General features: G+C 46.1%; 2 protein-coding genes across 2 annotated transcripts in view; both read left to right on the top strand.

Moving 5' to 3' along the window:
* LOC146182297 (tyrosine-protein kinase transmembrane receptor Ror2-like) overlaps positions 1-24,484 on the top strand; it is a 502,076-nt gene extending 477,592 nt beyond the window's left edge. The window contains exons 7-13 of the mRNA XM_084577387.1: positions 4,410-4,572; positions 8,571-8,979; positions 11,146-11,345; positions 13,568-13,656; positions 14,438-14,591; positions 18,074-18,447; positions 19,816-24,484. Coding sequence (XP_084433513.1) covers positions 4,410-4,572; positions 8,571-8,979; positions 11,146-11,345; positions 13,568-13,656; positions 14,438-14,591; positions 18,074-18,447; positions 19,816-20,658 — 2,232 coding nt within the window. The 3' untranslated portion in view covers positions 20,659-24,484. The remainder of the gene's footprint in view (positions 1-4,409; positions 4,573-8,570; positions 8,980-11,145; positions 11,346-13,567; positions 13,657-14,437; positions 14,592-18,073; positions 18,448-19,815) is intronic.
* Positions 24,485-30,197: 5,713 nt separating this feature from the next.
* LOC146182296 (serine/threonine-protein kinase PLK1-like) lies at positions 30,198-50,378 on the top strand. Its single transcript, XM_084577388.1, has 10 exons — positions 30,198-30,589; positions 32,326-32,433; positions 32,713-32,829; positions 34,500-34,813; positions 37,665-37,864; positions 39,892-40,011; positions 40,982-41,047; positions 44,192-44,501; positions 48,142-48,388; positions 50,075-50,378. The coding sequence occupies exons 1-10, from the start codon at positions 30,473-30,475 to the stop codon at positions 50,267-50,269; spliced, it is 1,794 nt and encodes a 597-aa protein (XP_084433514.1). The 5' UTR covers positions 30,198-30,472; the 3' UTR covers positions 50,270-50,378.
* Positions 50,379-72,089: the final 21,711 nt, after the last annotated feature.

Below are 72,089 nucleotides of genomic sequence, written 5' to 3'. Positions count from 1 at the left end.
AATAAAAAAAAAATTAACCTTCGCCTGAGAAAAAACAAAAGTTAGACTTTTGTCTTCTCTCTCTACTAAGAAAAAAATAATTTGGAGGACACTTAATCGCTGTTTACATGCGACCGTTGAAACAGCGCTGAACTTCGTTGTGCTCCCTCTCGCACCAGCACGTATGTACCATGCATTGGACTGGCCCTACGTGGCGATCAATTTACAATACTGGACTCTATACCCTCTGCCATAGACACCTAAGCATGTGTTGGTCGACGGTTCGACTCTCGATCAATAAGTGATACCTAGCTCAGAAATGCTAGCCGCAACTTGCGTCAGCTAGAGTCGAACGCAACCGTTCCCACTCATGTACACTTCGGGGTCGCGTAATATTTCACCAGAGACCGCCTCATCGGGATCACTAGCTCAGAAATGCTAGCCGCAACTTGCGTCAGCTAGAGTCGAACGCAACCGTTCCCACTCATGTACACTTCGGGGTCGCGTAATATTTCACCAGAGACCGCCTCATCGGGTAGGAAGGTGGTCCCGATTTTGAGTGCACGCATGATTGAAATTTCAAGGTAAGTCTTTTAGAAAGTTTGAATCTTAAAAAAAAAAAGGGGGGGGGGGGGGGGGCACTCAGAAACCAACTCTCTCCCTCGGAGCGCATGGTTGCTGAAAAACTCTTCTAATTACGTAGCTAATAACAATATTTACAATTAACTTTTAATTAACCCATGTGGAATGTTAGTTGCAATGTACAGCTCGAAGCCACGGACTGCCACGGACAGGCCAATGCCATGTCATGTTCTGAAACGAAGAAAAATTGAAATCTCGACAGGGGGAGGAACGCTTTTTTTTTTTTTTCGCACAAAGCCGAAACTGAGCGCATGCAGGAGGTCCGGTGAAGGCGGCACTTCGGCTGCTGACATGTTCCTAGCACTACGGCAAAGTTCGAAGTGCCTGTTCTACAGATACGTTTCGTTCACCTTCTGTAGCTCCTTCGCTTCTCCAAAATTGCGATCGTCCAGTTTGCAATGACCGTCTTTTGCGCAGCTGCCATTTGCGCTACACTAAGCGCCAAAGTAGAACAGTGTTCTCTGCGCGGCACAATAGCATACGTGCAGTTCGATCTGGGCGCCGTAATCACTGCAGCACGTTGTCTGCGAACGATCTTTTTTCCAGCGAGCTTCCATTTTTTAGAAAGCTGCGCGCGACCGCAGTCGTCCCGGAGAAATCCACAGTCTCCTGTCGCACAATAAACAAAGTAATCGTGCTTTGTATGGGCGTCCTCGAACACCGAACACAGATTAAGAAGGAGCAAAAAGCTGGGCGGAAATACATGACTTTACACCCTGAGACAGTGAAAAAAGCTAATAAAATATAAATGTGGAATGTGGAGGGGGCTCTCAATCTCCGCCTTTACTTTTATGATGCGACAATTTCGCATATCCTCATTCGCGAGCATGCGCTTTGATATTGGCCTAACGACCGATCCCATAATTTCTTCCCCTATAATCTCACACACAATCTTTAGCATACAGTCGCAAGCTACCCCATTTCAGTGTAAAAACATCCGACGCAGATATAAAGATTAAAGACTGCCCAAAATATGTCATGAGATTACACACAATCTTTAGCATACAGTCGCAAGCTACCCCATTTCAGTGTAAAAACATCCGACGCAGATATAAAGATTAAAGACTGCCCAAAATTTGTCATGAGATTATGGTGGAGGCGAAACGAAGTGGCGTCCGTGTGCTGTGCGATGTCAGCGCACGTTAAAGATCCCCAGGTGGTCGAAATTACTCCGTAGCCCTCCACTACGGCTCCCCTTTCTCTCTTTCCACTTTCACTCCCACCTTCCTCCCTTCCCTTACGGCGCGGTTCAGGTGTCCACTGAGCAAGTGTGACAGATACTGCGTCTTTCCCTTCCTGTGAACCAACCAACCAACCATTATGGTGGAGATGAAAAGACCTTACCTCATATAGCACAGATCGAGCACTGCAATATCAAAGAAAAGATGCTTTACAGTTTTAATTTGGTATTGAAAATCGCATAACTACTGAGGCGCTACCTAGCCAAGAAACCCTATTACTTTCAATGTAGTATCCGACGTGACTACATGTCATGCAAAATATCGCGGATTAATTTCGTAACTGCACACTGTTTTTTTTTTTTTTTCTTCTAGGAGTGCTCGTCATAATTTATTATATTTTGCGCTCACTCCAGTGCATCCTTAAATGAAGACCACCCCTTCTTTCGTACCGCGAGATTCATGCTTTCAAATTTTGCCACTAGATGGTGCCATAGTTTTTGGAATTCTGTGAATGAAGCGATGATAGTTGCCTCTAAAACTTCCGTCGACGAGTCGTGCGTTATTCTGCCGTAACTTATTGAGTAAAATGAAAAGGGCGTTACTCTATGCAAAACAAAAATGTCTGATTACTGTCTGGATAGTGAAATATTTGTTTTCGGTTGGTCTTTTTTGTCGACCGCCAGTCGTCATCGCGGTCGCTGCTCATGGTTTCCAGCATCGGACTACATAAAAACGGGCGCATGCACTGATCGAAAATTTCAGATTAAAAATTTTCTACAGTGTTTCTATGAACACAGTTATGGAACGGCACATTTTAGACATCAATCTTTCCATTGCGTCGAAAGAAATTCGAGACCTAAATTTCAGCGTTCTGTCGCTTTAACCGAACTGTGGGAACGTGCTTGCGTGGCCGAGGGGCAACATGCCAAAACTCATATCCCGAATCTTAGGTTTTGCTAACCCTTTCATCTGAACCGAGCAGCTCGTGAAAAAATGGCCATGTCACGTGGTAGTGCGATATTGCACTACCCTAATATCAATCATTGCGCGGTCATATCAGCTGTTACTTGCTAAACGCGTTGCCCGTTATTGTTCGCTTACATCGCTAACGTCGACAATGATGGCGCCAGATTTGCTGGAGAGAAGTGGACCTTTAAGCTACTGTGCTACCAAATAACTGGCACATACCAGGATGTCGCTGCTGTCGTCCATTTTCCAGCACCCTTCGGGCTAGCGTCCGCTTCGAAGTGCACTGCCAAATGTACGCCGCACTTACTGACGCGCGCTAACGCGGATGCGTTTTCAAAAACTTTAGCTTGTTATCACAAATGACAGCTGTGGATAAACTTCATTGGAGTTCGAAATGACAGCTGTGGGTAAACTTAATTGGAGTTCGAAATTGTCGTTCTCTTTGCATACGTTCGTTTTAGTTCCGTATTTCTTACTGTTTTTTGGGGGGGGGTTTTCAGCATTTTTCTCCCGGAGAAGATCCCATGAAGTTGATGTTTTTCGTGTTATAGGTTGGATTAACGATTCCAGCGATTGCGGGCCCTTTTGAATGAATAAATAACTAGCCCCGTATAAATGGAGGAAGAGGAAACTTTATTGAGGAGAATTGGGAAAGTTTTCTTCGTGGGAATTCGCTTCTCCTCAAGCCGCCCCAGGGGTGGTCATCGCTCGATGGCGCTCGACGACCTCCTTGGCCCAAGCCGTGATGGCGTGTTTCCGGCTTGGATCAGAGCTAAGCAATGCGGCCTCCCACTGTTCCGAATTGGTAACCTGCAGGCCCTCCGGTGGATGCATGCTTTCACATTTAAACATGATGTGTTCGAGATCTGCCCTCTGGTCACCGCAAAGTGAACATGAGGGGCTGTATTCGCCTGGATACCATCGTGCTAGCTTATACGGATTAAAGCATGTATTTGTGAAGTTTTCTAAGTAGTGTTTGTTGTGATTTGCTGAGTGTTTAGTGGGGCTCCGGATATTTCAGTCTGTTGTTTTTATACCAATTCGTAATTCCTCTGTACGTAGGGTCTCTCTCGCGAGCCGATCTTAGTTCGTGGTAACGCACCTCCCGGCCTACGACGAATCATCGGGCATACTGGTGCGCCGCCTCGTTTCCAGGATGACCCGCATGTGCGGGGACCCGCAAAATTTTGATCGAACGTGCGTTTTTAGAGTAATCAAAAAATTTCGAAATTTTGGCTGCTGGTTGATGAATTCTACCTTTTGCGAAATGATTCGGCAGCTCTGCGCTTTGCTGAAATTTCCCGCCTTGCGCACTTTTGCGGCTCTCCGCCGGGTGGCAGCACGTTTCAAACGCGCGCTTAGCGCCATCTGGAAAAATGAACGCGAAGCGCAACCCCACTTTCCGGAACGAAATAGGGAAGTTCGGGAAGAGCGGGAAAGTAAGAAGAGGAGTGGAGCGAAAGAGGAGAGGACTCCTTTCCTCCATCGGGGAAAAAACGCCTTGGCGCGTTGACGCCGCCAGCACACGGGCGCTGCCGTAGCTTGTCGTGCGCATGGCGTCATGGGCGTGTTGCTGCTGCGTTCGGTCTTTGCCGTGACGCCTGAGAGCAGCGTTTTCCGTTCTCCCCTCGCCTCCAGGTGTCCTCGGCTGAGCCGTCGCGAACGTCAGAGTCCCAGCTGAGCATCAATGTCACCGCGAGCGCTACCTACGTGTGCCGGGCGGCCAACTTCGTCGGAGAAAACCGCACGGAAGTGAGCGACGCCCGCGAGTTCGTCGTCCAGGTCGACGGAGTTCCGCCAGGTAAGACGATGCGCCGAACACGTACTCTGGAATGTTTTTCGTTCGCTCGCTTCCGCGACCCAGTGCGTGCGGATTATGTGATGTTATTACCGGTTGTTGTGCATCCAGAAGAATCGCGGTGTGTGCTGTGTTTTCAGGTACGATGCAATAATCGGCACGTACGGTGTGCGGCGCTGAAGCCTGCAACTTTCTTTCCCGTGCTCTGGTTTTTGAGCTGTGAAGCGACGACGTGGTACGGAAGCTCGCACTTCTCGTTTCCGGAGTCTACGGTGTGGAATAATTTTGTTTGCGAGTATTTGTAAGTTCATATACATAGCTGCCCTATTGACCTTTGCAGTAGTGTGTGTGTGTTTAAAGCCCTTATGCGAACCTTATATAACCTAGCTATCTCTCGGCCGTCCTGTATGGCTGAAATGTGAAGTGCGACTTTGCGTTTTGAGCTGGTGGCTGCGTTAACTATTATATGCTGCGGTGAGATCCCGTTCACTGGCGTGTAATTTTGTAAGCTTTTGATGTTGTCAGATACATGTTGAAACAGGCTGGTTTGAGAGGTAGACGACTTGTCTGCGGCCAGCTCGTGTTTTATTCTTGCGTGCATGTAGTAACGGTTTCGAATAAGGCGTTTTCGTTATGTGCGTTTAATAACTGTTTCGCGTAAGGCGTACGAAATCCTGCATTTCCCATCGTTTTTATTATGCTTTGAAGTTTGTATTGGATCGTGAGCGGTGACCACGGCTGTTTCGTGCTATATTTTTATTTCTTCTTTAGTTTCTACTGTAGCATTAGTTAATTAATAGCTACTGTGAAAAGTTTAGTGGAATGGATTTCCGTCTTACTTGCTAGCTTTTTCTTCTGACGCGTAACCTCACAGTCTGTTTCCTGCAGTATCATTTGCGCTTGCAACTGCTCCACCTGCATTCATGCTTTTTACTCAGTTTAATTTGCGTTTTAGTTGCGCCAGTGGTTATTTCAGAATGATGGTAAAAATTACGCACTGAACGTCTCTACAGCCTTAATTCTTGGCAACGGCTTAATTACTGGTGTCCTGCTATGTAAGCGCGCAAATTTTCTGGCTCTAATAGAAGCCATTTCTTTTCCTTTAAACATGAGCATCTGTTGCTGCTTGCACAGTATATAATTAAGTACGCCTCACATGCGCTCGTTACGCATGATTCATGTTAACCCCTCATTTGATAACGAAAAATATCGAGCTGTCACGAGGTTTCGTTTACCTGCCCCAGACCCTACTCTCCTTTCGGCGCAGTACCCATGGCGCCATCTGCGGACGGTCTCACAAAGCGCTCGTGGTCTCTTGGCGGCTTCCTTGAATTTAATCTGGTGGCTAAAATTATTTCGAGGGGATTGCATTAATTAAGTGTCCTTTTGAAAAGGCATCCGTGTGCTCTGCAATGTCAGTGTTGTTGCTGTTGCTGTTGTGGCTGTAGGAAGAAGGAAAGGAAAATGCACGGGCGTGGTACTGGCTCTTTAGCTGAGCCGCCTCCACTGCCTCGTCTAAAGAGCCAGTACCAGACCCATGCATTTTTGCCACCTCCGCTGCCTCGGGTGAAAGGTGGCGGTTCCTGGCCCAAGGGGCTGGGACAGTGGGTCAACGCCGCTTGCGGCGGGGGCTAGCCAGCCACCGAAAGGGGCGTCCGTGTGCTGTGTTGGAGTTTGGCCTCGCTCAAAGCTGCAGCAACTGATAGTTCTTTTTGGAAAGGCCACCGCCGGCCACAAGATGCCTAACGCTGGTTACTGTGAAATCAATAACTGTAAGCTCGGTGAAAATCAATATAGTTAATTTCTGCGCTGCCTTCAGCAGTGAATGCCACGTGACAGCCGCCGCAAGCTTTTGGTAAGCTATAGGCTGACTTCACCGCACGACTGGTGCATCGAACGCTGGCATCCGGGCATAAAAGCAATATCTTATTCAAAATAAGCACGCAGAAAAGCAGACTCGACGTTCATCTTTTGACGTGCTTTTACTCCGTTAGCACTGTCAGGAGATGCCCAAGTACGCTTGACACGGCTCCATGCGTGCCAAGTTATTGCGGGAGTTCCTTTAGGAGAAGCGCTCCTTTTAGGGTCTTGGCGCGAAGTTCGATAAACGCGAAAGTGCTATTATACTTTTGCATGTAATCTCTTTTGCATGTAATTTGATATTCAAGCAATTCGATGTAGGCAATCATTCGGTATGCCCAGATTCGATTTATCCTGGTTCGACGGATATTTGCCACTCGGTATCTTGCCGTAACTGACTTATGGCAATCGAGTTTCGCCATTGCTTTGGCCTAGCGCTGAGAAAAAGCGATGGAAACTCAGTTTGTGCAAAGGCTTTCCTGCCATAATGGGCGTTAAAACCTTAGTGCCCATTCGAATAACAGTAAACGCATTCACTTTCCTGTGGCTCTAAGCGGTAAAGCTTTCTACAAGAAGGCTTCTTTTTTATTATCTTTAAGTGGGTTGTGGTCGCACTTGTGTGCCTCAAACTGCATCAGCGTGACACTTCTGCTGAAAGCAGCGATCCAGTATGCTCTGATGGAGCGACTGGTTTTTCGCGAGAACGCCGAATGAGGCCCCCATTATTACTTCGCTCCCTAGCTTCACATTACAGTCCATTCTCACGCAAAACATCCAACCAAATAATAAGGCTTTCCTCCACTGATATTTATTGAGGCTGGGGATCACTGCCGAAAAAGCACAGTGTATAGGAATGATTGATTCTTACTGACTGTTTAGTCAATACCTGAGCTGTTCTATTTCCCTTGCTCTTCATTATCCTTGCTCATTTGGCAGCTAGTAGGATGCTTTGTACCTTTCAGTTGCAGCACCCCAAATCGAGACCGGGACAACCCCAAATCGAGACCGGGACAACTCCTCCGGCCTGTGGCTGTAGTTTAGCTAGCCGGTGTGCCTAATTCATTTCTTAGTTTCTAAGGCAGCAACAGATGCTCATCAGCATTCCACAAACATATTTTAGAATATATAAAACATCTGAAAAATGTCCACTAGAGATTCATGTGAAATTAAAAGATAATTGTTTTGCCTGTTCAGTTGCCTAATGTTTGAAGCGAATACTCAGCTGCTGTAATGTGAATTCGACCGGCCACTAGGAGTTAATATTGAATTACTCCTAGGATGAAGCACTGCTAGCTTTGTGTTGCCGGGCCCTCGTTTTCTTTCTTTTTTTTTTTTTTTAAGTGCAGGAAACAAAGATGAATAACTACTTCACAGCCCTGTCTTCTGGAATGTGCGCACTTATTCTCTCGCCTATAGCTTGGAGCCAGTTAAAAAACATGGCGACTTTTATTCTTAAGTAAATAAAATACCTGAAAAGAAAAAAGAAAGCTTGAACTCGTTTTTATGATTGAATAGGCACTTATAGCAAAGGGATGGGCATCGAGGCACCCTAGGATGCCGGGCCAAAACCAAAATTTAGGCTCCTGGCGGTACTTCATCAATGCCCTTTGATTCCTCCATCCCCATAACACAATATAATGTTCTTCCCGGCTGCCCTGATATTTAAAAAAAAAAAAAAAAGAATATACTCTGGCTGCTTTCATGGTCACGCAGCAGGTATTTCCTTTGAAAAATATTGTCAGTTCTTACTATTTACTGCGTCACACTCTCGAAAATATCCCCGCAATTTTATAGGCCACCCGTTGGACAACCTCTGAACACTCAGTTTTGTACACATCAACATCTTAAATATGCCAACGTAAATACTTTTCTGTTTGCATTTTGCCTCACATAGACATTTTTAAATGCCTTTCATCCTAGTTTGGAAATTAAAATCTTTATGTCTAAGGGTTTTCCATGCCGTTTTTCATTTCAATGTAGGCATGGAGGGCGTAGAATGACCATATTCTAGCTGCCGCCAGTTGTAATTACCTCAGCCTGTTATGTGCATCATAGTAAGAACTGCGTTAAATATGGACCGACAGTCCTTCTTTGTGTGCTGTTAAAAATATACCATGAGTAATAGTGTACCTTTCCCGCAGCGTTCGGCGTTGCTGAGGGAGCCGTCGAGTCGACCAGCGACCCGTCTGCCTCCTCGGCGATGGTGCAGGCCGAGCAGTCGCGCCCTTCGCAGGGCGACGAGGATGAGGACGCTTCGGGCGGGACCTCCGGGCCAGGCCATGATGATGTGCCACAGGGCTTCTGCTCCCCGTACACAGGAGCGGTGTGCCGACGCTTCTTGGGCACCGGCGGCGGCCTGGTCTACTACAACATCAGCCAGGACACATCGCCCGTGGTTCTCAACGAACAGCTCACCCAGCAGCTGTGGGAGGAGTTCATCTCTTCGCTGCTCGAGCCGTGCCGGTCGGCCGCCGAAGTGATGATCTGCCACTACGCCTTCCCACAGTGCGAGTGGCGCTCCCGGCTCGCCATCGCCAAGCCACTCTGCAGGTAAGTTCATTGCCTCCACTGCTCCCCACTCGTCCGGTAGGGCTATTATTATCTCGCCTACGTAGAGTGACATGTCCTACACTGTCTCATACGGAGTAATGGGAGTAAGGACTAGATATGCAGTGTTGTAGAAATATCTAGAAATCCAAGTTTTACAATAATTTTTAACATGGCCTTTGTATCCATTCCTTATATCGTTCCCGTGTGGTTTTCACAGGATGCCTATGATGTCGGGCTGAGTGCTTATGAATTTCGACTTTTCCATATGTGTTGTCTGGTCATTTCTCATAAAATTTGTATGTTCGATATACTTTTTATAAGAGCCATAAAAATCATATTGAATTATGGTAATCCTAATATCATATGTTTCATTGGGAAATGACGTTTATTTTATTTTAATTTTTTTTTTTCGTGCTATAGTGCTGAAACATAAGTATATAGCATAGGAGTATCAAGACACAGAAGGGGGACTAAATAAGACAACTTTTGTTTTCTGGCTTTCCTGCGTTACGTTGTACATTAAAATTTCGTTAATTCAATTCCCGTTAGCTCGGAAACAGATAATTCACACTAGGAGCGTGGTTTTGGCCGGTGCCCATTAAATCTATGGCGTCGGACGCTCTTTCTTTCGCACTTGAGCGGGATCGCTCCTGTTAATTCAAACGGGCCCGCACTCGCGTCGATGTACGACCCAAGCAGAAATCGATCACCGAAATAGACCTTCTCGAACCTCAATTTCGTAGCACAGTAGTGTCCGTGCATGCTGTGCATGCTACGACTCCCATAGTTTAGTTTCGCTTTCCGGAGTTTCGCGCTATTCCCCGGCTGAAGTTGAGCACGCGCATCGTCCAATCACACCATTTTGGACAGTTCTTGGTGCACCACTGTTCTTTTATTTTATTTTAGATTGGCAGCACGCTGTCGTAACGCCTACGCGTCGACCTTCGCATGCGTCCATATGCTGCTTCCCGTACGCTGAAACTGTGCGGCGGACACGCACTGTTTCCCGCACTGCGCACTTCACCGCGATGCTTCACCACTTGACTGTGTGGGGAAGCATCATCAAAACGCGACGGGCCTGCTTTGTGGAGAGGCATCATCGCTACTGGGTCCCGGTGCAAAAAGGGTACCGGGGGCCCTTACAATTTCGCAGCACTGCATCAACTTTTCCGACAGTGTGTGGAAGCTAAAGCAGTTGACTTGGAAAAACCGTTGTTATCACTAGGGTTTCATTTCAGATGCAGACAGATGTCTAACAGATTTTATCTAACAGATGTCTGTTAGATAAAATTATTGCGATAAAAACGTTTTCCGATGTTTGTTTGTTTGTTTGTTTTTGTTTTCAAGATCATTCGTTAATTCGAACTTTCGGTTAACTAAGATTTTTTTCTGGTTCCTTGAAGGCTGAATTAATGAGAGTCTACTGCAATTTGTTCTGTGTTTCACCACTAACTAGCCCAAAGTTCAGCTATACTAATATGTTGGTGTGGTTTTACCACTACAGCTGTTTAATGAAGGCTATCTATTGTTTGCAACATTGTAAAGCAGTGAGCCACTTTCAGACCAATGAAAAGTGACTGGAACGAGTGTAACCAGACAAATGAAGATGCTATACAAAACTGAATTAAGAGAAAATTCGACCCTACTACACACCTGTGATGTTTCCTTTCTTGTGTAGCATCTTTATTGGCTAAGAGACAACATTTTTTTAACATGTTGCACTAATTGACCTGCCAATTTAACTGACCTGCCAATTTATCTTAATAGGACTATACTGCCACTCTCTTGCACTGTTGTCTGTCTTGTGTAGCATCCTTATAGTTTAAAGGTCGCCCTTTTCAACATACTCTACTAACAGGCTGGTCATTTGCACTTACTGCAATAAAATGAAGCGTTTCCATGTTTACCTGCTGCCAAAAAGAATGTGTTCTATCATGGTGTGTTAAATTTCTATTGCCTGAGGTGAAGATATGTATTAGTTACCCTGTAAGCTGAAAAGAGTCACACAAGTTCTGGTCAGATAAAAGAGAGAAGCTTCATTGATTCCATTGCTTGCATTGATCCTGCTGCCAAATGGCAACAAAAAAGCAGCTAGGAATAGAACTTAAGGGCCACTGAATTCTTTTTATTGTTTTCCTGATCATACACTGCTTGCTCAATGTGCAGGGAGGACTGCATCGCAGTTCGCGAGCTCTTCTGCTACAACGAGTGGGCCATGATTGAGGACAACAAGCAGCGTGGCATTTTCTTCAAGTCCCGTGGCCACTTCCGGCTACCTGATTGTGAACAGCTGCCTAGCTATAAGAACAACACTGGAGAGTGCTCACATGCCCACTTGACGGATTTCAAGGAAGATGAGGTCACAGGTAAGGAGCATATTTTTTTCTGTAACGGTTGCACAGCTAGGAAATATGCGTAGTCTTATCCTACTGTTCTAAAGGTATTCCACCAGCATGGCACCTTTATGAATTAGCCAACTAAAATATTTTATTTCAGGCAGGCTTGCATTGAATCACTGGTGGCATAGTTTGAGCAAGTTAGCATTGTTTGCTGAAACAGTAAAGTTGAAATCACATGAAGGGGGAAGCTACAGACGCCAACTTGGATGTTTTCTTCTTGGCGAAAACACACAAGACGGACATTCCTTTCAGGGCCATTGTTTCGGAATGTCGAACCTGGCAGTACGAGATTTCGGGATTATTGAAGAAGCATCTAAAGAGGTTGAAAGTTCAGGACCCGTTTTTGATTCAGAGTTCTTCTAAGGTTGCTAGAGTTCTTAATGGACAGAAATCTGGGTAGGTGCTCTGCAATGAGCATTGATGGGGAGGACTTATATTATTCTTTGCCACAGAACTGACTTCTGTGGCAAAGACTGGATCACTGTGGATAATGATGAATTGGCTTTTATTAATGCGTGCGGTATATCGGTTGCTAGTTTCTTGGAGCTGTTATCCTTTTACCTTAGTTCCACTTTCGTCTGTTGGCAAGGCAGCATGTACATCCAGAAGTCAGGGGTATGCATTGGGTCGCAGGTCGCTCCTGTGCTCATCAACATTTTTTTGTCTAAAGTTGATATCGCATTGAAGCCAGGTTTGGATGCCTTCGGTATAGTAGCGTTTCACTACGTTGATGACTACCTAATTTTCTTGGATAAGGATGGTTTTGATAGGTTGGCGCAAGATCTGTTACAAATGTTCAAAGAGCAAGGTCAGGGCCTGTCTTTTATGTATGAGTTTCCTAAAGATCAACATATACAGTTTCTGGATTTGGACCTGTGCTTTGGAGACAATCACGTGTGTTGGGGCTACAGCCCCAGGACAGGGAAGCCTCTGTTTAGCTTTGGATCGGAGCACTTGAGGTTGGTAAAGGATGGGTTGGCGGTTGCATGCATCAAGTCCGCATTACGTAAATCTTGCCATCACCATGTTGAAGATGCATTTTCACAACAAATTTCGTAGTTGTTGGTGGCAGGCTTTCCAACTGTCCATCTCGCTCATCTGTCAGAACGTGTTTTAACACGTTCGAGGAAGAGCAAAACGGGGCAGGTTGATGTTGGTGAGGCGACGCGGCGAAAGAAGGTGGCTGCCATACCTTACCTCCATGGCGTTTCGCACTGACTCTAGAAACTTTCGTCAAAGTACGATGTTGATGTATTTACAGCGAAAAACAAGATAGGAGGCTTGTGCGCCAGTTAGAAAGGAGCTCGACAATGTAGCTCATGATAGTTTTCGTTGCGCAGTGTCACATAAGAAAAGGTTCACCACCTGCAACTTTGGCCGGTGCTACTACGGGCAGACAGGCAGATGTCTAAATGTGAGCCTGACGGAGCCATCTAATTCTCTGGGAGGGAAAACGAATTCTAATCTCGCGCTACATGTGCAATGCCGGGAGTGTAAATCGGAGGATGACCCGTCTCTTTGAATGCCTGATTTCAGTAATACGGGTGTAGTTTACAGCAATGGCAAACAATTCTGTCGAGAGTTGGTTGAGGCATATTACATTGCTAAGGCTGAGGACAAGTGTGTGGCTAAGGCATCGGTTAGCCTTCATTGTAAGGAATTCACTGTGTTAGAAAAGTCATTAGTTAGGCCTTGACGTTGAATTGACTTTGAATTCTCTTCTTCTTCATCTTCTCAATTTCCTGCCATTTCAGCTGTTGGGTTATGCGCGTGCTTTTCGGAACGAACCTTCATTGTTTTCTTTCGTTCAATAAACATTCAGTTGCTAGTCCAGCCTTGTCCTCTTCTTCCCTGTGTCTTGTCCTTTAGCTGGTAAAAATGAACACTTGCCAACTTGCCCAGTCGTCAACCTTGGGAATGGTTTTGGTTCAGGCATGTGTATGTTTGTCAAAAAAATTCTTAGTTTCCTGAGGCATCAAATATTAAAAATAAATAGAATTATTACAAATTTTACTTCATATTGAGGGTTTTGCTTAAAGCATTTCTCAGTAATAAACATAGCAACAGTTTAAGGTTGTCTAGTACAAGTTAGGCTTTGATATATTAAAGGTGAAATATCCTATACTACATACTCTTTAACCCTGGCACAATAATTCATTTCCTCTTCTCCTATTTTTCTTGGAAACCAGTGAACTGCATTAAGGGCCGTGGTCGCTTCTATCAAGGGACTGTCAATGTGACCAAGTCGGGCATCCCTTGCCAGCGATGGAGTGTGCAGGCAAGTGTACTTGAAACATTTGTTGGCCAGTGTTCCCTTCTTTCTGTCCGGGCAATTTTTACTTGAATCTTGGCATGGTCATATTTGGCCTTGCTTAAAACAGGGCATGCTTTCTAAGCCCTGAAAAAAGCCTTTTTGCACTGCTCTCAGCTACGTCACATGTGAATTGGAAAGCCATGTAGTGGTTTACATAAATATGCTGGAAAAGGAGTAAATTTTCTTAGAGATTATTCTGGAAAGAAAAAAATGTGAGTGAATCACCCACAGAAAAAGAATACAGAATAAAAATTTCAGGGGAGCATTTAAGTCACCTTATGTGCAGCTAAGCGAAAGCCTTTTGGTCGCCCTGCTGCAAACCTTGGAAGGCCCCTGATTCCTCCAGAGATAGAGACTCTGTCTTTTTTCTCTCTCACTCTCAACTTCCTAGAGAGGGAGGGGAACCTCTCTCTCCCACAGAGAGGAAACAGGAAAGTTTGGAGAGAAAATATATATAGAGAGAAATAGTCGCTCTTATCCTCGCTGTCCCTCTAGAGAGAGAGAGAGATTATCTCTCTCTTTTTCTGTCTGTCTCCCTAGATAGAGAGAAAGTCTCACTCTCTATCGTCTAGAGAGAGAGAGAGAGAGGGAAAGTTCTCACTGAAAGGAAGAGAGTCTAAAGAGAAAATAGACAAAGAGAGCGAGAGAGTTTCTCTTTCTCTGTCTCTCTAGAGCTCTTTTTCATCACTGGCTATCATTACCTGTCACTAATTATAACTGCGGTCCTTGTCGTCTTCCTTTGCAGGAGCCCCACCACCACAACAGGCCTCCAATGGTGTTTCCTGAGGTGCTCAACTCTGAAAACTATTGCCGAAATGCCGGTGGTGAGGAACCAATGCCTTGGTGCTACACGACAGACCCCAGGAAACGCTGGGAACACTGTTCTATACCCCAGTGTGGTAAGCTGAAGAACAAAAGACATTATTATATGTTCTTTAGCTGTTGTGCAATGTGTATGAGGGCGGACACTTTTGTGAAAGTATTTCTCAAAACAATAATTTCTATCTACTCAGCTCCTTGAAATGTGAGTTAGTCATATAGTATTATAGTTATAGCTCCTTGTGTCCACTCAGTCGCCATCAACAAAAAGCAATGCCATAGAGCATGACAATGTAAAAAATAACCAAACAAAAATTTGTAATGATGGTTATGGTAGAAACTTAAGACTGCTTAGGTACTGCAAGTGTGAAAGCAGTTGTGTGCCTTTTCTTCGTAATTCTGTGACATTCCTGAGAGATTTTCTAGTAGTGTTGTTTCAGTATGTCATTTTGGCTGATGGAAAGGACAATGGTCATAGCAGCACTGCTACGTGACATCACTATTGCTATCACAGTATATCACAGCTACTAACTGCATCATGCAGGTACCAGGTCCACTTTTATTTAGCTTGGACCAAGTCTTTACGGCTTTGTGGTAGCCTGTCTGTCTCAAAATCCAAAAGACCTTTCTTTGATTGCCACCCTACCCAAGTTAACCAAATTTTCTTTTTGGCTCACTTACCTACTTTCCTTTTACTACAGGAACCTCTGTGAAAAATTTGGAATCAGCCGAAATATTTTTGGCCTGTTGCTGGTCTGCTTCTGATTACATGTGACCATCCTTTCATACACTAGACCACATAAGGTTTTATTGATAATGTGACATGTAATGCTTTCACATTTGAAAAAAAGACAGCCATCTTTCTACCATAGCCTTTGCTGCCAGACGCCTTTATTAACGCCACCTGTGAACAAATCTTATTTGGTGCTTACTAAAGCTTCTGCCTCATTAGTGCTTACATTCGAGAGGTATTTGAAGCCTCTGGCTAGCTAAGTTATCACCACTTATATTAGAACACCTTGTCACGACCTGAGCTGGCAAGCATGCTTTTCTGCATGGCGTCGGTGCTTTTGGAGTGGCACCAGGGTGTGAGGGGTGGACGATGCGAGGCAGACATCGTTATAAAACAAGGTGGCATTTCTTAATCCATTGCTGTGCTATTGGGTGAGAAAAATTTGGCACAACACCTTGTAAACATCAGTTGGCTTTAAGGTGGCACATGATCCTCTAGCACACTCCTTAACAGGGACAGGACATGCTGCATGAACCCTGGAGCTGATTTTCATTTCTGCAAAACACTTTCTGTTAGCAACAAAAGCATGCTTCTGCATCAGAACGTATTTAGTTTATGTAGCTAGCAATGAAAGGAAACCTTTAATTATGGCAACAGAAGTATTTTGGTTAGCAACAAGAAGACTTAAAGTATTGTTTAAAATGTTGGCAACTGCAAGAGCATTGTACATTGCATGCTTTAAATGGAAATGGGATTCCAAATTTTCAGCTGCAAGTATTCCACATTCCAAGGATGGAATTCTACCCCAAGGTTTGGGTAGCATAAGAGAGTGCATAGTTGGGTAAGCTGATCAAACATGATAAGTAAAAGGGTACTGCACACATAGAGACAAGGACGAAAAGGGAACGCGAATGCAGCCTCATGAATAATTCTTTTACAGCTTTTATAGCTTCAGCCTGTCACATCACGGACTCGAAGCTGTAAAAAGGAAGTCTTGGATAGCATACTCTGCCCTTATTGAGGACTATGCTAGCTGACTGCTTGTTCCCCTATGTGATCATTAGTTTTTTACGATGTATGGAGCGATCTGGATTAACTGCCCATATTTCATTTCTCAGTAGGGACAAAACATGATGTGACACTAATTTTATAGTCGCAGAAAGAAGAATATGGACCACGCTCTGGCAGGCAGTCTTCTGACGCATTAATTAGCGAAAAATAATGCATTCTTGTTGCATACACTTCTAATATTTACCTTTTTCCTTGCACGTGAAAACAGCAAACACATTTATTTCTAATAAGTGATGAGAAGTGTTTGGATGTGGAACCATGGTACATTTTATGCTGTTCACAACTTTACATGATCCAGAGCATAAGTGAATTTTATTCCTTTTTTCGTGACTGCTTTCCCAGGGAAAATAAATGACACTGTAGCCCTGTTAGGGAAAAAGAAAAAATATTTGGGTTGTTCTCCTTTGGAGGTGATATAATTTTGCTCTTGAGGCAAAAAATATATATATATATATATATATATAATATATATTTTTTTTTTTTTAATGCATCAGGCTGTCATGGTAAATGTGAATTAAAGTGTTTGAATGGATACTTTGAAATAAATATTTCAAAACTTAGGCATATATACACTACTATTTTTGGTGTTGACTGAAGTAGTTACAAAAAGACATTAAGGAAGACATTAAGGTGGTTTGGTTTGGTTTATGTGGTTTCACATCCCAAAGCGACTCAAGCTATGAGGCGAGTGTCCTGACTACTGATCCACCATGATGGTGCACCATTGAAGAGACTCGAGATAGTATGCTTCGGACGCATAAAAACTCAGTTTCTTCTTGATAATCACACTGCATGTTTTCACTGTGAGTAGCTCTCTATAACCATTATAAGAGCACGGATTCACCGACTGAACTCCTTTCATGCATCGGCCTTGCAACCCTCAAGGTTCGAGCAAGACTAAAATTCTTATACACACTGTTACACAATGCACTACAGCTGAATCCCACCGTTTTCATGAGACACAAAAACACCAGACTTACACGACACAAGCATGCCTTCACAACAACCATACTTTTCGCTTTTATTCCTTTCCACAAAGTTGTCCGGTGAATGGAATTCGTTAAACCCTACTATTACATGCTGCACCTACAATAGAGAAATTTGCCAATGCTTTGAAAGAAACAGCGTGACCAAAACTTGCTTTTTCTTGCATCTAACATCTGTGAAGAACTGTTGTGAAAACCGATGTAATATGTATACCATGTATTGTAACCGCCTGTGTTTCATGCATTTTTGGTTCTTGTATGCTGTCTGTCTTGTATCATACCTTTTTTATGATTAACAGGTTCCCACTCCTGTAATATAATCCTAGTCAGGGTGGACAGTATTCTGAAATAGAATAAATGCTTTGGAGACAACAGTATGTCATAACAGTAGGTTCATTTTCAGTGTAACTCAGGTAGTTATTACAGTATCTGACCACTGAGAGAAGGAAAGGGACGAGCAGAGGCAATCACAGATGGCATGAGAGCAGCCAACTGATACAGGTACCGCCACTGTTGTAGAAAAGGAAGTTTAAGCATTTAATTAATAATTACCTTCCAAAGTTCTAATTGAGAAGGACACATCTTTGTTCTTTTTACTAGTCTTCCGGCATGTAGCAGCATGCAAAGCACTATTTTCAACATTATAATAGAGAAATACGCTCTAAAATTTTCTTTTTGTGCAAACTGATTGTTCCTTCTCATACTGAAGGGACCTGTACTGCCCTGCCTATCCTTCCTTCTCATTTGCCTTCTTTCTCCTGCTTTCTTGCAGAAAACACTACCTTGGGCGACGTGTCAGGTCGTGACATCCTGGACCTGTTCGAACCGCCGGGCGAACCATCATTCGCGCCAGCCCTGGTTCTCCTTGTGTCCGCTGTGAGCCTTGCGGCGCTCGTGTTGCTTCTGTCGCTGGCGTTGGGCTGCCGCCGGCTGCGACGTTACGGAGGGAGCCGCTCGCGCGGCGGCGGCTACAACGCGACACCGACGGCCGACGTGGAGATCGATCTGGACAAGCTGCCCTCAAATGCCTCCTACCATCACACGGCTGCCCGGCTCCACCCGCGCCTGGAGAAGCTCGAGTACCCGCGAAACGACATCATCTACCTGAGAGACATCGGCCAGGGGGCCTTTGGACGCGTCTTCCAGGTACTTGAGGCATGCTCATTTGTATAAGTGATGCCAGGGTCCTGCAATCATGCATTGCATTTTAACGCGATCACATTATAGGTTCTGTTCTTCAAAAAATCTATTATTGGCATTGTCGTCATGACGGATGTTGCTGGCATTGTGAGTGAAAAATTATGGGCATTGCTCTGGCAGGTGGTAGTTGGAAAGTCGTATGGCCAAGAAAGGATTTGCCGATAGGTTGCATGATGTACAATACAACAGGCTGCCATATATAGTTGGGAGGAACAGCCAACTCGGATTGCTCATCTGAGGTCGGAGAGTGGGATAGGAATTAAACTTTCAGAGCCCTTGGATGCTGAGTCAGGTACACTGCTCCTAAAGCACATAGGCATGTTCATGTAGCTTAGTTAAATGGGTGCTTTATATGCGTCATGGGTGCTTGCTTACGGCTGGTAACTTGATAACATGGTATCTCAGGGATGAAAATAAGAATGTGCGAGATATTAGAAGCACAACTTAAAGGATCGGTAATGAATCGAGCAGGACAAGGGAACACAATGGGAGCCTTAAAAACTTGGCCTTTATGTTAAAGGCTCATTCCATGATTGGCAAATTGATATTTAGGCAAGTGCTACGCTGACTGTATATGGTGTTGCATTTACAGTAATGAGCTAAATTATGTACCGAGTAATATTACAATGGTGAAAAATATTCTAGGCGGCATTTTACACAAAGCATAGTTTAAATTATAAGTGGCATTAAGTTGTTGCCAAACCTCAACCGTGGGGAAGTTGTTATAATGTGAGTTCAGGCTACAAGACAAATGGAAGGCTCAGGCACTTGCCTGTATTAGTGCAGAGATGCATTTAATGGTTATATTTTCGCCTCTGTCCACAAATTTTTTCTGTTTGGTATCAATCTGTCCATGCTGTTCTGCAGGACCTGCGTAATTGGTCTAGGTATTGCTTGAACAAGGTTTAAAAATGATCATTTTCTGTTTCTTGTGTTAGCTTACGACATCATCGATTTGAGCTGTGCCAACTACGGAGGGCTTTACATTAGCATCTGTGATAGCAACATTACAAAGACCAATCCCCGGACCGTTGGTGAAGGAAGTGGTACTGAAGAGCCTATGCAGCAGCAGTAATGTATAAGAACTGGCTTTGAAGAAGTGAGAGGGGAAGCTTCTGTCTTACTTCTCATTGGACACTTTGAGTGTGCGATAGAGGCAATATTCAAACTTCGCACTGTGGCCGAGTAGCCAGGCACTCTAACTCCTCGTTCCGCACCTGTCTAGCAGGCTGACCTTTGCTTACATGTGCACACAGTGTAGTGCCTAGAGATGAATGCACACTTGAAAGAGGCCCTCCTGGTTGTCTCATGCAGGCCAAGGCGCCCGGCCTCATCAAGGGGGACGAGTTCACCACGGTGGCGGTCAAGATGCTGAAGGAGGAAGCATCCGAGGACCTCCAGAGCGACTTTGAGCGCGAGGCCTGTCTCATGGCAGAGTTCGACCACCCAAACATCGTCAAGCTTCTGGGCGTCTGTGCTGTCGGGAGCCCCATGTGTCTCCTCTTTGAGTACATGGGCAAAGGAGACCTCAACGAATACCTACGCTCCTGCTCACCCTCCAACTACATTGTCCGCAACCCATCAGGCGGCTGCGGTGACATGTTCAGCGATGTCCGGCTAAGCCATGTTGAGCTCGTCTCGCTCGCGCGCCAAATCGCGGCCGGCATGGTGTACCTGTCCGAACGGAAGTTTGTCCACCGGGATCTGGCCACTCGCAACTGCCTCATTAGTGATGACATGGTCGTCAAAATAGCCGACTTTGGCCTCTCGCAGAAGATGTACGCTGCCGACTACTACCGTGGCAGTGAGCACGACGCCATTCCTATACGCTGGATGCCACTGGAAGCCATCCTTTACAACAAGTTTACGGTTGAGTCGGATGTGTGGGCGTTTGGCGTCGTACTGTGGGAGATCTTTTCATTTGCTTTGCAGCCCTACTATGGCATGACCCACGAAGAAGTCGTGGCATTCGTCAAAGAAGGAAACTGCCTCGGCTGTCCAGAAGGAGCGCCGGCACCTGCGTATGCACTGATGAGAGCCTGCTGGAATCGCAAGCCGTCAGCTCGGCCGAGCTTCAAGACAATTCACAGGGCGCTTGGGACACTCCACAATGAGCTAGTCAAGCACAGAGACAAAGAAAACATGGTCCATGTATGAAGACAGGGAGACTTTTTAACTTCAACTTGTTGCGACAGCTTTGACTTCTACAAGTCACGTGCTTGACTCTGTAGGGCCAGTTTTGAACTATGCTGCAATGGCCTTCTGTGTCAGCAAGGAAAGAACTCACCACCAGTGGAAGTGGCACCTATCACTTTTGATGTATAGCCATTCATTTCCAATATTGTGAGTATGCCTTCTAATTTTGAAGCAGCAAAAGTGGCAAGTAACTCTCATTGTACTTTTATGTCAATATCTTCTGCTCACCCGTCTTGTAAAAGGAATCGTTCCTGCAGTCTTGAAACTTGTACAGTTTAAATTATGCTAGGCATTTCAAACTTTGCAGATTTTGGCACCCACATCATTCCAAGAAAAATTAAACCTGATGGTGCCAAAATTTATTTCGAGAATGTGCAGGATAAGACGATCTGCAAAATGATCTGCAAAATGATCATCTACAAATGATGATCTACAGATGACAGCAGCGCTGCTTGGCAGCCAGTTTCAGCATTGATTATCTAGTATCATCTGTAAGGGCAATAAACCTTGCTTTGTACTCATTAACCTTGCGGGCAAGCTGATTTCGTGGTTTGAATGCGGTGTATTATAAGCTTGGCACACGCTTAGAAATACGACAATTCTGGTAAGGCGGATACAGTCATGTGCAAAAGTGCAGGATACACATGGACAGAAACAGATTCATTGTAGCTCTGTCTACAACAATCTGATTGTCTGGTAGCGATATCAGTGGACTGATCCTGTAAGTCCCCTCATACTTGCTTGCGTTTTAGGCCGCTAACTTCTGCAGTGGCATTGAAAAGTTCCACACATCTCAATTTCATAAACTACTGTTTTCAGTTGGGCACAACACCAGGGCACTGATAACGCTGATAAGCACTTCCACTGTCATGCACAAAGTAGTTCATTGTGCAGTTTTTGTTGTTTTTGTCTTGACATATACGAAGAGTAGTTTATTTTGATGCTCTTTCACTCTAGAATGCCTTTATAAGGAAGGTGATATATCGCTCGTGCAGATTTTGCACTTTTCGAGGTGTTTTGTCTGGATGCGCGTGTGCTTCTCAATAAATATACTTTTTATTAGGATGTATTTTATGGACCGTTGAAAGCATCAGGATGTCGGCAAAATTTGGCGTTACGATTTAAAGCTGACTTTTCTTTGTCACCTTGTACAGGACATTTCTTTTTAGCAGGCAGGCACGGTTCTCAATTTTATTTCGAAGGCGTGCATTAAAAATGAATGATATAATTCTGTTGAAGAGTGTGCTGATCATTTCTTATATAGAGTAGATGGGTGCTAACTCTGTGTGGAACTCGTATTCATGTCTTGAAAAAAAAACAATAGCCCTTGGAACTGCACACCTGACTGGAGCTCAGTAGCGTTTCGTTGTGTCTTAATGACTAGGATGGGCTTTCTTTGTGCTTCTTCACTAATATCACTTCAGCTGGCAGGCTTTTGCTGTGCGATTGCTGCCTGACTAGTTTTAATGTCTTTTGTTGTATGTGAATGTCACTGGCTGTGACATGTATAGAAACATTCCAACACATCACTGCACACCGCTGCAGGCTACTGTCGGGCTACTCTGGGGGCTACTCTGTGGGCTACTCTCGGATAGAGCAGGGACCAAGTGCCTGATCCCATCTATCTCAAGGCTGAACTGTAGTGTCCAGTCAAGACTGTCTTGTGGGCTTCCGAAGTGATGCAGCATTTAAGTAATTTATTAACCTTTGTCTAATAATGTCGCTGTTTTTTCATGGTTTTGGTGCAGAAGTCCCAACATTCAGTACTATCTGAATATCTTTCTTCACTACTTGTTACGGAGTGCACTACTGATATTATAACTGTTCTTTTACTTTTTTTTTGTGTCTAGAAGTTTTTACTTCCATCATTCTGTTATTTTAGCTTTGGGAAAATGTTTTATGTGTTTACAAACAAATACTGCAAATATGATACAGTGAAGGTAGCTTCCTTTTTGTGCCAGGTGCACTTTTTGAGCATGTCGACGAGAACTGCTGGATGGATCAAGGCTTTTCCTCAGAGGCATCTACTGAGGACTGAGCCATTGGCCGACAAAGCCTTATTGAAACCAAATGTGGGAGCATTTCGAAACTAGTGTAAATAGCATGTGCAGAGAATTTTGCAGTGCATTTTTGTATGGGGTGGTTATTGCTTTGAGATATTTGTAGCTGACGAGCGTGCACATCGGACCGTGGCCCAGTGGAAGTGTAAGATGCATCCGTAACTAAAAGCAGCATCATCATCTGGAATTGCGAGACAACTTTGTGAGGTCCAACACATGCCCAAGTTCCACCTGAATCCTGTAAGAATGACTCCGCTGTGGCTTCCGCTGTTTGTTCTATAGAGCAAGGAAGTTCAATGTTTATTGCGTGCAGTGCATTCTAGCTAATGGTGACAGTTACATCATAAAATCTGGTGATCTTACATGCATGCTGAGCAGCTGTAGTGTATGAAAGAAAAGCCTGATGTCAGCAGGGTATGAAATGAATAGAGCTGAGTGTGCTCTGTAAAGAAATGATGCCCCTGCAAACATACAAGACGAGGGGAACATTAGCAAACATTACGGAATGTTCGTCATTTTTTTGTTACGTCACCGAAGTTATATTCTGAAAGACAGTAGGTCTGAGTAAGTTGTACAGAGTTGCCTCTGTTGAAGCATATTGTAAGTGTTGCGAACTGTACTTTTCATTTGCCTATATATATATGCCTTGCCTCTGTGTATATCCTTGAATGCTAATTCATGAACGGTGCTTGGTTTTCGCATCTTCTATTTTCTGTCCTAGTCATTCCATCTTGTGGCACTGGATGCCCAGATTTGTATTGTGTGACATTATATTCGGCCAGAAAGATCATTGTTGTAGTCTTGAAATTTAAACGTAGATCATCAAATTTTACTCACTGATTCAGTTGGTGCCTATCACGGCACCATTTTCAAACCGAGAAATTAATTCCTCAAAAGCTGCTGGAGAATCAATTGAATGAAGATGCAAAATCCAGAAATATTCCTTTAATTACTCTTTCTAATTTTTTAACACAGTAACACCTACATGTTGATTATTCAGTGATCTGAAGTACTTATAGCAACCAAAGCTGTTTCATGTTTCATGTACAAAATGAATTGATGTTACTGTATGCTTTCTAACAATCTTTACTCACACACCTTACTTTGTTGCTTTATCCCCTTAATTTCATTTCAGTTATTTTTTGCATGAATTATAGCTGTGCTAGAACAAAAATTGCACAAGTAGTGTACACTTATCTTTCATTTTCCTGACTCACCTACCAAGAAAGCGATCATTGTTACATCAACACTGGCAAGAAAATAGTTATGTGGGGCACTCAGACAACCATGTGTACGTGTTGTTGTTTTTTTTTTTTACGTGATGACTTTTCCTATGTGTGCACATTTTTTTAGGAAGGTGCACATTGTCAGGTGTTCTTTTTATATCCTGCCTCACTGCACCTGTCAACAGGACATTGTTGGATCAGGTGTTCATCATGTTGGACTACTTTTAGCACAGACAGTTGGTGCAGCGTGTTAAGCTACTTTGTGTGCTAGGTAAGGTCGATGGGCACCAAACAGATGTTGTGTATATCCGATGCGACGTGGTGGTGCTGGGCACTTTGATTAAGCACTTTTTTGCGTGTGTGTATGTGCGAGTAAGTCACGGGCACCATTTGTGGCAGCGTCATTGTTTCTTTTGCCTCCTCACTGCATGTGTGTCTGGATGTACATTTTCTGGGACCGGGGGACACGTTGTGGCATTTGTACATAAAAGCACCATGGTACTTGTAGCCGTAGTGTCTTCTTGTCCATTTCCATGGCTGGCATGGGAGACGTTTTTTTATGGATTAATGTTATGCATCATTACAGAGAAGAAAAAATGGAAATGAAAGGACGTGCCTCTGCTCCATGTTAATAATTTCGAATTATTAACCTCACAAATAATTGATTTACTGGCTTTTCTGGGATTGATAACGGCTGTCCTGATTAAAAAAACACGCTTTCACGGCTTTGAATATTGAATCTAAAACTATGTGTGTCACTCGATTGAGACTTGTGACATCAGAACCAAGGAGAACTGGTTGCCACTGTTTTGAAGTCAATAGGGGTGTAACCTAACCTCTGGAATTGGTGTCTGAAATTTGTTGCAAATGCAGTGCAGTTTACTTTCGAAACCGGCCGGGGATGGCAAAACTAGTATTTTGTTTTCTGATCATTTCCAGATTATCAAATTTTGTTTTCAGGGAGAGTGTCTGTCATTACGATTCCTTAATTTATTGACACTGTGGTTATACCTACTTTCCATTGCTCACTTATTCAAGACATTTAGCATAAGTTAATATTCAGTGTATTAGACTCGTATAGAGTAAAAGTTTACGAATGCCTCTGCGTTTCCAGCCCAATATTAGCCGCGCCAGTTATGAAACCTCGCATTTTTGGCATGCCCTCGGTGAATGAATTGCAGCGCCGCCAGTTTTTCATCTGGGATGTACGAGAAACAGCGATTTCGAGTTAACAGCATTGTGCTTAAAGCTGCCTTCTGAAGTGAAAGCTTTACTACGCCATGTTCCACGAGTTTCGCCGACTCCGTCGCTTTGATTTTCAGCCGCACCGGCGCCCCAGTCAAAAAAAGTCAATGGGTCCAATTGGGAATTTCCCAATGAAATGAATGGGTCAAAAACCAATTGTGTTTTCGCCACCCATTGGGCCTGACCATTTGATATGAATTGGTGCTCCCAGTTGAAAATAATAGGTCACCCATGAAGACCAAATGGTTCATCAATTGAACTCAAATGGCATACCCATTGAACCCAAATGGTTTGAACTCACATAGCTGAAAAAAAAAAGAATGGAAATGCAATTTCAATGTTTTGTGTCCAGAAGTTATAGGGGAGCCGACTTCTATACAAGTGGAATGAAATTACAATTTTTTACAGAAATAATATATGAGACAAGCAAGCATTACACACACATGAAACTAATACAGATTCAATGTATATATCCACAGGTTGCAGACTTATATACTCCATTCTTTGAACAGTGCTGCTGGGACCAGTGACACATTTTTGTTATTCACTGTTAACTTATTTAATTATGCCTGCACTTAGAGTGAACATAATATAATCAATTAATAAGATTAAGCGGCATATACTTTTTATAAGAACTTAAATTTTTCACTGTTGTCTTTTAATAGAGGTATGTATATCTGTGCACATCTCAGTCAAGGATATCACTGACTTGACTTTCCCAATTGGGAATGTTTGCTTAGGACCAATTAGAACCAATGGGAAGCCCAATTCGTTTCAAATGGGCGTCCCAATTGGGAGCAAAGGAATCCCAATTGGGATTGAAGTAACCCATTGGGCTTCCCAATGGGTTTATTCAATCCCAATTGGGACCCCCAAATGGTTTCTTCATTCCCAATTGGGAGTCATGAAACCAACTGGGCGTCCCAATTGGGAGTGAGGAAACCAACTGGGCTTCCCAATTGGGAGTGGAGAAACCATTTGGGTTGGACAGTACCCATTGGACAAACCATTTGGGATTAGCAGAACCAATTCAATCTGACTGGTCTTCCCAATTGGACCTATTGATTTTTTTTTTACTGGGGCTGCGCTGGCTTGGCCATTAGGGTGCCTCGATGCCTTTGCTTCACCATGTGACCAGCCACGTCACTCGCCACGGCGGTTCCGCAAGCGATTCCGTCGCCAGCGCGCGCTTTCCGCCTCCGCAGCTCTATGGCTCTATGCCGCAGCTGTAATCGCCGCGCATGCCCCTAATGACAATAGACGCCTGGTAGACTTTCTTCAGGCGTACCCATTTAAGCTAGAAAAGCACATTTCCAGTTGAATTACTAGCTGGAATGCCATTTTCAAGCTGGAAAAATGAGATTGCAGCTGGAGTTATTCCAGCTGGAGCTTGACTGGAGGTGTAAATTTTCCAACTGAAAACCTCAACATTCTAGCTGGACATGATTTCCAGTTCCATAATCCAGCAGGAAATAGATGTCTTTCCGCCTGGAATTTCTTTTTCCCAGCTGGATAATTTGGGTACTTGGTTCTATCATCCAGCAGCAACCCGTGGCTCGACGCGTGTTTGGCCGCGGTTTAAAAAAGATTGCACAGCTCGCATAGGCAGTGCACGCTTCGCGATAGATCTTAGGGAAGGTGGGCCATCCCGAAAAATTGCACAGAGGACCTTGCAACTTCGTCAGCAAGTGACATGCTTTCACTTTGTATAACAAGGCGTAGAATTAAACCTCCAGTAATTTTTTTTTTATAGTCGTCCCATCCACTACACCAACAATATATAGTTTCCGTCCGGCCACATTGGCTCCGTGAAGGTGAACCACGCATAGCCTCGCCAGTTCACTCAGCATAGCCTTGCCAGTTCACTCAGCATAGGTTTCGACAATCGAATTGGCAAAACGCACACCTTCTCCCGGTGCTCCTCAGCCCACTCGTCTCGCTAGCATGGCGCCTATTGTGACGTCGGTTTAGCCTATATATTCCGCGTAACATGCTTCTTTTTAATTATGAGTATTCACGTAGTGTACGCTGCCTCGATCAATTATGAAAAACTATCGAAAATGTTTTCTTTTAATCGCCATCAGTCATACTTGTGGTTCGATTCTTTTTTAAAGTTTCGCAATATCGTTTCATTACTTACATCGGCGAATTTTTATTAGTTCGCAGGTAAGTTCATGTAAAATGCATTGTTCAGTGTTTGTTAACGTAGCTTATTCTATCGTTTCGATAAATATAGCCAACGTTACCGAAAACGAAGAAACGCTGCATTGGCCAAATTGGTAATTTAGAAAAAAGAATAAAATTTAAAGCTTTTGAACATCTTTATTTATTTATTTATTTATTTACAATACCTTACAGGCCTCCAGGGCCTTACAGGCCCTTCACTGCAGCAGTCAATTTTCAATATACATTTTCTCAAGTATCTCGTAAGATTATATTTCCAGTTATTCGCAACCAAAAATTGGCAAAACAGCCCACATGAGCACGAAAGTACACCTATTCGTGAGCCAGAAGCTCGAAATATTTTTCTTTTTCTGGGCAGAAACAATTGCGTGCCCTCTCTCTCCAGTCGTCGCGCGCAATCAAGTACAAAATATTATGTAAATATAAAATTTCAGTCAGCCATTCATTCCATAATCATGTATTAATTACCTCGGTTTGAGAAATAAGTTGGCTTTCTCACTGAACAAGTTCACATGTGGGGAAGCCAGCTTTGGCGAGCAGTTTACATAGTTAATACTTGGTGAGGAAAGTAGGACTCTTGGCTCTCCCCGGCAGTGTTTCATACGTTCGACTGCTGGACCTGTGGACGTGGGTTCTAATCCAGCCACTGTATCCATGTTCCTATGATGCGCAACGAGATCCCGTGTGTGTGCTATGCGATGTCAGCGCGAGGTAAGAAAGCTCCAGGTTGTCGAAATGAATCCGAAGGTCTCAACACCCTTTAATGCGGAAGCATTCATCTATAGACTGCTACCACGAGACAAATTTTGTCTTGCTTTATTGTAGAGCAATTCAAATGGGCAAACAGGACTACAGCGTCATCATCCAGAAGACCAATCACCACAAAGGCAAATTTCAAAAGTGGTGCATAGAAACTCAACAACAGACTGACTACGTCAATTGGGCCAAAATGTATGTATAAGTACAATGTAGCGCACCCAGGCCGATAATCGCGCCCAAATTTCTTCCGGGCCTACCCATGAATTTTGGTCCTGGTGATCCTAAGATGGACCTCGCTCAGATTGTTCTAATTGATATTCAAGTACAAAATGAGCCTCGCCCTTTTGTATAGTCGCCATCAAATTTAGCCAGCCCGAAAAATGACTCCGCGAGACTGAACCAAAAATTGATCATGTCAAAGTAAACTGCACCTTGCCCAGTTCGACGCTCACACCAAATGTGAACCCGTACCACCCCCAAAACCTTTCCAAGTGCCTCCTAGTCCAGGGCTCCGCTGGCCCGACCTTTTGGTTGGAGGTGGACCAGGTCGACGGAGAAGACTCCTGGGGATGCAACAAGAGAACACCTCTAAATTTAAGACACCCCAAAACCGTCGAAAAATAACATAGAGCCAAATAAATTATTTCCTTCCTTCCACTGGTCTCCCGGAGATTGATGAACATAAATGCGTTGAGTGGACTGTGCCTTCGCGTGAGTTACCGAGGTAACCACGGTGAACCGGCGTGTTTTATAACACAGCTCTTATTCGCTTGTTTGGCGGCTGAGCCGCGTCGCCGTTGCTCCCAGCGTAACCGAGCGAAAGAGAGTTACGAGAAACTCGCAAGCCAAAGAGAACTCAGAAGAGCCACGAACTCTGCACCGCTCGCTCCATGACTCTTCTTTTTCTTCTTCTGAGAAATTATTTTTGGCGCATGAGGAGGATAGTGTTGTGTAACTCATACATACGTACATACATCTCTAAATTTATTTGCTTCAATTTATCGCGAAAACACTGAAATAACTGCTCTAACTGTTTGCATTAGGGAGTATCACGACCGTCCTTTGATTATTTTTTTTTTTTTCTCTGAAGTACGGGCTTCTTTGAATGGAGGAAAACTGAAGGAAGAGTTCGGCAAAAGTGGAATTTTTTTAGCAGAGGGAGTGATGTGTTTCTCGTAGCTTGCAGATACATTTTTCCTATGGGTACCAGGAGATACACCCCAACCGATGGCTGTGCGGAACTTGAGCTGATTCGCTTCGACAAAAGCTGATTGTACTAGCAACGCGGTAAAAAGAAGCAGAGGATGAAAGCGCGCATATTTTCAATGGCAGTTGAATATGAGAGCAGTTGCGTTGTGTTTATTTGCGCTGTACGCGAGCTCGCACCAGCCGCGACCTACTTTTGTTCTGCTGAAAAAATTATCGGTTGATATCAGTTCTTTCCGCCCTAATTTCATTCATGCAAAAAAAAAAAAAAAAAAAGTGCTGACAGACATTTGACTTATATCCGGCAGGCGTAAAATATATAAATCGTATCTTCTGACAAAATATAGACACATGAAATGATGTCGCTAAAGCGATGACATGACAAGTTGAGATTACTTTTAAAAACGCGACCAGATCTTCTCGACTCTGCTGTACATCGCAAGTGCTAGGCATAACACTATTGTGTAGTGTCTGACACGCCTGAATAACGGTAGTCGCAGCTGATCTCGAGCACGTCTGAGCGTGGATGTCCCTCGTTGTCCACCCTTTCTGCAAACGTCTGGATTAGGCACGGTCATGTGTGCCCATTAAAATCTGCAGTTTTATAGAGTGCGCATTTCTTAAATTTTGCCAATCATTGTAGAAATCACCCACCGCAAAATTAAGGATGGCCTCTGTGACCTTTGTTATTCTCAAAGGTTTCGTTGAAAAAAGAAAGACTCGACTGCACTCTTCGAGTGCCTTGTGCATTCGCGTGTCTAGGTTGATGTAACTCCCTGCTCAGTGGTGCAGAGGTAGTTCACGTCAGCCGAAGACATCATTTGATTAAACTACGCCGAAGTATACGTGGTAGAGAAAAAAGGAAGTTGAAGCAGGCGCTTTGCCTGCGATGGCTGCAAAAGCGCGTGTGACACTTGCAGTAAAGGCCAATTGGGCATATCCTCGCGCTTGCCCGAAGCCAATGAGAAGCATCTATCCCTTTCTGATCCGCCAATCAACTGACATTCTAGAACCACCGGTGGTGGTGCTTTGTGACGATTTCAAAACCGTTCATCTAGCTGACTCAGGTTGGGCCTGTCAGGTTGCTCACTGTGGATGATGGCGTCCGCCTTCCCGATCAAGACTGGAGCCGCTGCAAGCAGGGTCATCCCGGAGGTCGTGGTTGACGAGAACTCGAAAAAGGAATACGTTCGCGGCAAATTCCTCGGCAAGGTAGGCTCTTCAGTCGTTTCTGGGTGGCACTGCCCGTTGCATATCGTACCACTGAAGGCTATTTTTGAGGAAGGCGCGTGGTTCGAAATGCAGATTCTATACGATGCCCTTTTGTCACTGCAGTGGTAGACTTGCTTTGTGGGTGTTTCGCCACGTGTTTGTTCGCGTCTCCTGTAATTCGGCAGCTGCCTATAGAACCTACATGAGGGCAAGGCTTCTTAGTTCACGCTGTCATAAATGAAGACCATATTGGACACACATTCACTTTGTGCACTTCTTTGTCCAGTCTAGCCACTGTACTTATCGAACAAAGCAGGGATTGTTATAAATTAGTCACTCGCCTTGTTACTTGGCAAGGACGTTCGCACGTAGGGCAAGCAAGCAAAGGAAACTTTCGAAATCAGAGTGCTTACTAGGTGAACTTGAATCCGCAAAGGATAACTCGGCGGCGAAGGTTCTAACGACGTGTACGTTGGGATAAGAATACCAGCGGACTTAGGCCTCGCTACGGACATTCCCATTAATCCGCGTGTAGTGTCTCGAAAATCCCTGAACACTGCTGGCTTTTGCGTGCCTGACTGCGATCCTTGGCGAAGAATTCTAATAGTCTGGTTCGAACATGTTGTAGATAACAATCTGTGGTGCGGGACAAAAAACTGAGTCCGCGTGCACCTGCTGAGTTTAGTCAATGAATATTTGAAAATTAATTCAGAAACTATCCCTCTGGCAATGGAGCAATTGAGGAAGAAAGGTGGGTGGATAGTTAAACCGGAAACTGCTGCATGAGCTTTCTCCCCAAAGAAAGCGCGAATATATTCTGGAATCATTAAAATGCCCCCCCCCCCCCCCCCCCCCTCTCTCCATCTCTCTCTCTTCGGCGGGAACCGTTCGGCGGGAATTTAAAACTCCGAAGAAACACGCGAATTAATTCCTCTGCGCAGTAAAGAGAGATGTTAGGGTCACACCACATGGTTTGAAAAAATAAAGTGTGGCGGCAGTAAAACTTCTCATTGCTCGTGTAACTCACTTTTCATTTCAAAGCGTCATCTCAGCTCTACCTGCAGTTTATCCTACAAAAAAAAAAAAAAAAAAAAAAAGGTCATTAAAGCCTGTGTTCTTGCAAAACTACCGCATGCACAAGCAACAAAATTGCGCAATTTTTTTGTGCATATGGCCGAAACTATACTGATGTTGCAAGTAAGATCTTAAGCCTGCTGAGCAGCTATCGTGCCGAGGCACTCTTCAAATTGTTTACCCTTTTCACTCGTCTACTTTTTCGAGTAAGTTCAAATAAGAATAATGTTAATTATTTGGATTTTGCAGCGACAGATTTAGAGGGAGGTGGAAAAGGCGTTCCCTTCCTAAAGAGGAATTTTAATTAGAAATGTTTTGCTTTAATCCTTCTCTCTTTCTCTTTTTTTCTAAAAGGGTTCACAAAATGCATGGTTGAAATGAGACCATTTTTACCAACCGCTTCATGCAAGTGGCTTATTATTTCAATCAGCCATTCATTATATGATCATGTGTTAATTACCTCTGTTTGAGAATTAAGTTGGCTTTCTCACAGAACTAATTCAGATGTGGAGAAGCCAGCTTTAGCGAGCAGTTTACATAGGTAATACTTCGTGAGGAAATGACTCGACTGTACACGGTGGCAGTGTTTCGAGCGTTCGGCTGCTGGAAAATAGGAAGGGAGGGAGAAATGAGGGCATTTACCCAAAGCTTAATTTTTGCAGGGTGCATATGCAAAGTGCTACGAATTTCGGGACAAGGAGACAAACATGGTTTACGCCGGCAAGATCGTATCCAAGGCACTGCTCACGAAAACCCGGCAAAAAGGAAAGGTACATATCTGAGGATTTTTGTTCACTACATTTTCTCAGCCTTTCGCGCATCCTTGCAAGTAATTTGTAGTGCAAAAATAATTATTCGGGACAGTAAGCTCGAGTGTATTCAAAATCTTATATATATATGATTGTTGCTTTTGTGCCTGGATAAATTTATAGCTTTAATGAAGGACTTCACTAACTGTTCAACTGGCTGCGTCCTTTAGTTTTGCTTTTTTATACTTTTAACATTATGACTGGTTGCCATTTCTAATGGTTTGTACCTGTCTGGTCCAGATAACCCAGGAAATACAAATACACAAGAGCCTAGACCACAAACACATCGTTGGCTTCCACGGCTACTTCGAAGACGATAACCACGTCTATATCATTTTGGAGCTCTGCCGAAGACGGGTATGTATTTGTCGCCGTTTGTGGATGTGAGTCCCTCAGTTCCCATCGTAGTCTTGAATATTATACTTTCGTAAGACGATTTATTATTGTCCCTTTTTGATGATGCTAAAGCGGCCATGCAAAAAACGTGAAAAGGGAATTTTTTTGCTATTTGGTGGCATTTGGTTAATATGGACCACAACCATAAATTTTTTGCAAACCGATTGTGTACCTGAACTTCAAGTTGACTAAAGAGTAATGTAGGGGTTAAATAGAGCAATGGCTTAGCTGCCACGCTCCGTTAAGACAATGCGAATATCTGCGTCTGATTTCCTGCATCTCTGTAGACTAGAATACGCTCAGCATACTGTAGTCCACAGAGGAGCAAAGAATCTGTTTGCAGCTTTGTGTTTAATTCCAGTGATATGCCAACATAGTACTTACCTACTTACTGGCGAAATCCACTATGGTCTCAGGTACATGTATGCACCTACCTTATTGCACAGTGATTAAACATGAATAGCATTCGCTTCAATTATTTTTTGTGTTTTCTTTCGATTTTACAGTCGCGAACCTTACTATTTTCATGCTGCCTTTCCTGCTTTTCAGCGTCACAATTGCGAGAAGTTTCAAATTGTAGTGTTATTCTCCGCAATTACATCATGCGAATTTGCCTCTTTTATAAGGAACTTCCTCATTTTAACACTAACACCCCGGCCGAGTCCTAAAACATGACCATCCATCATGATATATAGTTTTTGAGTGTTTCACATAATGTCTTATGTATTATTTACCGGCTGCGCCCTCCCCCCTCCCCTCCCCATACCCCTTATGTGATGCCCTAAACTAAGGGCCTTTATGGGGGAATAATTAGTGACAGTTACGATGATAATAGTGAAAAGGCAAAGATGCTGAGAAGAATATTACGTCGCGCGAACATGACTCGCGATGTCTTGGTTAAAAATCTACAGCATAATGGGTTTACTTCTAAGTCGTGCAACGGAACTCCTGGAAGCACTCCTGGAGTACTTAAGCTCGAAATAGGTGCGCACGAGATTTCTCGTTGCCAGCGAGACAGACTGACAGTGAATGCTGGAGATGCGCAACGAGCCCTGTTACAGGGCTTGGAAGGAAACCTATTGGTTGCATATTTTCAAAAGGACGTACTGGTTTCTCTAGTTATATCTGCACTTAACGCAAGTCGCGAGCTGCCACTGTTTGTGTTTTAAATTCAAAAATAGCCCATTCAGTGTAGAGACAAAACCCTCACCGGCAACTCCTGCTCTCAAGAAGTTCTGGAAATTGTCTTATCCTGGTATACCACCTCATATAAGGCACATCTGTTCACCTTGGCGGCTACACAAGGTTTATGCAAGCATTGAGATGTGTCTGAAGCAGAATAGTGTGCTAGTTAGCTACATTGTGAGGCACGGATTGCGGATACACATACGAATCTGGGTCTTGCTGAAAGTAACAAATTTGCTCGCATCACTCATGTTTGGGCGCATGCCCTCCGAGAAGTGTGGCACACGACGGAAACCAAATCACATGTTTCCGGCTATCGCACTCATTCACTCACTTCTCACTAGTCTTTTCGAGTGCTTTATTGAAACCAGATGCCTTGTAGAGTAGACGTGAGATGTAATTTTAACAGCTTCTGTTAGCAAACGTTTCACTGCATTGCTTTCCAGTCTCTGAAGGAAATGCACCGACGTCGTGGGAGCTTGACCGAGCCCGAGGCTCGGTATTTCCTTCGCCAGCTCCTTGTGGCTTGCCAGTACCTGGCACAGGAGCGTGTGATCCACCGAGACCTCAAGCTCGGCAACCTGCTCCTCAACGACGCCATGGAGCTGAAAGTGGGGGACTTTGGGCTCTCCGCCCGCATCAGCTACCGTGATCAGCTGAGGATGACCTTCTGTGGCACCCCAAACTACATCGCCCCGGAGGTCCTGGCCAAAACGGGACACAGCTTTGAAGTGGACGTCTGGTCTATCGGCGTCATCCTGTGAGTCTTGTGTCGTTTCAGGTGCCTGATATAAACTGTCGTCTGACGAGAAAGAGGATGTAGATTTGCCTGTTACAGACAGTGTGCCATAAAATCCAACCCAGTCCAATGTAATCCAGCTGGTTCCTCTTTGTCCCTTGAACTCCTTCTAGTACCTATAACGGATGCACTAAATTCGCGACAACTTTCTAGACCTAGAAAAATCCACTCTGAATAGTCAGGTGATATATCTTATTTATCACTATATCACTGTTATCGCTATAATCACTATCACTATAATCGTCCTCATCACATCGTGTCAAATAGCCCTGCCGGCGTGGCGCATTGGCTACGGCGCTCGACTACTGTTCCCAAGAATGCGGGATCGAATGCCGGCCTCGGCGCCCGCTTTGATGGGGGCGAAAAGCAAGGCGCCCGTGGGCTGTTCACTGTCAGTGCACGTTAAAGATCCCCTCGTGGTCGAATTTTCCGGAGACCTTCACTACGGCGTCTCTCATAGCCTGAGTCGCTTGGAGACGTTAATCCCCACAAACCAAACCAAACCAAACCAAACATCTTTTCAATACATTTAGCTTGACAAATGTATCTCTCAATGCCTGTCAACAACTTTAGTCTGGACGGTCTGCGTCAGCCGGGGGGTTTATATATTTCGCGTGCTCTTTCGCATATTGCTGTCTCTTACGTTCGCATGCTAAATAGTATGTGTGAGGATGTACAAATAGATGAGCAGTGATGAATCCAGTGGCAAAGTGCAAGTACCCGATCGAGGATACGCAAGGGGAGCCGCTGACGGGAGTCTAATGCTGTCGAACCTGAAGTGCCTGAAAACTTGGTGCCTGAAGACCTGAAGACCTAGTTAACGCGGACCTGAGGTGCCCCCCCCCCCCCCCCCCCACCTTCAATTATTTTAATGCGAAAGCATATCTTGGCTCATGGGTGGCATAGACACAGTCTGTCATCGAAAGTGGCCGCACGAACTTTCAGTGATCAGTTTCACGGGTAATTAATATAACAAATATAACTGTTGGTTAAGGGCACATGTAAATAATAGGAATAATTTTTCACGTCGACGAAACATTTAAATAACTAGGTAATTAGTCAACTAAACGAATTAAGCTGTGGATAAGAGCTGCGTGTGGACAGAGCGTACCCGCAGGAACTCTTTATCAGATCATGTTCGCGCGAATAATCAGGTAATTTGACCAACTTTGGCATCAAATCTAATGCTAACATGACCAACTCGATATATTGACCTCCAAATTTTAATAGGTCATCCCCTAAATTTTAGCACCCTGGGCTCTTAAAATCTGAACTCGCTAACGTTTGATCAAAAGCGGTGTCTAAACAAATTCCAGTGTGGCCAATTCAGTGATGACCTCCAAATTGAAATGCCCTCCCCCCCCCCCCCCCCAAATATTTGGCCCCCTGGATCCTCACAATTTGACCTTGTGAAAATTTGACCAAAATCGATGACTAACCTAGTTCTAGTATCCCCAGTTCAGTGGTGGCCTCTAAACTTACGTGGGCCATCTCCGAAATTTCGCCTCCGAGCACACCCTCCTCCTCCCCCCTCCCCCCCCCCCCAAAAAAAAAAAAAAGAAATTGACTGCGTTTAAATTTTGCCAAAACTCAGCGTACTTTGCAAATTTAAGTGGTTCACCCACAAAATTTGGTCCATTGACTTCCAAAATTTGATTTCGTCCTGATTTGACCGATAGAAACGTCAATCAAGTAACGATACTAAACAGCGAAATCCAGAACTCATAACGGAACTAGGCACGTAAAACTCACATTGTTTTCACATTTCTGCGCGTAAGCAGACTTGTATCCCTGTTACTTTTACATATTTTGCTGCAGCTGCATTGTGGTTCCCACATATATTTTTCTACGAAAGCGAACAGGCCTTGGCATGTTTAAGGAAACTGGTTGTACATGTTTATCTACTGCACTTTGAACATTTTTACAAAAATTACAGCTTTCGATAGCGTCTAACGGTCCTTTGTGAGGGAGGACAGTGCGTTACATCTTCTTGCTTTTGTTTCCCTTCTGCCTTTTATCAGCTGTCCATATTTTTGTGTGTTCTTTCTCATGCACTTCTTCGCTCATCAAATGCTCTTTGTGCAATTTTGCTGAAAAACTTCCTGCGCCCTTTGCGGATGTAATATTAGTTATTTATCCTGAATATTTTCATTTGTGAGTTTTCAGTCACTTTCATTTTTCTCGAGTCATTGTTAGCCTTTTTCATTTTGCTGAGTCCTTCTGATCTATTATTTGTCTTTGATATTTATTTTTAGTATTTTCAATTTGTTACCGTGGCAGCCACATGCCTTCCTGCCTTCTCCATCTCCTTCCTTACAAGTGGAGTGTTACCCTCTCTCCACTTTGCCGCATCAAACAGGGCAGATGGCACGTGACTTTTCCGTCTAACAACCGTAACAAGTGGCGGTTACAGTATCATATAAACCGACATCAGTTTTTCTCTTAATGATTTAAATCAAGTAGTATTAAAACAAAAAGGCCGAACGTTAGGACTGCTTTCATTCGCATAGTTATTATTTCTATTTTTATCAGGTTCTGTTCTTATCAGGCTGTCTTGAAGCGTATTGCAATCACTGAGCGGGCAGAAAGTTCCTTGTCCTAAAAGTGGCTCCGAGACACGCATAAAGCTCTCGATCCGTTATCAGGACCAATAGATTAACAAAAACTGTTATTGTCGCCGTTTCATTCACTATATATTCGCTGCCTACAGCAAATGTGCTCGCTTGTGAAAAGTGACACGGCGTCTTTCAGTCCTATTACACATGAAGCAGGGTGCCGTCGAATGACCATAATGCACCACGGTTTTCTGCAGGTTCACAATGCTTGCAGGATATCCTCCATTTGAGGCTTCCACGCTGACGGACACCTATGCTCGCATAAGCAAAAACGATTACCATATCCCCTCATCGATGAGCTCTCACGCAGCTTACCTCATCCGTAGGCTGCTTCATCCACGGCCTGAAAAGAGACCCAAGATTGAGGACATCATGAAGGATGACTTCATGACTTTCGGTAGGTTTTACTTGTGCTGTATATACGTGCTGCTTTCAAGCTCTACGTAGTTATGAACCCTTTGTGGCATTACCGTGTTAATATGAAATACTGGGACACGTTTGAATACGTAGGGATAGGACACTTCAAAAAAAAAAAAAAAAAACGATCTAGATGCAAACAGCGCAGCTAGAAACCTAATCAAATTCGGTAAGAATATATCTACGACTGTGCGCTGCTTGTACTATTCTATATTTTACAAAGTTAATGACCATGCTGACCGATGAAATGCGAGTGCCAGTGCAGCTGCAAGGTGTTCTAATTTAGGTATTCATGATTATACAATTGTCAAAACGCGCTGCATGCAACGCTATAAGTCAGTATATTACCTCTACGACCGCGATGTCATGCGTATGGAGGCATTAGAGACATTTATCATTGCGGAAGCGTACTACAGCGTAGACGTGAAAGCATCCGAGATTATCACGCGCACAGCCATTAACTCACGAACAGACCCAGGCAGTTAGAGGCAGGGGCACAAGGGCCATTCGTAAGGAGTTCCATAATGAGCTACGCCCTTCCGGCATCCCATTTCATGCCTGAGTCTATACTTTCAACTGTAGATGGGCAACATGCTTTTGAAGCGTCGTCGTGTAAAGATACATTGTGCCTCATTCGAACTTCTTTCCTATTAATCGTTAATAATATGTGCGAAAACACGAGGACACGGTCAGTTCGGTTTGAGTGAATTTGAACGTGCCGTGTTTAATTCATGTTGCGAAACGAATGCGAAAATAATATATTCGCTTTTTTTTTTTTAATTTTTGAATAAATTCGCACACACCTTGACACTTTTAATCTGGCCTCCCTGTCTGTAAGTTTTGCGTAAGGTGGTTTGGAACTGGCATAACATTAAAAAAAAACACAAGACCTATTGGACCCATGCCCACATTTGGACGTTTTAAATATATTATCATAGAGCGTAGATAGGTCTTCATGGCCGTCTTTGCAAAATATTACGCCGTCTGCGCGCAATGCGGGATAAATTCAAGTCGTAGCTCGTCTGCACTCTGTTTCGACAAATCCAACCTCTTCAATTATGCGGCCAGCAGCGACACTCATGTACGATGCAGAATCAAACCGCATATAATTGGTCCGTCATTTTTATACATGGGTTAATAATGAACAAGAGAGAGTGAAAAAGATCTACTTCAACGCAGTGTTAGGCGTCGAGGATACTCTGCGTCCGGTTAACCAATGCAAACTTGTCTGCCAGACGGTCCGATACTAGGAAGATCGTGTCACGTTGTGGGAGGAGGGTACGGGGTGATGAGAAATTTTAATGGCACCATAGATTAAAAAAAAGTCATGTTCTAGATTAGCAAACTTTTCGGTACAATTTGCTTAGTGCAGGGCAGAGTCAGAGACAGTGGAGAAAAAATTGCAAGGCTGAAGGGTATGGTTGATGCGGCGAATAATGCGCGATCGGGGTGTGGTGAGAGATTTCTCAGAATTATAGAGAATTTTGTCATAGTAAAGATATATTTACCGTTATATTGAAGAGTAGTTCCCCGTGTTGACGGAGAAAGCCAGCGGTTCCAGGCGCTCGCTGTCACAGTCGGTTTGTGAGGCGCGATGTGGCACCTTATTGCGTGGGACATCAAAGTGACCAGGAATGCAATCTAGTGTAAATTTACGGAGGACAAATATGCTGAAAGTATCTAGTAGATCTTTTCATGAATAGAAAAGGACTGTGACCCACGTGAATTGCGCGTGTATAGCTTGCTTCGAAACGGTCTTGTCTAACACAGCTGCCGATAATAGGGCGTGTCAAAAATTATGGAGAGATGTTTCACGTTTCAAATTTTTTCAGTGTCTTCACGCATTGTTATGTGCAAACTCGCTATATTGAGAATGTACTGAGTCATTTGGATCAGTGAATGTATTTCGCGTTAATACAGACACTGACGTTCGCACTTGAGTGAAAGCACTTCTCTTTGTTTATTTAACTCTGTCATGAATGCGATGCGGTTTTGCTGTCATTTTAGGACCGTTGCCTACGCAGCTGCCGACATCCTGCCTAGTGACGGAGCCGCGTTTCGACACACTCAACATTGATCTGACCGCTGATGGCCGCAGGCCACTTGTGGAGAAGAACAAAGGGCCGGGTGAGTTACACACAGGGTACTGTTTACCACCATGTGGAGTAGCACCATGTAAACTGGATTCCAAAGGAAAGAAAGCGTAACAGGGGGCGGCAAAAAGTCAGGTTGGCGGATGATGTTAAGAAGTTCACAGGGGTCAGTTGGATGCAGCTAGCACGGGACCGGGTTGATTGGAGGAATATTGGAGGGGCCTTCGCCCTGCGATGGGTATAGTTCGGTTGATAATCAGATTAGCAGGTGGCGGTTGAAAGTTAGGTGAGCGAATGAGATTAGGAAGTTTGCGGGGATCGGGTGGATGCAGCTCGCACAGGGCGGGATTAATTGGAGGGACATGGGAGAGGCATTCGCACTGCAGTGGTTGTACTCAGGCTGATAATTATTGTTTTCGGAACTTCGCATTGCAAGCTTATGCAACATTGCAACTTTAATGAGCTGGTGTACGTTGCAAGCACTGACTGCCATATTTTGATAAAATATTCGACCGTTAGTAGTTATCTTAACGTGCAATACTAAATTTCGGCACATTTAAGGTTAAATGCGACCATTTTCGCGTGACAATTCGGCTGAACCCCATCGTATATATATATATATATATATATATATATATATATATATATATATATATATATATATATATATATATATATATATATATATATATATACTGTGTGTACTGCCACGACAAGACAGCTATTTTTCGGGCACAATTCGAGATTTGCCTTCCAGTTTACACATGTACACAGGATTAGAACCGCATAGTAATAAAGCTCGTAACTGTGTTCTTGTTCGTTCACAATACACATTGTTTGAACTTACCAACCAAAAGTAAGGAGTTCAATACTGTTTTGCTATACTTGTTTTGTTCTTCCTATGATGCTTGCTTTCACGCTTGCCATTGTGTGTCCTCAACATCATTCTGACCATTAATAGCCTGAGACCAGCTTTCAAGATGTTACATTCTTTGCCATCGCAGAACCGGGAGCCAAGATTACGCCCATACGGTACGACCCCCAGGCACGGAATCTGAAAACACAAAAGCGTACGTGAAGTTTCTTCTACTTTCTGGTTTTGTGTCAAGAAGCTGCTGGCTTGGGCAGAGAATACATTGTTAGGCCCTTGCGCTGCTTGGATAATTGTTGCCAAAGCAAAAAGCTTATTATGTAATTTATTTGCCACAAGAAATACACGCTTTCTTCTGATTACAGACTGCACATGGTGTAGCCAAGAGAGTTTCGTAGCGTCTATCTCGTCTTAGCTTTGTTAACCTTGATCCGGCTGTAATGGACTCTGAGCGCAGTCGAACATAATGCTGCCTTGCTTGTAGCTGAACCGTTTGTCAAGTTGCTGATTTAGCAATCACGTAATTTCTGCGTGAACGCACTATAAATGGCTCTACGGTATGCTGAAAGCATCTGGTACATGAATGAGGGAAACGAAAAAGATTCAAACACCTAAAGACAAAAACGACCCGCAGGATACAGGGCTTTCTTTTCCAGATAATTTAACTTCGATAACAAAGGAAACCCGTTAAGTTCCGGAAAACACGATCACGCTTGCAAGGGGACGACAAAAACTCCATATTTGTCAACTTTGTGTGGCCACAATACCGCTGGCTCTCGGTCTATGCGTACTAGCTACTAGCCGCACTCTGGGCATTTCGTGGATGAAAACTGGACGAGAATGTCCGGTCATTCGCTAACCTTAGGCGAGTGTCTGGGAACCCCTGCCGACTGACACCGTAGGAATCGGCACTTTAAAGGCCTTTAATTTAACGCTACCGCTTACCGCTACCGTTTACCGCTACCGCGCGAGCGTCACTATGTATGCGCAGATCACCTTGAGGGCGACAGATGGCGCAGCCCTTTTCGTACTCTCGAGTACCATTTTCGCCTGCGTGGTTTATTACCAATTACGTAATAAGGGAGTGGTTACTCATGATCATCCACCTAAGTGCAGCCATGTGGCTAGAGAGGATTTAGCGCTATGTTTGATCACGCAAAACGTGCAGTACATTAGGAACGAATAACATTGTAGCGCACAGCGACGCTGTAAGGCGAAGACCGGCGTTCCCACGGCTAAAGAAGAAAAACTCACAGTGGCTTAGCTGTAGTTAAGCCTAGGAGATTGTGGAAGCAAGAGAGGCCAAGTGTCTTCAGTGGAAGACGACACCATCTATTAGGGTGCCTCGACGCGCGCGCCTCGCGCTCTCGAGGGGTGGAAACAACTCCACCATGCTTTGGCCCACTTCTCTCATTGCGCTTCAGGAGCGTTCCTGTTATCTGCAATCCCAATCTTGAACGCGTGCCAAGGAACACCACGCGACAGGAGCGATGACGTACCGTCTAAACGCACATTTCTCATCTTGTCGAGCGTTCCTGCCATCTGCAATCCCAAACTTACACTCGCCAAGGAACGCCACGCGACAGCCGCCGCAAAATCGGGACACACTTACGTGGGCTCAAATATGGAGGCGTAGAGGCGGCACTGACCCTTGCAAAGAATATACCCACCCTCCGGAGCGGCGGAGGGGGGTGCGCGCATCGAGGCACCCTGCCGCCTGTGGCTACCGGATGGATGGATGGAATATAGGAGCGTCCCCTTTGAAACGGGGTGGTAGCAGTAGCTATCATGCTCTTTTTTTTTCATATATCTTAATTATTGATTTAGAATGGTTAACTAAACCATCATTCTATTTATTAAATTTTTGTTCCTACATTGCTAACAATATGTCACTTCTCTGCTTTTAAGCCACCAATCTTCCAGTCGTTTTTTGCTAGTTTCCACCGCCAGTTTATTCACCGGATGGATGGATGGAATATAGGAGCGTCCCCTTTGAAACGGGGTGGTAGCAGTAGCTATCATGCTCATTTCTATCAGCAGTAGCTATCAGGCACGGATAGCTACTGCACCACCTGTTAGACTACAGCGCACCTAGTGAGAGAAGCGCGAAACGCCCGGCGTGGCTACGAGCCGCTACTATGGTGGTTGAAGGGGCCTTAAACATAGAGTTCCTTACACTAGGAAACTCTATGGCCTTAAAGCTACGCTAATATAGCTACGCTGAAGAGCCGACTCGGTAGCCTATCTTCTTGCCCCGCCGGGGTGGTGCAGTGGTGAGACGCCCGACTACTGTCCGGAGTGCCCGGGTTCGAACCCGTCCTCGGCGGCTGCGTTTCGATGCGAAGAGGCGTCCGTGTGCTGTGCGTTGTCAGCGCACGTTAAAGATCCCCAGGTGGTCGAAATTACTCCGTAGCCCTCCACTACGGCTCCTCTTTCTCTCTTTCCACCTTCACTCCCACCTTCCTTCCCCTTACGGCACGGTTCAGGTGTCCACAGAAACAAGTGTGACAGATACTGCGCCTTTCCCTTCCTGTGAACCAACTATTATTATTATTATTATTATTATTATTATTATTATTATTATTATTAGCCTTTCTTCACCCCGCTTATGACGTCACACCATGGACGGATGGATGGATGGATGGATGGAATATAGGAGCGTCCTCTTTGAAACGGGGTGGTAGCAGTTGCTATCATGCTCATTTTTTTCCCTATATCTTAATTATTGTTTTAGATTGGTTAACTATACCATCATTCTATTCATTGAATTTTTGTTTCTACATTACTAACATTGACACTTTTCATCCCTTTGAAGCCACCAATCTTCCAGTCGTTTTTTGCTAGCTTCCACCGCCGGTTTATTCACCCGGCCACTGGTATCTCTAAACCCCAGAGCTTCACGAAGAATGTTAGACTACACCTGTTAGACCATCTGTACAGTGGCTCCATCTGTTAGACTGCAGCGCACCTAATGAGAGAAGCGCGAAACGCCCGGCGTGGCTAGAGTGTTCTAGAACACTATAGCGTGGCTACGAGCCATGCTACGTTGAATAGCCGACTTGGTAGCCCTGCTCTCGCGCTAGTATGACGTCAGTAGTCACGTGATGTAAAACGTAACTACCAGACCACGCTACGCTGAAGGCACGAAACCTGGCGTATCGCTTTCGCAATAGAATTAAATTGAACGGCGCGTGCTCGGTGCGCACGCACGGCACGGTCTGTTTGGTTCGAGAAGCCTGCCACGCCGATCCTCCTGTTTGGTGCTCTACTGTGACCCCGTAAATTCCTCACACCTTCGATATTTCGGAGGTTATGGAGGATATGGAAAACGCATTACACGCAGCGACCGGATCGAGCGCGGCATCGGAGCGACAGGCAGCAGTGCTGTCGACCCTGGCACCGAGGGCAGGACAACGAGAGGAGCACCTGGAAGAGCTGCAGAGCCTTCTTCGGCGCCTTCTGAACGGCCGACCGCCCGAGCACAGCTTCGAGCACCCGGACGAAGTGGAGGACCCCGCCTTGACGCCCGTGTTCTGGGTCAGCAAATGGATGGACTTCTGCGACAAGTACGGAATCGCCTACGAGCTCTGCGACAACAGCATCGAAGTGCTGTTCAACGACGTCACCCGAATCATCCTGCACAGCAACAACGTGTAAGCGTTTCTGCTCGTTGTCTGAAAAAGAAAGAAAAAGAAAAGTGTGCGCATGGGTTTGTAATGGAAAAGAAGGAAAGGTTCGGACTCAGCACATTCAGAATAACGGCCTGGGGGGCGAGTTGGTGCATGATGGAATTGAACGGCGGCGCAACACGGAAAAAAAAAGAAAAAAATGTGTTTTTTTTTTCTCCCGTTTTTGATAGTTTATCTACTGAGGTTAGAAATATCTTGTCTGATTTCCTATTGGTGCTGCTCGGCGTTCACGTGTTGGGTTTGGAGCGGACTGTGGCGATGAGTGTGATGCTTGAGATGGACGTATAAATATGCCACCTTTCCGTTTAATAAATAGTTGGTAGTGTGCGCATGTGGTGTCCCCTTCTTGTCTGTGTCCGTTTCCGTGTTGCGCCGCCGTTCAATTCCATCAGCACATTCGATAGCCCTAAACGAAAACAATGCAGAAAGTATGCAGGCTGAACGGGCGTCACCGTAATGACATAACAGAGGGGGCACGAAAAGCATAACAGCTGAATTAATGCGTGTTCGATTTAATTCCCTTCATGTCAAAAGTACGCGTAAAGCGGGATTGAAGAACACTAGAGAAAGAAAGGAATTCTTGCAATAAAATTCACGCTGAGAACCACCGGTGGTATTTCCCCAATGCGTTCAGATTTAATCACTAAAGCGGTAACCGCATGAGGTAATAACCGATGCAGACAATTTTTTATGACTGACGTTAAGCCAAGTACGCTCACGGAAACGTATAAATTACACCTGCACATTTTAATCGCGTGCAGTGCGCATTGTTTGTAGTTTGCTGTTTCTTCAAGTTTTCTTTTGGAGCCATTTATATCCAAAACCTTGCCTTGCAACAAAATTCAAAAAGTGCATGTAATTTCGGCGACTAATTTCCCTGCTCGGTGTATCAGAGCCTGCCACGCCGGGGTGGTGCAGTGGTAAGAAGTCCGACTACTGTGCCGGAGTTCACGGGTTCGAACCCGAACACGGCGGCTGCGTTTCAATGGAGGCGAAACGAAGTGGCGTCCGTGTGCTGTGCGATGTCAGCGCACGTTAAAGATCCCCAGGTTGTCGAAATTACTCCGTAGCTCTCCACTACGGCTCCCCTTTCTCTCTTTCCACTTTAACTCCCACCTTCCTCCCTTCCCTTACGGCGCGGTTCAGGTGTCCACACAGCAAGTGTGACAGATACTGCGTCTTTTCCTTTCTGTGAACCAATTATTATTATTATTATTATTATTATTATTATTATTATTATTATTATTATTATTATTATTATTATTATTATTATTATTATTATCTGGTGCACTATCTAATTCCATTCTCTTTGACGAGGAGTTGATAACTGAGAGTCTTAAGCGTCTGAGACCATCTTTGTCTCCTGGACCTGATGGCATTCCAGCTGCCATAATAAAAGCCTTCAGTTATATCTTCGTACCAGTACTGACTGCCATATTTAATAACTGTTTAAAAAATGCTGCCTTTCCTCGCGTGTGGAAAATGGCACGCGTGTTTCCTGTCTTCAAGTCTGGAAACAAAACTGATGTTTCCAATTATCGTCCGATTTCTCTTCTATGTGCAACCTCTAAGCTTTTCGAATTAGCTTTGCACAGCGTACTTTCCTTCCATCTCAAACATATCATAGTACCGAATCAACATGGCTTCATGTCGGGTCGCTCTACTTCCACCAACCTAGTCACGTTTATGACGTATGCCTCTGCAGCAGTCCTTCAGAGGGGTCAGGTTGACACTGTGTACTGTGATATGAGCAAAGCTTTCGACGTTGTTACTCACTCACTACTTCTTGAAAAACTTCTACTCTCTGGCGTTGAAGTCTCTCTCGTAGCCCTCTTACGCAACTATCTCCTTGATCGCTTCTGCTTTGTCAGTGTCAATGGACAGACTTCTTTCGTTTACCCTGCAACGAGTGGAGTTCCTCAAGGTTCAGTACTAGGCCCGCTTCTCTTCTCCGTTTTTATTAATGATGTTTCCTCGGCGATAAAGAACTCCTCGTTTCTTCTTTATGCTGATGATATAAAAATATTCAAGGTAATACAATCTTTTCAAGATTGCGTGTTGTTGCAATCGGACATATCTGCTTTTTCTGATTGGTGTGCGATGAATCGACTTACCCTCAATTCTTCCAAAACTAGGGTTGTGTCCTTTACTCGTAAAACACATAGCTTTCTCTACCATTATTCTGTCAATTCTGTGCTGTTGGATAGGGTTGATGAAATTAATGACCTTGGTGTACTTTTTGACCGCACCCTCAGCTTCTCCTCTCACACTAAACGCATTGCTCAGCGGGCTATGCGCACACTCGGATTCGTTTGCAGACTTTCGAGAGAGTTCCATACTCCACTTCCGTTCCTAAAACTGTACCTGTCCATATGCCTCCCGGTCTTGGAGTATGCGTCGGTTGTTTGGAATGGCACTTGCAAATCGAACTTGGACAAGGTTGACAGAGTACAAAAAAAATTTTTACGGATATTTCATTATCGCTTTCCTTTCGCAACTTCCCCCTCTCGCTCCACCAGGAGCGCCCAACTGAATCTTCCTTCCCTTCACTGCCGTCGTATCAGACTTGATATCATATTTCTGTACAAACTCCTTCATGGCCACATTATGTGCCCTCAGCTCTTAGAGTACATCCTACTGCGCGTTCCGCGAAAGAGCATGAGGGAATTCAGACCATTTCAGGTTTCTCCTCTTCATTCCCACTCCCCTCTGGACAGGATGCAGTGGTTATTTAACTCTTTTTGTCCTCACCTTGACATCTTCCAAAACTCGCTCTGTTCATTTACATTGGATGTTCGTAGCGTTGTATTCTAAATAGTACTTTATCACTTAAAACTCCCACTTTCTAGCCTTAAATTGTATTTACTTCACTTTTTGCTTTTTCTCCTGTTCAATGCTGTCTGTATCGTGAACTACTTTTTATCCGTTTCTTACTTATATTTCAACTTTAAACTTTATATTCGAATCTTACTGCCCCTTGTTCAATTTTACTTCTTTATTGTATTATTCTGTATTTCTAGCCTGTGTTTTAAGTACCATGCACTTGTTGCGCCTGGAATGGTTGTTTATTTTATGTATATTTCTATATTACTATAATCAATGTCAGTCATCTGTTTTTTTTTTTTTTCTCTTCTACCTACCGTTCTTTTTTTTTTTTTTTTTTTTTTCCTGGTGTGCTAAAAAATTCTCTCACTGTGTATATAAGTGATGATACTCATTGTTTGCTTAATTTCCGTGATACTTTTCGTCTCAGTTTCATTTCATGTATTATTTATTTATTTTTTTGTGTTCTCTCTGTGTGTGTAAACATGTTTGTGCTTTTTCATTTTTTTTATTTGTGCTGCAGCACAAAGACCACACGGTTGTTCCTGCGCACATTAAATAAAGATTGATTGATTGATTATTATTATTATTATTATTATTATTATTATTATTATTATTATTATTATTATTATTATTATTATTATTATTATTATTATTATTATTATTATTATTATTATTATTATTATTATTATTATTATTATTATTATTATTATTATTATTATTATTATTATTATTATTATTATTAGAGCCAAACTCACCATGCTGCCATCCGCAATTCCAGGAACGTGACGTACGTGGACGTGGACGGTGTCGAGAGCTACCACACCTTGGAAGTGTATCCGATGTCCCTGGAGAAGAAGATCTCGCTCCTCAACTACTTCGGCGACTACATGAGGCATTGCTTGGTCGCCACCAGACACGACGCCCGTCCGCGGGACGGTGACAATCTGGCTAGGCTTCCATGCCTTGGGTCATGGCTGCGCACGCGTCGGGCCATCTGCTTCTACCTCACCAATGGCACAGTGCAGGTAGGCTTACCGCTTTATAAGTACGTCGCAGAAGGATACGACTCTTCCAATTGTGAGACTTTTATTGACGACATGGAATTGTACAGGTGATGATGATGGTACAAGACTACAGTGATTTTATTTGAATGTCACCAGGGCAGCTTCGCCAAAAGCTCTCATGGAGCTAAATGACTTGATCTAAGCAATGTGGGGCAAAAGACTTTTCAAGCAGTTCATGCAGAGGCTCGAGACGAGAAAAAAAGCAAACAAAACGGCAGATACTAGGGGGGAGGGGGGGGGGAGTTGTATCCTCCCTCCCCATGCCGTCAAAGCGTTTAATAATAATAATAATAATAATAATAATAATAATAATAATAATAATAATAATAATAATAATAATAATAATAATAATAATAATAATTGGTTAACAGGAAGCGAAAGGCGCAGTATCTGTCACACTTGCTCTGTGGACACCTGAACCGCGCCGTAAGGGAAGGGAGGAAGGTGGGAGTGAAAGTGGAGGGAGAGAAAGGGGAGCCGTAGTGGAGGGCTACGGAGTAATTTCGACCACCTGGGGGTCTTTAACGTGCGCTGACATCGCACAGCACACGGACGCCACTTCGTTCCGCCTCCATCGAAACGCAGCCGCCGTGGTCGGGTTCGAACCCGGGAACTCCGGTTCCCGGCACCTCCCCGGCGGGTTACCAATCTTGATAGGGTTCGTATTCCGCCCGACCCCCTCGTCATTCGCTGTGTTTTCCAGTCCACGTCCTTTCGCGCTGTGTTTTTGTCAATTAGCAATGCATCAACTAACCCCAAACCAAGTCCTGATACAGTGTATTCACTGGCTCTGCGGCAAAGGCCGTTCGTTTCAGACATTTAAGTGCTAGCGAGGTTTAACTATCGGATAGGCGTATGCTAAAGACGTGGATAACTACGCTGAACGATGTCCGTGTGATATTTGCTGGCACGAGTAACCTTGTGTTGCGATTCTGCGATGTTTGTAATAGCAATTGACAGCTTTTCTTTGGCATGAAAAGGTATTCCTGGCGGTACAAGTAGCTTGATGTTGACGTCATTGGAGGTGAATACTAATACCTACATGATATTCTTCGAGTGCGCCATTTCAGTCTCATTTTCGCATAATGTCTTCCTAAAATTTCTTAGCTGCGTCGCTCAAGTGGTTATCAACAGGTAGAGCATATGGTTCAGTGGATATGGCGCTCGAATACTGAGCCCGAGGACGCGGAATCGGATCGAGGCCGCGGCGGTCGCCTTTCGCTGGAGGCGGAATTCTGGACGCCTGTGTACTGTGCGATGTAGGTGCACGTTAAAGAACCTCAGGTAATTGAAGTTTCCGAAGGCTTCCACTACGGAATCCCTCATAGTCTTAGTCCTTTTGGGACGTTAAACCCTATAGAGCAAACGAAACCAGCCCAGTGCACTCTTTCTTGTTCATAAGTGCAGTTGATTGAATTATCTGGGCGCTATATTTATTGTATGTGGGACGTTGCCACAGTTCATGCAACTCGTCCGTCTTCCTATTTGTTTCAATGAGAATTTCTACTGACTCAGTGCGATGTTCTGTGCAACCTATTAAGGTCGTTGTGAGAAAATGCTATGAGTGGCGGATTTTCGTTCCATTTGAAATGTGAATGAGTTCTTGCTATAATAGCAAGCAATCTCACGCCTTCGTCTTCCGCCCAGGTAAACTTCCACCAGGACCACACGAAGATAATCCTGTGCCCGTTGATGGCTGCGGTGTCGTACATCGACACAGAGCGAGGCTTCCACACATACCGGTTCGAAACGCTTGAGCAAGGCTGTCCAGCAGAGCTGCTCTCGAGGCTCAAGTACGTCCGCACCGTGCTCGACAAACTGGCCGCCGCCCCGTCATCGTAGGAAAACAGAGCCATCGGTCCAAACAGCACGTTACGTCGCGACGTTTGGATGTTTCCTTCAGCGATGGAGAAAGCGAGCATCAGTGGGCAACAATAAAAAAAGGTGTCGCTTGTTATTCTAAGGACCTATGTACAATTTACAAACAATAGGCTTACCTCACGCTTCTAGCTACTAAGGCATCCCAATTACCAAGAACACCGTTTCACGATTGTCGAATATACTTGAGTCCATTCAAAATATTAAGTTCTGGCTGCTGATCGGGTGCAGGAATTTCATTTACTTGAAAGAATCATCTTTCCTTTAAACTGTGATCAGGATTCGTTCTCACCACAGCTGCTTCTCATATCGCTCATGTTTCGATATGCGGCAAGAGGCTGCGTGCTCACTTGAATGACGTCTGCTTGTGGCAGTGGTGTGAAGTCACAGACATGACAGGGAAAATTTACTGGGGCATCACAACAATAGATGAGAGTGCACTGAGAGGGTATGCATCATCATCATCAGCCTGATTATACCCACTGCAGGGCGAAGGCCTCTCCCATATTTCTCCACTTAACCCGGCTCTGTGCTAGCTGCATCCACTTGACCCCTGCGAACTTCTTAATCTCATCCGCCCACCTATCTTTCTGCCGCCCTCTGCTACGCTTTCCTTCCCTTGGAATCCAGTTTCTTACCCTCAGCGACCATCGGTTATCCTCTCTTCGCACTACATGTCCTGCCCATGTCCATTTCTTCTTAATTTCTACTAGAATGTCGGTAACTTGAGTTATTTCTCTGACCCACTCTGCACGCTTTCTATCTCTTAACGTTACCCCTACCATTTTTCGTTCCATAGCCCTCTGGGTTGTTCTCAACTTAAGTAGAACTCTCTTGGTTAGCCTCCACGTTTCAGCCCCATAGGTGAGTACAGGCAAGATGCAACTGCTGTATACTTTCCTCTTGAGCGATACCGGTAAGCTGCTAGTCATAATCGTATGCATCATAAGGTGGATCAACTTACTTCATTAGCACGACAAAGGGGAAATACTCTTTTTTCTTACGTATCCCGTCGTACTTTCCGGTAATTATGCTAAATGCTCTGTAAACTTATCGTTTCATTACTCTATGCAGTTTACCAAGGATTATTCCTCTCCTGTGTAACTTTGCCCTTACCTCTTCGTTTGCCTATTCGCTTGACTTGGAGCATCTTGGAGTCGCACCCCGCCTATGCGATTCAAAGGCTTTGAGGCTCGGTTACTTGTGCGAAGGACGCGGGTGCTATACCATCCTTGGCGGCTGTATTTAGATAGAGGCAATGTACGAAAATGCCCGTGTGCTGTGCGACGTCATTCCGCGCTAATGAACCTCAGGTGGCATAACCTAATCCGGAGTCCCCCATCGTGGCTTCCCTCACCATCTGGGAGACAATTCTGTGTCGTAATATAAGTTCGATCCCTCTAGATCTATCATGATTCCGTCATAGCCTGAGCAGCTTTGGGACGTTAAACCCAACCAATCGAGATCTATCATTTCTGGTTTCCAAGGTCCCTGCTTGTTGTGCGATCTCATGCATTGCCTTAAAATGCACATCATAAAGTTAGATTACAGCATGAATATTTTGTGAAGAAAACTGGAAATCCTTGCTGTAGTGGCGTTTGAAGTCGCTGTCGAATCGCTTCTGCTCCTTAGGGAACCAGCCGGAAAAAGTTACCGCGGTAGAATGATACCAGGGAGAGATTAACTTATAGGAAGGGAAAGGCGCGGTAACTGTCTCATTTGTTTTCTGTAGACACCGCAACCGCGCCGTAAGGGAAGGGAGGAAGGTGGGAGAAAAAGTGGAAAGAAAGAGGAGCCGTAGTGGAGGGCTACGGAGTAATTTCGACCACCTGGGGATCTTTAACGTTGGCTGACATCGCACAGCACACGGGCGCCTATTCGTTTCGCCTCCATCGAAACGCAGCCGCCGAGGTCGGGTTCAGGGGCAGTAGACATGGGAGCCATTTGCAGGACGGTTACAAAAGAAGAGGAGGGGGAGGGTTACCGCAGAGTCGGTAGGTTATGGGGAAGGCGTTTTACTGAGCAGCCTGAGGGTGGCTAAGGGGAGGTGGTTACCACGAGAGGAAGAGGAAGGCTATAACGAAATGCGAGTATGGCGAGAGGAGTATAATGCGCAGCCGCGCGGTGGTCATCACGAGAAAAACCCCGACGATAATTGCAATGGAAGAAAGTGCCATGATTTGTTCGGTGCGGCTACTGCGAAATGCTCAAGCGTGAGGAGAAGCTCGTTAGGCTCGGCGGTGGTGGAGCTGCACGCCTGGAGCGGCGGACCACAAGTGAGTCTTATCTCGAGGTGAAGGGGAGCCTCTCGCGGATTGCCATCGTCTAATAGCGAGTCTGCATAAAAACTAAAAGCAGTAGCCTATTACTGTACCTTGTAGCGTGCTGCGGCAGTTCGACAGACGAAGACAGATGAAGTGCTGCGGGACGGCAGTTCCTTCACATGCCAGTACCCCAGCCTACCTTACACCTGGGATTGGTAGCAGCGACAACCGTATTGTAACCAAATCTGACCTGCATCATCGGCTCGTTTCCTCCGATACTTAATTCCGCTCAGTGTCTGGAAGGCATGCGACTTCAGCAGCATGTGCTGTGTCTGCCACCACGCCCTCACTACACAAAGCTCTCATTGCTGTTTCGAGCTCTGAACGCAGTTAAGGCGTAGCGTACATTCCCTTAGTTGTCCTTGCCTGGCCCTAACTTTCCAGCCCGATCTCTTATGCCGAGCTCCCTCCAACTCACTGTTGCACATGAAAGTATTACCGGTCCGCAGCACTTTTTTATCTGCCATTCGCCCCACCACCAACGCTGGAACGTCCGTTCTCCTAACTGTTTCTATTCTTGCTTAACGCCTCTCCCTCATTCATTAGAGTTCAGCCTTGGCCGACTATCCAAGGTCGACTATCCTGGCACCTGCGACTAAGCCATGAACTCTGGCCTTGATAGGCCAGCGGAATTCCCCGATTGCCACTGTTTCGCCACGTGCCCCTTACAACGCCTCGTCACGTCACAAGGTGGCCCGTCTCCTTCACGGCATCCTCGCTAGAAGAAAGGCCCTGCAGCAGGCTGCGGCAATCCGACAGACGAACACGACAAACACCATTAGGCCCGCCTTACTCGCGGAGTTTAGAATATACATTTCACTGGGCAAGCCGAAAAGTTCATGGCCCCGGGAGGCAACCGAAACCTCAAACTCTAGCTCAGTGCTCAGGAGCAGTCATCATATACGGGAGGTCCAGGGGCGATTAAGGGTGGGTGGTCTAATTGTAGGTAGCTTGCCTCACCAATGTCAATACGCCATAGGCAAGGAAGGCCTGGACAGTGGTTTTAGCGACTAATGAACAAGGGTTGGGGACAATCGAGCTTGCCTAGGGAACGACGCTCCGACAGAGCCGGAGTAATTTGCCACACGAACGCGCATATTGAATGCTTTGGTTTTATGCCGAAGAGCTTTCTCTGCGAAACTGTGCTTATGGTCATCGATGCGTGAATGTCTAGTGTGTCTTAGGAAGTCATCTGTTTCACTATTTCGGCTCGCATTTCTTCACACCAAGCGACGAAGACGTCAGGCTTTAGGCCTAATGCACGCCGACGAAAATCAACGGTGTGTTTACGTACCGTCTTTACCAAAAGTAACCAGGCTGCTTCGAAGGCTGGCGGAGCAAGCGCGCAGCCGTGTGGCGGCGTTGCGCTCGCTGTGGCTTATCGGCGCTCGTCAGCTCCGTGGGTACAACAGCTGACATAACTTCGCACTCTCGCCCGTTGGATGATACAAACTAGGCGCGTATGATATGCCGGCTGCGGTTTCATGTGTGCGAAGCTTGGTTGTGCCCAGCCAGGGCACTCACTATATCGACGGGGCTATTCGCTCTTCTCGACAACTTCCCTAAAGCAAATATTATGTCGCGTTTCTCGCTATATATATATAATTATACGTGCTTGTGTTCTGTAATCCGCTGCTGAAACGCACCAGCCGTATTGCGCTTTCCTGCGTGTTTGATGCGCGTGTGCTCTAAAGAATAAATAACGCACCTCGAAATTTCAATATGCTTTCTCCAAGGTGGCTTGCGTAGTGCCACATTACAGATCGTAACTCCGGTACAAAGATATGGGAAAGCTTGTGAACCCTTTAAAGCCTCCTTATCTCTCTTTTATGCTTGCGAAATTGTATTAGCCCTTTGGGAGGCTGTTTAAAAATAAGTGCAATGATTGATTCCAACAAATTTTTGCATTTGCTTGTAGATAAGCTTTGGTTTAAGTAAGGAACTAAAATGAAACCTTCTTCGCGCTTAGCCATTATATGCACATGATTGCTTTCTCGTTCGCGGAACCCTTATTTCAGGGCGACACTGTCTGGCAAACCTAGCACATATTAGTCCTAGAAACAACAAGAGCTCACCGTGTCTACTATCACCTGTTTTTCTGTTTTCCGCAGTTGCCGAGAAGAGCGAATAGCCCCGTCGCTATATTGAGCGCCCTCGCTGGGCACAACAAGGCTTCGCACGCGTGAAACCGCAACCCGCACATCATACGTGCCTAGTTTTTTATCATCCAACGGGCGAGAGTGAGGGTGCGAAGTTACGTCAGCTGTTGTATCCTCGGAGCTGACGAGCACCGATAAGCCACAGCGAGCGCAACGCCGCCACACGGCCGCGTGCTCGCTCCGCCAGCCTTCGGAGTAGCCTGGTTACGTTTGGCAAAGACGGTATGTGAGTGAGTGGTTATGAACGACGAAACGAAGAAGGATATGTGTCATTCTGCGTTAACCGCCCCTCTGTTGAGGACACAGGCATTCCGTTATCCAGGCAAGTATACTCCGCAAGGTATAAGAAGATAGCGCAACGAAACAGCATGCCCGCACCCGCGTATATTTGCTCCATGCGAGACAACGCAACAACGTCCGCCGAGTTCACCCGTACGCTGTGCTCGATATTCTTCCCGCGTGTGCCTTTGGGATATGGTGACCTTGGGATGTGCGTAAGCCGTGAGTACATTTTCTCTCACCTAAGTGGAAAACATATGGATAAAGTCCTCTCCTGTGATAGTTCAGGATGACGAATGTTTTCTTAGGTTTGTTAGTCGCCCGAGGTAATTGGAAGCAATCACTAGGTTTGTTTATGATCACGTTTGCGAGAACACTGCTCTATATTATTTGCTTGTGTTCTGGACGCCTCTTGCGATATGCATGTTTGCACAAACGATATGAAGTGCTTAATGCCTTTCTCATGGCAAAGATACAACGCGTTGTTCCAGCCTTTATGAAATTAATTTACAGCTGGCGTCCTAATTAATTGGGTGTACAGTGGTCTCTAGTGAAGTTTTCTATACCTGAATTTGGATTTATAGTGCTGAGTCACGCTGCGGCAGAACAATCAATGCCAGGCCATGTCACCTGCCGCAGGCTGCTCGAGAGGAAGACCTTGATGCATGATGCCCAAGTTGCCAGGGGCGACGTAAAATATAAAGCCGTGTTTTAACCAAGCCGCTGGTGGTGGTTGGGATGGTGAAAACATTTATCAGCCATTAAGTGGTCACAGAGAGGTGATTGAGTTAGGGCCCTATTGGCCCCCTCCCCTCACAATACTAGGTGGAGAATTGGCAAGCACCGCTGCCTGCGTCCGTTGAATCAACTGAAGCATTTTGGACGTGTTTTACAGTGACGACTGGAGTTTATGAAAGTGTCGCCATGTATTTGTGTCTACTAGGAAAGTTGGAGTTCTCCGCAACTGTGCCAACATGCATACAGTGACAACTGGCGTGTATGGAAGTGCCGCCAGCTGTGTGCAAGGTCTCAATAACTGTTCTAAATGCGAATTTACAGCTTCTTGCAGATTGGCTAGTAAGTGGGATATGGCAATTATAGAACAGTCTACTTATGTACTATATACCAACAAGATCAACAAAATACAGTTTCTTCGATCATGTGTCGGAGATAATGCAATTAGTCAAGAAAATGAATACAGATATCTAAGCTTGACTCTAAAATCGTGTCTAGAATGATCATTCCATATGCCAAACATTTGCTCCTCTGCAAGGAAGAAGCTAGGCTTCTTAAAAAATAAATCACGGGATTCTTCAAGTACACTCATTCGATCTACTCTTCAATGTGCCTGTCGTGACGCTGGGGCTATGTCGACCCGGCCTTCACTTGGTAGCGTGCAGAGACTCGGGGTTGAAGTAGGATTGAATCTTCGAAGTTGGTGAAATATGTACAAGCAGGTTTAATGGCACTTTGAGAAAACTTATTTACAATATTTACACGAAAAAGAAGGGTACATCAGCAAAATGGCAAGCGTTAAGAGTTCATAGCGAGAAGCGACTGGATGAGCCGTTTACCCAGGGCTCAGAGCGACATTTCGTGCTCTGCAGCGTCCTTAAAACCCCCCTATGTCCAGCCCCTCTCTGAAGATGTTGACCAACCAAATCCAGGGCACGCCCCTCAGGTATCGGCATCCAATCGAACACATCACTGCACTGATGGTCTGAAGCACTGACTGGTCCGGCATTCATTCGTTGGGCGTGATCACTTGTTGGCGGGAAAAGCTTGGGAACGGCGAGGAGAGGAGGTACATTTCTATTCTTCAGCAAAGAAACCACAGGCTGGTTCTGACAAGGGGTTTTACTTCTCAGAAACCCGAGTGCACGTGGCGCCGCATAGGGCTCCCAACATGGTCCCTTTTCGACAATTGCAAATCTTTCCTGCATTCCCGGGAAATCACTTAATGGCCGTATGAGTCATGCTCCTTTCTTGTCCTGCACGTCAGCGGACATGTCACTCTGTCGTCTCCTTTGGATAGGAGGCATTCATCACTGGAGGATAGCACTTCTCGACTGGAAGGGTGAACAAAAGAAAGAAAGCACTTCCTGCTATTTCCCGCAGGGGGACGTTTCTTTGTGTTTTTCCAGACGTTCTCTTGACAGGGTCAATTTGGCATTTGCAGGTTGTCCACAAAGCAAAACATGCTTACAAAACAGGATTCCTGGAAACAGGCTCACTTAGAGCCATTGGACCATCACCACATATTCACAAAACTTATCCATGCCCACAGGCGAACAATAGAGCGCGCAATTGCGGATGCTTGGTCGTAACAGCCTCCTCCCCCGCCAGAAGAGTCACGGAGGGCAGCAGTCGCCGCTGCTGCATGAAGAGACGACTTAATGGCCTGCACGTGAACGCTTGAAGCTCGCTGTTGCTTGTCGCGTTGTCTTGATTGTTGTAGGCCAAATTGCTCGAGCTGTCTGAAACTCAACCACATGTCTAAACAAGCACTCGGCTCCCGTCTGAAGAGACCAGGTCAAAAGAAAACTGCCATTGTTGTTCGAGAAAAGCCCACTCTCAAGACGTTCAGGACCCACGTATGCCTAGAAAACCAAACGTGCTGCTTTACATTGTCACACATATACAAGCGCACGAAAAAAAAAAAAAAAAAAAAAAAAAAAACCTGATTATCAATTTGGATACATGGTGAGGAACACCTCGGACTGCTTAGAAACAGCGGCTAAGCGCGTCCGCATTCCCATTTAACTTCCCCTTCTTGTATCTTATTTCAAAATTGTACTGCTGTAAAATCAAGCTCCACCTAAGAAGGCGACTGTTCTTCGATGTCGCAGTTTGCAGCCAAGCCAGGGGACAATGGTCCGTCTCTACGGTGAATTTGGCCCCTCCAGGATAGCGCTGCAATTTTTGAATGGCCCATACAATGCAAGCGCACTCTTTCTCTGACGCGCAATAAGCCCTCTCTCTAGAACTCAGTTTTCTGCTCAAGTAGAGCACGGGGTGCTCATTACCGTCGTCATCTCTCTGGCAGAGAACAGCACCTAGCCCTCGATCACTGGCATCACACTGGACCGTGAATTCTCGGTCATAGTCTGGAGCTCGCAATACCGGACGGCTAATCAGCACAGCCTTCAGGTTTACGAAGGAGGCTTCCTTTTGTTCGTCCCAGACTACATTTGTCGGTTCTGTCTTGCGGAGAGCGTCGGTCAGAGGGCTAGCCAAAGATGAATAGTTAGGGATGTAGTGATTGTAGTATCCCGTCAGACCCAGGAATGCTCGAATTTCCGTCTTCGTGCTCGGCCGCGGGTAGTCTGCTACCGCAGAAATCTTAATCTCGCTGGGTTTCCTGAAACCTTGACCTACATTGTGACCCAAGTAGTCCACGGTCGCCCTTGCCAGGCAACATTTCTCGGCCTTTACGGTTAGTCCAGCTTGACGCAAAAGGCTCAGTACAGCTCTTAGATGTACCATATGGTCCGCCCATGAGTCGGAAAAAACCGCAATGTCGTCTAAATAAGGCACCGCGAATGTTTCACACCCCTTTAAAACCCTATCCATGAGTCGGGAAAAACAAAATGGAGCATTTTTGAGCCCGAAACTCATCATTGTTGGCTGGTAGCTGCCCGTCGGAGTGACGAAAGCCGCGTATCTGCTGGCGCGTTCAGTGAGCGGTACTTGCCAGTATCCTCGAGTAAGGTCCAGCGTAGTCACATATGCCGCTCTACTGACCTGTTCTACTCTCTCCTCAATATTCGGAATAGGATACACTTGATCCCTGGTGAGAGAATTTAGTTTTCGGTAGTCTACCACAGGCCTAGGGTCTTTACCTGGAGCTTCTACTAAGATCATAGGCGAAGCATAATCGCTTTCCGAGGGTTTTATTACTCCCAATTCCAGCATGCGAGTTACTTCCCTATCCAGAATTTCTCTTTGCCTTGGAGAAAATCGGTAGCACCTTGATCGCACTGGCACGTCTGAAGTCAGCTCAATATCGTGCTCAGTCAAATCAGTTCTGCCTGGCCTGTCCACGAAGCAGGCCTCAAACTCTGTTATTATCTCGCCCAGATCGGACAGCTGGGATTTCTTTAGTTCTCCTCTCTGCTCCGTCTTTTTGAGAAGCTCCTGAGCGTTGCTTCCTTTTCCGCTGAGGCAAATCAAGTTGTCCCCCATCTCCTCGGGAAGGTTTAACGTTAGATTTACCACGGCTTCCCTCTGCACATAAGGCTTCATAAGATTGCAATGATAAATGCGCACTTCTTTACGCCTATCGGGGATTTTCACTGCGTAGTTAGTGTCAGAAAGCTCTGCAACGACTTTAGCAGGTCCTTCCCACTGTACTTCGAGCTTATTCTTGGGATCATTGGCTTGCTCCATAGCTAAGTCCTCTCGGGTTCCACTTAAAAGTCTCGTGAGATTACTAGACACTGGCGGCAAGAGGTTACTTTCAAGAACGTCCTCATTCCGTGTCTTATCAAGCTCACTTTCATGTTGACTTATCTGAGATGCCTCGCTCTCAAAGTTTTCTGGCCCGCTATTTTCCGCATTTACCACTGTTTTAACTGCCGTTTCCTCCGCTGTTGATTTTTCTGAAATGAGCAGTGTAGCTAGTTCTCGCGCCTTTGAACGTGTTAAGGCCTGCACATCTCTGTCTCCGAAAATCAGAAGGCAAGCTTTGACCTTCTCGTAGTTGTCCGCGTCCTCCTTGTTTAGCCGCGCGACAACCTCCGCTGCCTCGCAGGGCAGAACCGTCAATAATCTCTGAGACCACGTGTCTCGCTGGAAGGACAGTTCTTCGCAAGTTCGCTCAAAGTTACCCAGATACAGACCGATATCCCCTGATATCACATATGGCTGCATGTACTTTGACATCTTGAAATCTGCCTCCTTGTTGAGAAGAGGTACCGCTAGCTGGGGACAATTGCCCGACCTCTTGCTCAACTCTACTTCTAATTTCCGGAGCTCAATTTCTAGCTCCCGCTTTTTTGCTTCTCTCTCAAGCTTCTCACGTTCGTGCTCCCTTTCCTCTTTTTCCCTCTCAAGTTCACGCTCCCTTTCCTCTTTTTCCCTCTGACGTTCGCGCTCCCTTTCCTCTTTTTCCCTCTGACGTTCGCGCTCCCTTTCCTCTTTTTCCCTCTGACGTTCGCGCTCCCTTTCCTCTTTTTCCCTCTGACTTTCGCGCTCCCTTTCCTCTTTTTCCCTCTCAAATTCACGCTCACGCCTCTTTTCCTCTTTTTCCCGCTCTTTCTGCTGTCTGAGCTGCTCCTCCTTTTTTTGGGCGATGAGGTTCCATGCTTCACTGAGCTCCTCATCATCGGCTCCCAAATCTGTGATTGCCTTTATAATCAAAGGTTTTCGTGCCAAACCACTTGTATCAATTCCCAATTCCTCACACAATTGCAACAGTTCCGGTTTCTGCAGCTTTTGTAGGTCCATGATCGCTCCGAGTGTCGGCTACTTCCAAAACAACAGTGCAACCTACCAAACCTAAAGGCGTTTCAACACTTTTTACCAGTTCTAAAATCTAACCCTGTTCTAGAACCTGGTCCACATCAGAAGAAAAGCCAAGCACTCACCCACACATGCGATCGATGTTCCGAGCTGCTGTCTTGTTGGCCGATTGTTGCGCCTGCTTGTTGCTTGAGATGCCACCTCCGATCACAAGATGTGGCTTGTAGATTCTGATCCACCTCGAATCACCAGATGTTGTAGCTTGTAGATCCAGATCCCACCTCCAGTCATCAGATGTTGTGGCTTGTAGATTCAGATCCCAACGCTGGTCACCAGTGTTGGGGCTTGTAGATTCAGATCCTACCGCTGATCACCAGTTGTCGTGACGCTGGGGCTATGTCGACCCGGCCTTCACTTGGTAGCGTGCAGAGACTCGGGGTTGAAGTAGGATTGAATCTTCGAAGTTGGTGAAATATGTACAAGCAGGTTTAATGGCACTTTGAGAAAACTTATTTACAATATTTACACGAAAAAGAAGGGTACATCAGCAAAATGGCAAGCGTTAAGAGTTCATAGCGAGAAGCGACTGGATGAGCCGTTTACCCAGGGCTCAGAGCGACATTTCGTGCTCTGCAGCGTCCTTAAAACCCCCCTATGTCCAGCCCCTCTCTGAAGATGTTGACCAACCAAATCCAGGGCACGCCCCTCAGGTATCGGCATCCAATCGAACACATCACTGCACTGATGGTCTGAAGCACTGACTGGTCCGGCATTCATTCGTTGGGCGTGATCACTTGTTGGCGGGAAAAGCTTGGGAACGGCGAGGAGAGGAGGTACATTTCTATTCTTCAGCAAAGAAACCACAGGCTGGTTCTGACAAGGGGTTTTACTTCTCAGAAACCCGAGTGCACGTGGCGCCGCATAGGGCTCCCAACATGGTCCCTTTTCGACAATTGCAAATCTTTCCTGCATTCCCGGGAAATCACTTAATGGCCGTATGAGTCATGCTCCTTTCTTGTCCTGCACGTCAGCGGACATGTCACTCTGTCGTCTCCTTTGGATAGGAGGCATTCATCACTGGAGGATAGCACTTCTCGACTGGAAGGGTGAACAAAAGAAAGAAAGCACTTCCTGCTATTTCCCGCAGGGGGACGTTTCTTTGTGTTTTTCCAGACGTTCTCTTGACAGGGTCAATTTGGCATTTGCAGGTTGTCCACAAAGCAAAACATGCTTACAAAACAGGATTCCTGGAAACAGGCTCACTTAGAGCCATTGGACCATCACCACATATTCACAAAACTTATCCATGCCCACAGGCGAACAATAGAGCGCGCAATTGCGGATGCTTGGTCGTAACAGTGCCAGTATAGTATGGGGCCCACACACTACAATCAGCATTGAAAAATTAGAAAAAAAAATCCGAAGATTAGCAGTAAGATTTATATACCGGGTGTCCCAGCTAACTTGAACCAAAGGTTAAAAAAAACTGTGAAGTGGGTCAGGGAAACCATTTGCATACAACTGCCAGCCGCCTTGCGCACCACTGGCAATTTGTTTCTTTTGAAGTTACTTAATTAGCGGATTGCGTTAATTTTTCTAATTTACTAAATAATGACTTTAGAGCCATAAGTGAGAATTGGAAAGTTGGAGAGCGCCTTCAGAAACCCGGCCCCATTCCATTAATTGCGATAAAGAAAGCGTCACGTGTATCTTTTTTTCTAGGCTAAAAAGAAAGCCCGCGAAATACAAATAAAGTCGCGTGACTAACGCATTCGCGCGCAAACATTGTGGTGCTCTTAGTGGTGGTTTGATTGAACGAAATCAGCTGCGGCCGTGTCTCTTCGGCACCGTTGCAGTGGCAGGCCGATATGCTTGCGATGGTTTCTTCACCCGCGTGCCCGCGCTTCACCACCGAGATCTTGACAAGACCTGCGCACCCCAGCAGCCTACGTCACGGTAGGCGGATGGCGTGAAGTACCAGCAAATGAAGGTGCGAGCGCGAATCTGAGTCGAGTCGCACGATGTAGTCTCGCCCCTTTACCCATACCTGAACGCGTAGATTCAGTGCCTGGTCCTTTATCGCCTATCCGCTTATCGTGAAATTCGCTGATGGGAGAGAAGGCGATGCAAAGACCGGTTTTAGAATCTCGGTGGTGACGGCCCGCGTCACACAGCCGGCGCGCGTGACGGTGCCAGTATAGCAGCGAGCGCGGCGAGCTCGCTCTAACCATCGCCAACGTGTCAGCCTGCCACTGCAGCGGGACCGTCGAGTGACTGCCGTAGCTGATTTCGTTTGCTCAAATCATGACAGAGGGCACCGCAATCGTGATGCTGAAATGCTCTAGTCACGTTTATTTGTACTTCGCGGGCTTTCTTTTGAGCCTAGAAAAAAGAATACACGTGGAACTTTCTTGATCTCAAATAATGGAGTGGGGGTTTCTGTAGGTGCTCTCCAACTTTCCAATTCACATTTACGGTCTAAAGTCAATTTTTAGTAAATAAGAAGAATAACGCAATTAGCTAATTAAGTATTTGCAGAACAAAAAATTGCCTGTGGTGCGCAAGACGGTTGGCAGTTATATGAAAGTGGTTTTCCTGGCCTACCTGAAATAGTTTGTTTTTAACCTTTGGTTCAATGAAGCGAAGGGACTCCCCGACAGTCATGTTACAATAAGCAGCCCTTCAGCCATTGGTTGAAAGAAGAAAAGCTGTCCGGCTTCGTTTTTTTTTTCGCTCTCTTTATTTACAAAATCTAGGCATCACGTGATTACTCTGAGAGACAGCCAGACCTACACGCGTTTCGATGGAGGCGAAACGAAGTGGCGTCCGTGTGCTGTGCGATGTCAGCGCACGTTAAAGATCACCAGGTGGTCAAAATTACTCCGCAGCCCTCCACTACGGCTCCCCTTTCTCTCTACACTTTCACTCCCACTTCCTCCCCTTACGGCGCGGTTCAGGTGTCCACAGAACAGGCGTGACAGATACTGCGCCTTTCCCTTCCTGTGAACCAATTATTATTATTATTATTATTATTATTATTATTATTATTATTATTATTATTATTATTATTATTATTATTATTATTATATTAACACATGGTCTTGAGGACTTTTTTCATATCACAACTGCCTTTAGAAAAGGTTTTATTACTCATTAAACATTGACATGAGTGGCGACAAATCACCAAGCAGAACATACGGAAGCAATGAATGTAAAGAGATTTATTGGGTACATACATACAAAAACGCACATTACTCACAGACCAAATCACTATACAAAACACTTTATGGTACATATTGCCACCTAGTGTCCCAGATGTTTTTAGGTGGCACCTGGAAGAAAAGGACGCCGAAGTTGTCTCGCGTGCTGTGCGCGGAACTTTGCCTGCTGGTTGAGCTTCGTCCCGTCGTCTTAGTCACATCTAGCCCTGTTGTCGGTGACATATTTTGGTGTCGGCGCAAGGTAATCGATCCCAGTATATGTCCCGAACTCCTCCGCATACCCAGGATTCAGATCCTGTGCCAATCGACACTCCTGTTCACCGCGCTAGCCGGAGGAACCTAGGCCTACCACCTGAGCACGGGCCGTTGGAGTTCAACACCGCAGGCGCCCCTCGACCGGCTATGCAAGGAGCTCCAACTTACTACACCCTGCAAAATCCACGACTGCCTCAGCCCTTCCACGGCAGTCAGAGCGAAGACGTCGAAGACTGGCTTATCCAATTTGAACGGGTCGCCTCGTTTAATCGGTGGGACGACGCCGCCAAGCTTCGAAATGTCTTCTTCAGCCTGGAAGATGGCGCTCGTACTTGGTACGAGAACCGAGAAGACGCCCTAACATCATGGCGTGAGTTCTGCCGACGAATTCGTGAGACCTATACCAGCGCGGATCGGCGAGAACGCGCAGAAAGGGCTCTACAGTCTCGTATACAGATGCCAAATGAGACTGTGACCATGTATGTGGAGGACATGACCCGGCTCTTCCGACGTTCTGACCCGGCAATGACCGAAGACAAAAAGGTGCGCCACCTTATGCACGGTATTAAAGAGCAACTGTTCGCTGGCCTCGTGCGTAATCCACCAAGGACTGTTGCTGAGTTTCTTTCGGAAGCTGTCACAATAGAGAGGATGCTCCAGCAGCGGTCTACCACTTACGACATGCCGGTGGTCGCCGCTTCGGTTGTGGAGCCGTTTTCGGCCTTCGGGGCTACCCCGAACCTACGCGACATCATCCGCTCAGTTGTACGCGAAGAGCTCCAGAAGCTTTTCAGTGCTCCACAGCCGATGGTCGGCTCTGTAGCTAGCATTGTCCGCGAAGAGCTTCAAGCGTTGAAGCCCTCGGTAGCGTCCGCTGATCCACAACCTTTCCCCACGGAGTACCTGCGTCCAACTTATGCAGATATGGCGCGACGCCCTGCCACTGCTTCGGCGCCATTACCGCCACCCGATCAAGGCTCACTGTATTCCGCACATACTGAGCCGTTCGTCGACAACCGACGACCACCCCAGCGGAAGGCGGACCTGTGGCGCGCCCCAAATCGCCAGCGCCTGTGCTTCCATTGCGGGGAGCCAGGTCATCTCTATCGCCAGTGCCCCTATCGACACCTTGGACTTCACGGATTTCCCATCGACATGCGTCGCCCTCCAATAGGCCAAAGACCCCGGGAGATTGAAGACTACTTAGCGCAGCAGCGCATGGCGCCAACTTCTCGGCGGCAGTCATGATCCACGTCCCCACGCCGACCATCGCCGCAGCGCGGGCCATCCTGGACGGCGCAGCGACGCTCGCCAAGTCCCCACCGGGAAAACTAAAGACAGCGACCTCCGGGGGCGAGGCCGCTTGCAATCGACGTGACGAAGACCCCCTGACAAGGAGACCTGTGAGCGATCTGGATTTTACGGCACCGACGACAGTTTCTACGCATGGACATCGACTCTCGCTGGACATACCCGTGCTTCTCGACGGCCATAAGGTTAGCGCATTGGTGGACACTGGCGCGGATTTTTCGATTATAAGCGGGAAGCTAGCAGCGCTTCTAAAAAAAGTCATGACACCATGGTCGGGCACGCAGATTCGCACCGCTGGCGGACATGTCGTAACTCCTAGTGGCCTGTGCACGGCACGAGTTCAAATTCGCAGCTCCACGTTTATTGTAAGCTGCCTCGTTATACCTGACTGCTCCCGTGACGTTATCCTTGGGGTTGATTTTCTCCGGGAGTATTGAGCTATTATCGATCTCCGAAAGCGCACAGTGACATTTTCAACCGAGAAAGCTGCTGATACTGACGTCAAGAATCGCCAACGCCCCGCCGCCCTTCGAATTTCCGCCGAGAGCGTTTCGATTCCGCCACGCGCCAGTGTTTTTGTGACTGTTACTTGCGACGAACTGCGTGACTGGCATGCGGTCGCGGAAGGCAACCAGTCACTTTTGCTCACCCACGGCATCTGCACAGCGCGCAGCCTCATCCACCTCCGCGACGGCCGGTCTGATCTCCTGGTGACTAACTTCACCAACGAACCCCGGAATCTTTTTCGTGCTATTGCCATCGCGTTTGCTGACTCCTTAGCGGATGTTTCTGAATGTTTTACGTTTGGGGCTGTTAGCACTGTGCAGCCCCCACTTGACCGTCTTGATATTAGTCCGGATCTCTCGGACATACAGAATCGTGAGCTACGTGCCCTCCTACTAGAGTTCAGCTCTTGCTTTGCGTCCTCATCGAAAGTACGGCAAACGCCTCTCGTGAAGCACCGCATCATTACTCCTGACGACGCCCGCCCTATCCGCCAGCAGCCGTACCGTATCTCAACGACGGAACGTGAAGCGATTCAGACACAAGTTCAGGAGATGCTTTGTGATGGTGTCATACAACCATCCAACAGCCCGTGGTCATCCCCTGTCGTGCTGGTAAAGAAAAAAGATGGGACCCTTCGCTTCTGTGTCGATTATCGAAAGCTGAATGCCATCACTAAAAAAGACGTCTACCCGCTGCCCCGTATCGACGATTCGCTCGACAAGCTTCGTCGCGCCCAGTACTTCTCCTCCATTGACTTGAAGAGTGGGTACTGGCAGATTGAGGTTGATGAGCGGGACCGCGAAAAAACAGCTTTTGTCACCCCAGATGGACTGTACGAGTTCAAAGTGCTGCCTTTTGGCCTATGTTCAGCGCCGGCAACTTTTCAGCGCATGATGGACACCGTCCTCGCCGGCCTCAAATGGCAAATCTGCTTAGTCTATCTCGACGACGTTGTCGTATTCTCTGAAACCTTTCAAGAACACCTCGAACGCCTGCGCGCAGTATTAGATGCCCTCCGGTCAGCTGACTTGACGCTCAAGCCCGAGAAGTGCCACTTTGGCTACAAAGAGTTGAAGTTTCTTGGTCACCTTGTGAGTGCCGCAGGCGTTAGGCCAGACCCCGACAAGACTTCTGCTGTCGCCAAATTTCCCGTTCCTGCAAACAAGAGAAGTTTGAAATGCTTCCTGGGTCTCTGCACGTACTACCGCCGCTTCATCGCCGATTTTTCCAAAGTTGCCGCCCCCCTGACTCGCCTCACGCGCGATGATACACAGTTCGTGTGGGGCGCCGAGCAACAAGAGGCTTTTGCGGAGCTGCGCAGCCGACTGCAAACAAGCCCTGTTCTTGCGCACTTTCATGAAGACGCTGACACCGAAGTCCACACCGACGCCAGCAATATCGGCCTTGGCGCTGTACTCGTTCAACACCAAGGTGGCGTCGAAAAGGTAATAGCGTATGCCAGCCGCACGCTCTCCCGCGCCGAGACAAACTACTCCACTACGGAAAAGGAATGCCTTGCGGTTGTGTGGGCAACCATGAAATTTAGGCCTCACCTCTACGGCCGCCAGTTTAAAGTTGTCACCGATCATCATTCCTTGTGCTGGCTGGCTAACCTCTGCGACCCATCGGGGCGCCTAGCACGATGGAGTCTTCGCCTCCAAGAATTTGAGTACACCATTGTGTATAAATCTGGCCAGAAGCACGAAGATGCTGACGCGCTGTCGCGCGCACCCGTCGGTTTAGTCGATGAGAGCACGGACGATTAGAGCGGTTTTCTTGGACTGGTGAGTGCTTCAGACATAATGACCCGACAGCGAGCTGACCCGGACCTTCGACCTGTCATTGACCACCTGCAGGGTCGCGCTGCTGATATCCCTCGGCAATTTGCTCGAAACCTGTCTGCTTTCTGTGTGCGGAATGGCGTTCTATACAAACAGAACTCCAGCACTGTTGACCGAGCGTTCCTCCTCGTAGTGCCAGCCGACCTCCGTGCCGATATCCTTTTTGCCTGCCATGATGAGCCCACCTCCGGCCACTTGGGCTTTACACGCACACTCGCCCGAGTTCGTCAAGCCTATTATTGGCCTAAACTCGCTGACGCCGTTCATCGCTACGTCAGAGGCTGTCGTGAGTGCCAACGTCGAAAGGCGCCACCTCTCAAGCCAGCGGGTTTGCTCCAACCTATTGCGCCTCCCCGAACACCGTTTGACCAAATCGGCATCGACCTTCTGGGCCTATTTCCGCTGACATCGGTCGGTAACAAATGGATTATAGTCGCGACGGACTATCTCACACGGTATGCGGAAACCAAGGCGGTGAAGCGTGGCACGTCATGAGATCGCCCAGTTTTTTATGCAGCAGATCGTGTTGCGCCATGGCGCACCGTCCCAAGTAATCACCGATCGAGGCACGGCGTTTACGGCACAACTTATGCACGACGTATTTGAGCTGAGTCACACGAGCCATCGCAAAACCACTGCTTATCACCCACAGACGAATGGCCTCACGGAGAGACTCAATAAAACAATCGCCGACATGATTGCCATGTACATAGACTCGCAGTACAAGACCTGGGACGAGATTCTCCCGTACGTCACATATGCCTACAACACTGCCATCCAAGAGACTACGCGTTTTACGCCATTTCGCCTGCTCTATGGACGCGACGTTCAGACGATGTTAGATGCCATGCTTCCGTGCTGCAAGGATAATCCTCTCATCCCAGACGCTGAGCAGTTTGCTCAGCGCGCCGAGGAAGCACGTCAACTTGCCCGCATCCACATTCAGCAACAGCAGGGAAAGGATACGCGTCGCTACAACCTCCGTCATCGACACGTCACATACCAACCAGGAGAGCAAGTTTGGGTGTGGACACCGGTGCGCCGGCCCGGCTTGTCTGAAAAACTGATGTCGCGATACTTTGGACCTTACAATTCTGCGCCGTGTCACAGAAGTGACATACGAAGTCCTTCCAGCGGGTACTGTGCAGACCTCGCGTCGGCAACCACGCTCTGAGGTGGTGCACGTTGTCCGCATGAAACCGTATTTCACGCAGTAATGTGCGGTGTACTATGCACTCGCTTAGTTGTGTAGGGCACCGCCTCTGTTTTATATTCGTTTTCTGTACTGACTTGCATCGCCCATCGCTCGCGCCCAGTCTGTGCTTTCGTTTTTTTAGGAGGGGGAGTAATGCCACCTGGTGTCCCAGATGTTTTTAGGTGGCACCTGGAAGAAAAGGACGCCGAAGTTGTCTCGCGTGCTGTGCGCGGAACTTTGCCTGCTGGTTGAGCTTCGTCGCCGGCACAGCGGAGGCCGAAGAAATTGCCGTCGCGCTGGCGGCAGCAGAAGGCTACAGAACGGGCCGATCTCTCAACATACTGACGGACTCGAAGGAGACGTGCAGGAACTACACGAGGGGCAGGATCAGCAGAACAGCCCTTAAAATACTCAGCGGGGCAACCTCCGCCGAGGAGAAACCCAGGCATAGCCTAATCTGGATCCCGGGCCACACGGGCATAGGGGGGAACGAAAGAGCAGACAGCCTAGCTCGAGGTTACGCATTCCGAGCAGGGCAGTCAAATGCTCCGGAGCTCCGCCTACAGGCTTGCGAGGGGGGATACGCAGAGATCTTGCACTTGCATAGGGGAGCTAGAATTAGATATCCACCACCACACAAAGCCCTAACAAAGGAGGAAGCGACCGGCTGGCGCAGATTACAGACCAACTCCTTTCCTAACCTACACATACTTAATAAAATGTTCCCGACACAATACAGAGCCACCTGCCCTTGGTGCGATGCCACACCTACACTTTATCATATCACGTGGGAATGCGAACGCAACAAAGCATTCCACCAACACGAAAACCCGAGTGCGGAGCAATGGGAGAGTCGGCTCACCAGCAGCGAGCTCGCGACCCAAAGGGCCTTAGTGCAGCACGCGACTGATGCAGCACGACTCAGTGGAGCCTTGGAATAGGGGCCCACCCTTGCTGACGAGAAGTCTCAAGTCGCCAGCGCCAGAGAAGACGACGGAGACTTCACAAACCGCGAAACCCTTAAAATATTCAATAAAGTTTTCACTCACTCACTCACTCGTCCCGTCGTCTTAGTCACATCTAGCCCTGTTGTCCGTGACAATATACATAATAAACTGAAAAACATGATTCCGCAGAGAGGGGAAAACAATAGAGGGGGGGGGGGGGGGGGGGGTAGACAGACACCTCCAGACGACGAGGCGCAGCCTCCGCAAGACTGGGTACACTGCGCGGGCGAGAGTACGGCGCGCCTCAGCGAGGCACCTGCGACGCCACAACACAAACAGAACCACAGTGAACACAAGTGACGCCGAGGTTCATGCGGACGTTAAACATCCTATATGTGAGCCGCCACATTGTTCTCGCAACTACACATTCGAAAAAAAAAGAACATGCAGCCGACAAGCTGGCCACGCTCGCCATTTGGGTATAGCGGTCTCTCGTTGATCATCAGCTGAAAGCCTGCGAACGGCTACTAATTCGCTGATGCGTATGGCTGGTAGGTCGCCTACATCAACATCTGACAGGTCAGCATTAAGAGTCGACTTTGTCTCGGAAACCTTGCGGTAAAAATGCAGAGGTCTGTCCGCCTGTGGACCGAGATAATGCTCGGGTGTAAGCACACGACGCGCCGTGCTCATCCAGTACAGGATGAGAGAGCGGCCAGGGTAAGACTCGTCAGCCAATAGCCTCTCCACCAGCCTTAACGCGAGTACTCAAGCCACTGTCGTGATGCACGGCAGGCGAAGGCCTCCCCTGCACCTCGGAAGGCGTAGGATGTGACGGGCGGCTAGCCCTGTCCTGCGGATCGAAGGATCTGAAGCAATGAATGCTCGAAGAGTCATTTGTGCAATTCCTTCCCATCGCATGCTTCTGTATCCACAGGACTAAGTTGTGTTGAGTTAGATAGCATGCCAGTGAAACATTCTGAACGCTTCTGCGAAGACTTCTCGAATTAAAATCATTGAGGCTGCATTGGTGTTGTTGTTGTTGTGGCTGTAGGAAGAAATAAAAGAAAATGCACAGGCCTGCTACTGGCTCTGTAGCTGAGCCACCTCCGCTGCCTCGCGCGGAATATACAAGATAGAAAAGCAGAGGGAGAGAAAGGCGCGCCGCAACAACAGCCGTCGTCCACCACCACCGAAGCGGCGGCGGGTGCAATGACGGCCTACAAATGATAAAAATCAGTGGCTGGCTAGCCACCGCCGCAAGCGGCGTTGACCTACCGTCTCGGCCCCGTAGGGCCAGGAACTGCCACCCTTCACCACCTCCATCGCTGCATTGGTGACGCTGCACTAGAGCGACGCTGCACTAGAGCATGCTTCTTTATCCAGAGGACTAAGTTGCTGCATATAGAGCATGGCGGTGCAGCGGTGGCGTAGCGGTAGGACATCCGCCTCGCATGCAAGAGGACCGGGGTTCAAATCCCGGTGCCGCGCAATTTTTACCGGATTTAAAAAAAAAAAATCCGCGTGTCGATGGAATTGCATAAACAGGTTTGGGGCGCGACCTGATGCCGGTGAACACCTCCGGCAGCGCACTCCCTCACCAGAACAGGAGTTGGCCACCCTGGTGCAGTAATTCATATACTGTACTGTAGGTTTACCAGAGAGGCGACAACGAGGAGTAGGTTTCCTTGTCAATTAGTATATAGCGGGTAATATAGATGAATTCTATAGTATTAATGAGAGGGTGGCAGGCATCGTTATTAGGCTTAATAAGCTATATAAACTGAAGGTTGTACAGGCCTTCGCACCTACATGTAGTTATAATGACCAGGCAGTTGAAAGCTTCTACGACTCTGCTTCTACGAAGATGTAGAATCGGCAATGCGAAAAGTGAAGACGCAGTATACTGTACTAATGGGCGACTTCAATGCCAAGGTAGGGAAAAAGCAGGCAGGAGACCAGGCAGTAGGTGACTATGGCATTGGTTCTAGGAACAGCAGGGGGGAGTTACTAGTTGAGTTTGCAGAGCGCAATAACTTATGAATCATGAATACCTTCTTCAGCAAACGGAAGAACCGTAAATGGACATGGAAAAGTCCTAACGGGGAGACTAAAAATGAAATTGACTTCATAATGTGTTCAACCCCCGCCATTATGCAAGATGTAGAGGTAATCGAGAAAGTGCGATGCAGTGACCACAGGATGGTGAGGTCCCGAATTAGGCTAAATCTGAAGAAGGAACGCAACAAATTAGTAAGAAAGAAACCCATCAACGAATTAGC

This window comes from Amblyomma maculatum, chromosome 8, assembly GCF_055883805.1.
Source record: "Amblyomma maculatum isolate TAMU_Amacu chromosome 8, ASM5588380v1, whole genome shotgun sequence".
Lineage (NCBI taxonomy): Eukaryota > Metazoa > Arthropoda > Arachnida > Ixodida > Ixodidae > Amblyomma > Amblyomma maculatum.
This window is presented reverse-complemented; position numbering and strand designations above follow the sequence as displayed.

Coding starts and splice junctions, on each gene's coding strand:
- LOC146182296 (XM_084577388.1), top strand. CDS start 30,473: ATGATGGCGTCCGCCTTCCCGATCAAGACTGGAGCCGCTGCAAGCAGG. Junction 40,012..40,981: donor GGAGAAGAACAAAGGGCCGG/GTGAGTTACACA, acceptor TTGCCATCGCAG/AACCGGGAGCCAAGATTACG. Junction 48,389..50,074: donor TCACCAATGGCACAGTGCAG/GTAGGCTTACCG, acceptor TCTTCCGCCCAG/GTAAACTTCCACCAGGACCA.